The 72,089-nt window shown below is 42.7% G+C and overlaps 1 protein-coding gene across 1 annotated transcript; it reads left to right on the top strand.

The window, feature by feature from the left end:
• The first annotated feature begins 56,089 nt into the window (after positions 1-56,089).
• On the top strand, positions 56,090-59,772 carry LOC306826227 (sterile alpha motif domain-containing protein 3-like). The gene is made up of 4 exons (XM_079347416.1): positions 56,090-56,984; positions 57,124-57,282; positions 57,373-57,462; positions 58,649-59,772. Exons 1-4 carry the CDS (start codon positions 56,457-56,459, stop codon positions 58,976-58,978), a joined length of 1,107 nt encoding a protein of 368 aa, XP_079203542.1. The 5' UTR covers positions 56,090-56,456; the 3' UTR covers positions 58,979-59,772.
• The last annotated feature ends 12,317 nt before the right edge of the window (positions 59,773-72,089 follow it).

The raw sequence follows: 72,089 nt of genomic DNA, 5'->3' as shown, positions 1-72,089 counted from the left end.
GTGTGTGTGTGCCTGTAGTTGTGTCTGCCATCTTTAACCCCCCCCTTTCACCTTTTCTCTGTTGTTTGACCTAAAAAATTACTCTGACGTGTACGCCCAGAGAAGACAAATCAGCAGAGAACAAAAGAGGACAACAAGAAAAAAAGAAAACAGACTGGTGAGTCTGAAATGGTAGAACGTGACCCAGTGCACCTTCACAAACGCTCACTTTACGTGGTCACTTTGGACTCCTTGATGATCAGAGGTATTTATCCAACCTCAAGCTAAAGGATATAAAAGTGATTATCATAGAGAGGCAGATCTGTGTATGAATGAAAACAAATGTAATTTTAGTTCATTTTAAATAAACCAAGCACAGCTTAAAGGTTTTCTAAGATCAGTCCTGGATCAGTGTGAGTACAGGCCAGCGGGGGAATGAGGAGTGGGGACACTGATGCTCCAGCATTGAACAACTCAGTCCAGTGTGTTTTTTACAGAAAACGTTAACAAGAGCTCTGCTTCTCTTTGTTCTGTCTCTCATCAAACACCAGTTGCTGACACACAGAGACTGGGGATTGTTTGCAGAGGCCCACTGAGATTGGTTCTGGTATGTCCGATGTTCAGAACAACAAAGATGAAAGTCGTCTTTAGAGTCAAATTTAAACCATTTTGCAGCTTCATTCCCCCCTTAGACTCTTACTGACTCAGAGAATGTGACCTCTTTGGAGATGGTCAAGGCTAATAATTGTTTCATCTGCGAATCATAACAGAGAGGAACACCTCGTCACCTGCACGCTGACAAACAGGAAGTGATGCGTCCAACATTCACTCCCACAGGAAGAGCTCCAAGCCCACAGTCTGCAGTTTGGGCCAGCATCTGGTGGTGATGATAGAATTAAATGCAAGCCACACCTGTAAACCAAAAAGCTGCTGTTGTTCATATTTCCCCACCTCCTGCCCCGTGTGTGACATCACATGCCGCTTCACATCCTGTTCGGGCCGTCCCGGCGCCAACCTCAAGGACGGTTTGGACACTGAGGCTCCCAGGAAGCCATCTGTTTCCTGACCTGACTCAGACCAAAAAGTCCTGAGGTTTGTCTGATACAGGAAGAGAGACATGAAAAAATAAAAGGAGAACATTTTATAATTAATTGTATTACATGTATTTAATTCAACAATCCTTTTTTTTTTTTTTTTTTACAGATTTTCTTTTAACACATAGTAAAACACATTACACTTAAGTTGGTGGTTATATATTTTGATCTTCATTTTTCTAGTTTACCAAAAAGCTGTGCTGTAAATGAATGAAAAACAAGACGAACACCTCCGTGTTGAAAAGTGAAGTCAATGTGGAACGTGCAGTTCCTTGAGTGTCCACTTGAGGCTGTCAAATGAACGTACATTCAAAGAAGAGCCGTTTTACAGCAGTTTACGACTGTGAGACCGGCCTTCAGCCTCCTGACAAACCACAACCAGTTCATCTTTTTTCTTTAGCGCAGATACATAACAACATGTTATCTCAAGATGCTTTACACAAGAACAGGTAAAAGACCAAACGTTAATCCATCCAGCACGGCACTGCAGCGCTCGCAGCTCAAACCCACCAGTCAGTCAGATCAGACAGGCCTCTTTTTTTTTTTTTTTAAGATTTATTTTTGGCCTTTTCGCCTTTATTATAGAGAGAGGAAGGTGGATAGAGGCTGAAATCAGGGAGAGAGCGGGGAGAGTCATGCGGGAAAGGAGTCACAGGCCGGACGCGAACCCGGGCCACCCGCGCGAATACTTCAGCCTCGCTACATGGGAGCGCGGACACGCCTCTTTTTACATATAACTGTTATTAATCATGCAGTGACGTGAGTTTTTCAAACCAGAATATTATTTGGAACAGCACCTGCTGTATTTTAAATGCAAGACATAACTTTCTATAGCCCCATTTCCACTCAGCAGTCCGGTACAGATCGGTACAGTTCGGTACAGTTTGGTTCGATTAAGCCTGATCCTGTTTGTGTTTCCACAGCCACCCGTGCCCTATTTGGTAGGCCTATTAGGCGGCGTGTAAGCTGGATGACGATAGCCGCTATGTAAATAGCATCACATGATAGCAGATAACCGCTAACAGCTAAACGCTAACTAATAAATTCAACAAAGGAGAAAAACGCTACATAAACAAAACCATCGCTGGAAGACATCCAGCAGTTCATCTCCTCTGTCACTGGCATGTGACTGTTTATTAGAAGAACTCAATCAAGCTTTGTTTCAGAGAAGGCTGTGTGCTGCGACTGTGTTACAGTCAATGGTTTAAACACGTGGAGTTTTGTTTGCTGACGTAACACGGGAAGTGATAATTATTTCACCCATTCAACGGACTGCAGTGTTTAGCTCCACCTTTTCAGGTCGGATCCACATTCTTGGCACCCCAACGGAAGGGTCCCAAAAAGTGGGACGCTACAGATCAGTTATTTGGGAATCTTTCCCGGGATTAGTCTATGGAAACGCAGCAAAATGCACGCTGTACTGAGACGAACCGAGCCGGACCGCTTGGTGGAAACGAGGCCTATGTATTATTTTTACACTGTGGTGTGTTAAAAAAAAAGAAAAATTATATATTCAGAATCAAAACTGAAAAATACACCTTAGGTTCTTAAGGTTAAATTCATACATTAAATTCTACAACCATGTATTATTGTTGGTGTATTATGTGTTGTCTTCTCACTTTTAGAGAACAGAAGACTATGAATGACTTGTGCTGGGCTTACGCCAAAGGACTTAAAAGATTTTGACAAGACTCAGAAAGGTTATCAGCTCACATCTAAAGACTTTGGTTAACAATTGTTAGTCTCAGACTAAAGATTTCACAAACACCGGATTTTATAGGGACACAATTTACAAGACTATTATTTTAGCTTTTTATTCCCTGTGTGTGTGTGTTGGCATGAATAAGCTAATGAGAGGTTCTGGGGGTGTACATGGTGTACTATGGCGTAGAGAGACAGAGAAAAAAGAAAGTGAGTGAAGGGGCTGACATCGAATAGACATGCCTGCTCTGAGCAGAGCTCGACAAGCCGCTCCTCTTTTCCAACTGTCCACTTTCCCGTGTGGCGTTTCGACGTACACCGTGGTTGCTTGCTTTTTATTTTGTTTGGATGACCGAAGTCACCGCTTTTATGAGAACGAATTTAATTGGTTGTTCATTGTTTACGTCACTACGACTACGCTACGATTTGTGACAATATCAAACAGGATAGATATGAAAGACTGGCATAAATCGGGTCGCAGACTGCAGATTGTGACCTTACATTGACGGGAGCGTGCTGAGATTCCTGTAAGATTCCTAAAGACTGCCAGTCTTTAGTCTGAGACTGAAAATCCTTTTGTGTAAGCTCAGCATTAGGCAACATACATACATACACACCACAGACTGAATATGTTTATTCTGTATATGTGTGTGTGTGTGTGTGTGTGTTAGATGTATGTACTGTATGTATATATAGGGAATATTTGTGTATGATATTACACTTTACATTGAAGCAATACATCCTTTAATCCATAAATAATTGACTCATGCTATGATGTAATAAAATTATTAGTTTTTCCTGCTTGTAATAACTGACTACCAAGTTGTTACATTTTAGGCAAAAAGTTACCACGTTATTACATTTTTTTTTTCTAATAACATTTCAGGTTGTTTGTACATTTTGGGCTCTAACAGACTGTAACATTGTTTCTCTCTGTGGTCAAAATGGAGATTTCGTGGGCTGTGGATGGGACTATTTGCCAGCCTGTAGTGGACACGAGAGGAACTGCAGTTGTTTTGCATTTATGGCTCGGCACCAGTTCTGCTACTGGGTTGACCAAAAATTAGTTTGAGACAGAATTGTCAGTATGGCAACCATCCCCAGGGGCTTCAACAATCCACCATCAGGGGACGTCACTGAGACTATGTCCATATTTGTATGAAGTCTTTGGTTAAGACACATTTCGTGGGCTTTCCTGCACCGCTCTCTTCTCAGAACCAACCACCAGAAAAAAACGACTTCCCTGAGTCTTCTACTTTGTTGATTTAACGTCTCACTCTCTGAGTTTGACTTCCCAATAAGGAGGAGTTGGACGTGTGCTACCCTTCAGCCTGAAGTCCTCTGTTGTCTCGCGTCGAGGGAATCTCACTTCTGACTCCAAAGTGTAATTTCTGTAAAACAAACGACAAGCAACAGTAGATGTGACAACAGACAACAGGGGAGTGGTCGGTCATTTGTTACACTTTTCACTTGATAAATGATCACACCAACTAGGCACAGAGGGCTTTGGAAGAATGCCAACAGAAGCTGTCTTGAATTTGTATGGAGGCATTATTGGTGCAAAACTGTAGATCCCAAAATGCTAGAAATGGAAATGTGTACACAGACAAACAAGTGAATTTACAGATGACCAACTTTAAAATGGGTAGATCATGATATACTGTATATAGTTATACATATATCAAATGGCTGTTAGGTCCCAGAGAGATGGGCCTCTCATTTAGCTGACTGACTTTTGCTGCACTTTGTCTATAGTGAGGATCTCCGGTCTCTTTAACTGAGTCTTTCTCACTAACTAACTCCCCACAAAGTTTTTGTTAATGAATAAAAAGTCAACCATAAAACTGGACTCTTCAGTTGATTGGTAATTGTGAATAAAAGCTGTTCAAAAGTGGCGCCACAAGCCTAATGATGTTGTTGGGTTCAGCCAAGATGGCAAAGTACAGGCTGTGTACGTTTGGAGAACTACGACAAAAGACTCTATATCCCAGCATGCCTTGCAGGTACTCCCAGAATGCTTTGCCACACCTAACACATAGGTGTGAAGTTTGGGAGGTATAAAACCGGCCATGCCCCTTCTCTCTTTCTCTTTCATACGTCGTCTGGCGACGTTCGAGGATACCAACTCTGCTTCCTGTTTCAACACGCTTCTCTTTGTTTAAAAGTTTTGGCGCGCAGCTAATCCAAAGGCCTTGAAGCATACCGACGTCCTAATTTCCGAGCCTAGATCATCCACTTGAACGCATCTCAAAGAAGAGCGTCTTATTTCTCCCGTAGTAAAATGGTATTGAGAGAGACTGTAAGGATTACGTCTCGTTCCGTCCTTTAAAGAAAGGACACCCACGGAGATCACCTCGCTCGACAGAGGACACCACGGCCCTTTGCTCAACCCTTGGACGCGCCGCCATCACCATATAACTGCAGAAAGGCCGTTCCAGGACCTCTTTTCTTCCTTCATCAACCGTGGACAAAACGGTTACAAGTGAGGCTTAGCTAGGTCTGGGCAGTTAGATATAGAGAGTGTGTTTAATAACTGAGTTATTATTGTGAAACGGTGATAATATTTGCTTGGTGTTTGACCACTGTGTCTTAGGTTTTACCATAGTAAAATCTCTTTTGTTTTCTTTATTTGTGCCGCTACGTCCCGTGTGTTTCTCTGTGAACTCTCGCGTCATAACCGAGTAATAGACTCACTCACTATCAGGAAGACTAGTGTGAACGCCGTCTGATACAAATCCGGCCACTGGCTTCTGGTAAGTGAAGTGAACTGTGCTCTGAGTTGTGGTGAGCTCCAGTCCGAGATTGAGCTGTCGAGGGGCGTTGTATCTCTCCCGCTCTCTCGCCTTTACACACACCTTTCGGTAGACGCACACACATAGAGACCTGTGGCTTTCCAGACGCTGCAGAAACGTAGATCACGTTCTGTGTCCGCCATCACGTGACCACGTGTGGTCCCTCTCTCTCCCTCTCTCTCTCTCTCTCTCTCTCACAGAAACACACACACACACACACACATGTGCCACGCTTGTTTGTTTTGTTTGTTACCTGTAGTTTGGTTTATAATAGTTGTTTGATTGAGTTTCATTGATTAACTTGATGTTGCTTTGTTAAATAAATTCTATTATATTTTACAAAGTCGTTGTTTGTGATCACTGTGTATTCACATTGTGACTTAGGCTGGGTGAAAGGGCTTTGTGTTCGGATTTCACACCTTCAATTAAATACAGATTATTAATTATTAATGATATTGTTATTTAATTGAATAATTCGAGACTGATATTTGTAATATTTTGGTTGTTCCCTGTTTACAGGGTGGTGCCCCGAGGTTTTATTAAACTCAGTTTAATAATAATTATTGATTTATTTTAATAATTAAGTAAACTTAATTATTAAATTTAATTCGACAACTAAATGTTACATCCTAAAACCCCAACGTAATGTTGCCGCCGTGGAAGGTCCCTACATAATGTTGCCGCCGTGGAAAATCCCCAACAATGTGCTTCCAACCATGCTTAGCGTAGAGAATCAGCAACACGATTAATGCAACAAATTCTTTAGTACGTCCGTTCGCTTTCACTGGGCACACCTTGGTACAGTAAGGACAGTGTTATTACATTGTATTGGGAGACTTCAGACTTCCCTCTGCTAGTCAAGTACAAGCTGCAACCTCAAGTGTGAAATAATGAAGTCAATGCAGAAGTGCAAAAAAACTCAATTGTCCACTTGAGGTTGGTTCCAAAAAGATCTTGAATGGTGTGTGTTTGTAACCTACACACCCATATTAAAATGCTCATGTTAAGGATACATGTTAAGGATAATGGCAGTGGCTGACTAAAAGCAGGACGTTGTAAGCTGAAGACTCTTCTCTGCACCAGCTCACTGTCAGCAAACACAAGTTTGACAGTGAGTATTTCCAATATGGAAACCAATGTGATATTGATGTGACTACAGTATGGTCTGTAGTTGGGAACTAGGAGACAGACAAGGTGTAAAGAGCTTGGAATAAGTGGCTTAATAATACAAAGGTGAAGCATGAATCGAACCAATTGGTGTTGGCACAAGTTCATTTGATATTTACACAACCTCAGGTGGGAAAATTACAACTGTGTTCAATGACATTTGTGCTGCACACTGTGTCACATATATTATAAGTGAGTCTATTTACAAATATCAGAATTACTCTTTAAGTCTTTAAAGACTGACTGAGACAGTAAGGTGACTAAGAATATGTGCAGGTGGTTTTAAATAAATAAAACCTCATATCCACTCCGTTATATTCCACGTTGCCTTTGTGTGTGTGTGAGAGAGAGTGTGTGTGTGTGTGTGTGTGTGTGTGTGGACCCTCAATACGAAGACGTTTTAAGGACAAAAGAATACCGTTAGGTCATTTACAGACCCGAATCCTGTATTTGGAGCACAAAGAGGTTTTGTAAAAGGATAAGAGTGGCCTGTTTGTAGCGCTGATGGGTGATGAAGAGGAGGAGGGTGGAGGCATGAAGATGAAGATCTTTGATAACACACATGAACAAGCTCCTCTCTGATCATCACAGCCTGGACCCAGGGGCCCCAGCAGCCTGTGTGTGTATGTGTGTGTGTGTGTGTGTGTGGGGGGGGGGGGGGGGGGGGGGGAAGGACTGAGAAGGACATGGACTGAGAGAGAATTCAGCTCAACACTGCCCTCACATGGTGGAGCAGTGCATCACAGTCAAAGATTCATATAGTACAGCTGGAGTGAAAGGTTTCATGTTAGACACTGAGAGTCACTTTATATCCATTACAAGCCGACCCTGTTATTTCAGCTTTAGCCATCATGATCCTGAACAGAGGTCCTCTCGAACTTAACAACTGAGATTCAACTCCCACAGCTGCTGCACTTCACCTGGACAGCATCACCATGGTAACCAGTACTGGAAGGATAACCTGCTTTGGTCAATCTGGTAAGTCACAGAGCAATATAAAGTCTGTCTAAATGGAGTCAGTATTCTTAAAATAAAAGAACAAGCAACCATTGTATTTATCATTAAAAAACATCAGAGTAACATGAAACACATCCCTATACATTCAACTCTTATCAATTATTCACATTACTGTCATATTCAAACACTTCTCAAAACCTACACTTGCACTTGTTACATTGTTCATGCACTTATCTGTATTGTTTGTTGTTTGTCAAAATCCCACTACTAAAAGATGACTTGGACATCTTAACGAGTTCAATATCATTTATACACGTCAATTTATGTACCTTATAATGTTCTTACACATCTTATTCATGAAATGTACAAAGTTAGAGCCGGAAAGGAATCCACAAAAGGCATCTTTAGGAAGCTTTTTTTAAACTCTATTTGTCCCCGTGGGGCAAATAGCGCACCAAGCGTTCGACCACAGGAGCAGCAAACTGTATACACCCTGACGCAGCAGGGGGAGCAATTCAGGGTTAAGTGTCTTGCCCAAGGGCACATCGGACATATTGCTCACAGGAGCTGGGGATCGAACACAGTCAAAGATCGAACCCAGTGAATTTTCTCCTTGCTGTCTTGGTCTCATGAAACGCAGATACAGACCCAGAAACCCACTCCTCTTCACATCCTGCTTTCTTGAAGACAGACTGAAGATGGCTGCCATGATGAGAGCTTTGTCATTTATATTTCCACTCTAACCTCGTCTGACTTGTGGTGAACCAAAAAACACAAATGAAAGCAGCCAATGAGTTATTGGATCAAATCCTTCTCTTTACATTGAGTGGAAGGGTTTTCTGGCCTCACAATGGGTAATGAGTCAATTACTCTCTTTTCAATTAGTCTTGGATATGATGCAGCAAATGAAGCTTGACATGCTTTCACACATGGACACTAAGTGGATCAACTTGATGAAATCGATGGTTCACTTTGTATGCTTGGACAGCAGGTCAACAAGCTTGAGAAAAGAGCCAGCTCGAACGAGACCAGACCAGACGTGTAAAAGTGCTCAAAAAACAAAACCCTGACCCGAAAGCGGGTTGAAGATGCAGAGAACCGAAGCAGATGCTCCAACCTACGCTTCATGGGCACCCCCAAGAGGGCCGAGGGTAATAACATCCTGAGTCGTCTGATCCTGCAGCTTCTCGGTGAGGCAAATTTCTCCACTCCTCCTGTGATCGAGCGCTGTCATTCACTCTTATGTCTATTTCCTTTTCAGCAATTATTCTACCACTGGACCGGCAGGTTTTTTTTCTTTTTCTGTTTTTGACTTAAACAGTGGTCGCTGATATATGTGCTGCTGTGATGGCTGCTGCTGTTTAAAATGTGTCGCCAACACGGTAAAACGGTGTAACACTGAAAGAATGAGGCTGTTCTAAGTTGCTGGGAAGAGATAGACCCTTCCAATAATTTACCATAATGTGGTGATACTCTGAATAGATGCACTTAATAATTTATGAAGCATCTAAGGGTTTCTCTTCTTAAACAAACTTATTATTTTCTCATATGTCATAAGATGACCTCATAAAGGTCTACTATATCATTGCTTGAGTATAAAACAACTTACTAATGAGCTATGCAGACTGAGCTACATGAGCCATGTACCTATTCTTATTATTTTGTGTGTTGCTCTTCTGCTTCTCTTCACCTGCCCCTGCTTGTTACATATTGCTCTTTGTGACAATGATATGTGTGCATTTTTGTAGCTGCGTTATTTGCATATTTATTTTTATATCGTCTCGAAATAATGAACTCTGCCAAAGGTATGCATGTTATTCACTTGAACATCAGGAGTTTGTCACCTACAAGTGACTTACGGACAGCCTGGCTCACCTATAATAAAACTTATGTAATTGCTCTTTCTGAAACCTGCAGAATGTATTTTACCAACTGAGAACCCCTCGTATTTTTAATGCCTTTTTGTTCAAATTACATGACAACAAACGACTTATTATAAATATCTATAAACCTCCCAAAGCTACTGCTGAAACGACTGAATATATCCTTTCCACCATTCAATTTTTTAACTACAATACTGTAACAATCTAATCAGGTGACTCCAATTGGGCAGATCGTTCATCTTGCAATGATACTACCAGAGTTGGTCCCACTTCTTTTCTTCTCGACTGGATCCTGATTTCTCTTCCCGACAGAATCATACAGTCTGGGATATCCCCAAACTCTCTCAGTGACCATTCTATTGGTTTTGTCTTTGGAAAATCCAAATGCCTCATCTCCCTCCTAAACTCTGCCTGCCTGCCTGCCTGCCTGCCTGCCTGCCTGCCTGCCTGCCTGCCTGCCTGCCTGCCTGCCTGCCTGCCTGCCTGCCTGCCTGCCTGCCTGCCTGCCTGCCTGCCTGCCTGCCTAGCAGGCAATAATAACGTAGAACTCAGTCCAAGATATTTTAAATCTGTTTGAAAACATTTCACTTAATACCATCTGTTGAAGATGCTTGGAATTACTTTTATACTGAACTTGTTGAGATATATAAATTAACGTGCTCCCTGACCAACAACTAAAGTCAATGCTTGACATTTACCTTAACCCTAACCCTAGGATAAAGGAGATCATTTAAGGCATTTGAAAAATACTGTGCAACAAATGATTCGTCTGACTGGAAAGCTTGTAAAAACTTATGGAATAAATGTTGCTCAGACCAATTATTACAAAGACTGTTAACTGATCTTAAAAGCCCAAAGCATTTTTGGAAGAGAATCAACAGTATAACCAATAAGCTCTTAACAACTTCTACATATCAAAATAATCAATGAAACTGTCAGTGAACCATCATTAATTGCAGACGCCTATCGACAACACTTCTCTACAAGTGGTAGCTCTTTGTCTTCTTCTAGTTTTGACTTTACTGAGACTCAGAACAGATGTGGCAGTTCCTTGTTTTCAGAACTATCACAACAACTGATGTTCAACAGGTTATTGATGGTCTGAGCTCTGGGTGCAGTGATGGTCTGATGGTCCTCTCATGTTTTATCATTTCCCCTGGCTGTTTTATTTCATTTATCTCTTGCAACTTGTGAAACTCCCTCATCCTGGAAATGTGCCAGAGTAAATCCTCTCCATGAATAGGGTGACCTGCAGACATCAATAATTATAGACCTACTTTAAGTTGTAATAGCATAGTTAAAATATTTGAAATGATCTAAACATCTTCATGATCATAACTTATTATCTCCACACCAATCTGGTTTTCGACCAAAACACTTGACCACCAGTGCTTTTTAAAAATGTAACACTGACATACAGTCAGCATATGATAGCAATATGCCTATCAGTGTTTGACATGGTTGATCAGGATCTCCTTTTAGATAAACTACATGCTATAGGTCTATGTGTTAACTCTAATGATTAACTCTTTCCCTTATTATAGAAGTCATTCATTTTAGATTATTGATAAAGATGTGCCACAAGGTTCATCTGTAGGTCCTCTATTATTCTCCATCTTCATCAATGATCTTTCACAAATCGATACTGACTATCCAATAATTTATATACTTTATTTAAATGTATGATGATTGTATTCATCTTTTGCATGGACCCCCTCATAAATGAGATATCCTTGAAACAAATCCTTAAATCCTTCTGTCACCACTAGGGTCTAGACTCCATCGGGGGTATCACCACCACTAGGGTCTAGACTCCATCGGGGGTATCACCACCACTAGGGTCTAGACTCCATCAGAGGGTATCACCACCATTAGAGGGTATCACCACCATTAGGGTCTAGACTCCATCAGAGGGTATCACCACCATTAGAGGGTATCACCACCATTAGGGTCTAGACTCCATCAGAGGGGGTATCACCACCATTAGGGTCTAGACTCAAGATGAAGAGAGTGAATGTTGCATTAAATTACATTGATGAAATCTATATTTGTGGTGTTAGAGTTCAGAGTTGTAGCAAGAAACACTTCTCTAGACTTCAGCTGCTCTTTAGTCTTTCCATGTTTCCTCACAAATCAAGGTGATATCATGAAGGTTTGAGTGTTTGCAAGAACACGTTACTCTTCATTCACCTGCATTCAGGCAGTGACTGTGTGAACTGTTTAATCCTGAGGTGAGCTTTGTAACTCAGATGAAACACCTTCACACCCTCCCCTGACCTCATTCAGCGGTTGATAGTCTAAGCGCAAGCCATCATTCACTTCTTATATACCAAATCGATTCACTTCTGGTACATTCACCATTTTAAAATAGTGAAAAAATTGAATGAGAGGTGCAAATACAGACGGGCTAAATGGCAAAAAGAAGCAAAAAAAACTGTGTTTTTTTACACACTCGGAATTTAGCCTGGCTGCCTGTGTGTGCAGAGATGCTAAGACAAATTTATTTTTGGAAATGTTTAAGTGACAATGACTTGACAGGAGTCTCTCTATATGAGTTTCTTTGTGTTTGAGTTAATGACAAATACTACTAATAATAATAATAATAATAATAATAATACGATCATTTGAAAACAGGGACAGTGCACATTAATAACATTTCTGTAAATGTGCCAGAATTAGCCAAAGGGCTATTTTTCATCTGTAGTCCCCAGACAGATGTTAAAGTCATCCTAAAAACAGGAAAAACAGACAGAACAGAATATTAAAAATAAGATAAAAATGGCAAAGTAACTGGCCAAGGCAATCTGCAAAACATGCACAGCAGTTAACAACATAACAAAATAACATCATCAATCAGAAACATCATTTAACACATCCCCAAAAACATGCAGCACTGAAACCCATGACGCAAGACACATCACACCACAGCATGTAATGCAGAAGCTCAGACACAAATGCATGCATACACAATAAAAGCAAGACCACAATAATACATGCATGCCGACACATGAAGGCAGACAGACAACAGCAAGATGGCTGCAGGTTCAGCACAGACGGACCGAGGACAGGAAGGTGCAATCTAGTGCTGACAGAGCTGAGCACCAATAAACCAACTCTTCAAGTGAGCTCTGAATAAATTGTAGGTACTCAGGTCTCTAATAGTTGCTGGGATGGAATTCCATTGTAGTGCAGCTCTAACAGAGAATGCAGACAGACTAAAATTACTTTTCTTAAGTGGGATAATACAGTCTCGTCTTGCTGCGCCTCTTGTGACCCCAATTGTTCTTATGTTGACGAACTGTCTGAGCGGAGGAGAGGTGGAACCATGTATAATCTTGTACATAAGACAAGCATTTACATATTTAATGAAATTGTCCCAACTAAGCAGGTGATATTTTCTTTATATTGGGCAATGATGAAAATGTACTGGTTTCTTGTTAAGGATTTTAACTGTTCGTTTATACAAGGATTCTATTGGTTTTAGCGAAGTGTTACTAGCCTGTGACCAGATAGTTAAACAGTAAGTGATGTGAGAAAAAACCATGGAATGCATATACATCTTAGCCGCCTCTGTTGACAAGTAATCTCGAATGAACCTGAAGTTTGAGAGATTGAATTTAACCCGGTTACAGACCTGTTTCACCTGAGCCTTGAAAGAAAGTTTGGAATCACCCAAAACACCAAGGTACTTGTATTCAGATACAACCTGTAGCCTCTCCCCTGCTACAAAGATATCTGGCTCAACACTAGGACTGTTCTTCTTGGTAAAGAACATACATACTGTTTTAGACACATTTAGCTGTAGACAACATTGCTTTAACCATGCTGTTACATGAGCCATGGAGTTTGTGAGTTTATCAGCAACCTGTGCCATGCTGCTACCATGTACATAAATTATTGTCAGCATACATTTGGATGTTGACGTCAGGATATACATATGGTAAGTCATTGATGTATAATGTAAATAGCAAAGAGCCCAGTATGGATCCTTGTGGGACTCCTGTGGACAGAAGAAGGGCAGCTGATTGATGATTCTGTACCTGAACAGACTGAGATCGATTTGACAAATATGATTATATCCACTTAAGTGTATTTGAACAAAAATTAAAACGAGCTAACTTTGACATGAGAATTCTATGATTAACAGTATCAAATGCCTTTTTTAGATCAAGAAACACAGCTCCAACAACACCACCTTTATCCAATAGAGATTTGATTTTTTCTATTAAAAAACAGTTGGCTGTTTCAGTTGAATAATTGGCTCTGAAGCCGAATTGCATTGGGTGCAGAGTAAACGAGCTATTGTTTAGATGGCAGGTGATTAGTTCAGCTACTACTTTCTCTGCAACCTTTGACACTGTAGGTAGGATACTGATAGGTCTGTAATTGCAGAAATCGAGAGGTTAATAATTTTGGTGATAGGATTAGTTAGTGTTGTACTGAGCTCTTTGAGCATAACTGCATCCATACCAAATATATCCTTAGCTCTGGATTGTTTCAGAGATTGAATCATTCTGGCAACCTCTGATTCAGTGACATTCCTTATGCTGAAAGCAGGTTCTATTGTATTAACTGGACAAACATTAGTGTACTCAGGTAAAAAACACTCTGCAATAACAGCCACAGAATCGATAAAGTAGTGGTTAAGAGCTTCTGCTACTTCCGCAGGATCGTTTGTAAGCATTCCATTTATTTTAAGTTCAAGCAGTTTCTTCTCTAGTTTCTTTACCACTTTGTTCCTTAGACTAGCAAAGTGCTGTCTGTCATGACTCTTCTTAGTTTTTATTGCAGTTTTTAAAACAAGATCCCGTTCTTTCATTAGTTTTAAAATGTCTGCATTTATCCAAGGGACAGTGTCTGACTTTAATAATGCTCTCCAGTTTATTTGAGAATATTTGACTATCTTCTTCATGGTCTATGCCCAACAGTAAATTATCCCATTCAATCTGTTCAACAGCACTTTTAAAGTTCTCCTGTTTGTTTTTGGGGATTCCAAAAGATTCATATTTCTTGGCACTAGGGCTAAACCGCTTATTGCTTAGTTTTCTGGCTACCAGTGTCAAATTGTGGTCAGAGAGACCAGTTACCATATTAAAGGATTTTAAAATTCTCTCAGGTCTGTTACTAAATATTAAATCAATTTGAGTACTGATGGAATTAGTTATTCTTGTGAGCCCATTAATCAGTTGCATATGGTCAAATTTATCGGTTATCTGTTTTAAGTTCTTTCTAGAGGATTCCCCCCCCCCCCCCCCCCCCCTCCCCTGTTGATGTTAAAATCTCCCATGATAATTACCTCTTTGTTGAAATTTCTCATAGAAACTAATATTGGAAGAGGGGGGCTGGTAAATTACAATAAGAGTAAAGGACATCTGAGGTGACAAAATTATATTTAGATCAATACATTCCAATTCCTCACAGTTTGACCAATGGATTTCATTACACTGGATTCTGTCTTTCACATAAATCATAACTCCTCCTCCCTTTGAGCCCACACTATCTCTCCTGTAAAAAAATAAAACCAGGGACATTTAATGCTGCTGTTGGAGTGTTTTTGTGCAGCCAAGTCTCAGATAAAGAAAGGAAGTCCAAAGATAAAAGGTATCGTATGGCGTTGATCTGTGGCAAGAAATCTGGAGATTTTTTTCAAGCACACACCAAAAGTCCTGGCGGTACAGATTCTTCTTAAATGCCAATTGTGTTACAGCATAGACATTTAGGAGAAAAGGAACTATGCTGTAAAGACACGCAAACATAAAAAGTACATTTGTTTTGTCCTGAACTCGTCAGTCACCTTGTGGCTTTTAAAGTAACTTAAACTGTTAGGCCTTAAAAAATGCAATTCAATAAAACGCTTAATGCACAAACAACTCAAGCACACTATTTCACAGATGGACTGGGATGTATCTTACTTTGTTAGCTTAATGCTAAGATAAACTATAAATTTGCTAACAGAATTAGCATTGCAATAATTTTAGCTCAGGTAACGAATAATCTGAGTTAGCTTAATTTTAAATACTTACAAACTACAAAACATGTACTTCTACTTTGAGGTTCATATGTTTCCTAAACTCTGTAGAGACAAACTTTAAAAACTGCTGACTCATGCTGGTCAAGTCTGCTGCTCAATCTTTGCAAAGAAAATTATGAAAAACACAACAAACACAGTTCAGTTAAGTTCAGCAACTGAACTAGTTGAGGTGACACCCTGCACACAGCTGGCAGACCCCAGCCGTCCCTCTAAAAGAACAAGCACACACACATTCATATTCATAACCTTCAGACTTGATAAAACTCAAACATGACACAGAAATAAAAATGAGCCTGTCATGAACAAGAACATGACCTGTGAAGAACAAAAAGGCTTTTCTGTACCAAACATGTCTCTGCAGTACAGTTTGACATTTAATACTGGGCTTTATGCGGCTCCACTCACTCTAAGAGACAGCCTCTAGTGGCCACACCAAGTACTGCAGAGTTTCACTCTTCCTGTTTGCACTCAGAGATTTCTGTTATGTAAAGAGAGGAAGTTGTTATAATGGATCCTAACCCCAACGCGTTGAGCTCCCTTTAAGCAAAAACTAATTTGACAGATTCTTAACATTACAGAGACTTCCCGTCCTGCTTGTTCTTTGTAAACGTAATCTCTAATGAATGTAGTGTAGCCAGAGACACAATGTTTGATGGATCATCCCAGTACCTGCTTGAGTTCATCACTTTCTGCTCTGTGTTCACATGCGCCATCTTTCGGAGCATTTCTCACCTGTGTTGACTGTTTCTAGGTAAAAGAAGAACATTGTCTCACAGCACGTCTGCTCCCCTCAGTAGTTCATATGACAGGAAATATCACCAAGAAAACATCAGAACAATGTAAAGTAATCCTGGACGATGTTCAAAAAGACAAGTCTGATAAATTTCTCCTCTGCCATCGTTGAAATCCGGACCCCCGTCCCTTCCTTATTATGATTGGTTGGTGAGCACTGTAAAGAAACCCAGAATCACGATTTCATCACAGCTGCATCATAAACTGTCGTTAGATCACGACTCTCCTCTCAGCCATTCTCTTTTATTTTGAGAAGGTTTTTACATTTTAGTGACAAGTTCAGCCTGATCTCGCCTCCGAGCAAACAGGCAAGGGGAACCGATCTCATGCAGAGAAAAACTGTTCAACATCCATTCATTCTCAGTCCTCTGTTCTCTCAACAGCCTCCAGCACCGAACGTGAACGATCAGCTGTCACCATCTGGCAGGCTGGCTCTCTGTTAAGTACAGCAGCTCACTTAGTCGCACTGAGCCTCCAAAGAGTGGTGGAAATAGAAACAGCCTTTTGTGTCTGTCCATTGTGGCATTATTTAAAAAAAAAAAAGTCTTTCTTTTGCTGATTTTCTCCTCAGGTTGGACTCATAACAGAGTGGGTCGTGTGGAGCTCACATAGTGATGTCTCTCTGTCTCTCTCTCTCAGTATTACATCACTTTGATTCGCTCAAGCCACAGCCATCGCATCACAAAATCACCCGAACAACCAGCCAGAAAAGTGCAGCTCCTTGGAAGCAGTTACAGGGTTCATTGTCTCCTCTCACAAGCAGGAAACAGTGAGGCATGATGGGAGTTAATGAGCTGTCGCACTCTGTTCTGTGCAACGCTTCAGGACAGGACTTAATGGAGAGCTGCACTTCTTCCTGTCAGTATTTCTCTCTCTCTCTCTTCCCCTGTGCGTTTCAATTTGACTCTTCATTCTTACGACTGCTCCTCTCCCTCCCCCACTTCAAGCACTCAAACTCGGCTGCTCTTTCCTCTTTGACCTTCTCCCTTCGCCTTCAGCATCAATTTATCTTGTATGATGAGACGCTGTAAAGTGGATCTGGAAAGGTAACAGCCGGAGATCCGTTTCAGGGCTCACCTCTCTGAGTCACACATCACAATCACAGAGCAGAGCCAAAGCACCACTTTTTATAAAGGCCACAGTGGTGTCTGCACATGGAGTTACAAAATGAGCTTACAAAAGCAATGAGCCAGCCTGCCCCACATGACTCCACCATCACAATGTTCTCGAATATGCAAATCACAGGAACCTGAGCATGGCTATGTCTTTACGTTGGACATACATTACTAAATGTTGGGCTCTATATGTCCGGTAGAAAATGTTTTGTGACTGTCCAGCAGTGAAACAGGCTGAGACATTTCGGCGGATGCACTGATATAAAATGTCTCCACCAAAAGTATTTGTTTTTGCCACTGACAGAGACCAATTTTTAGTCTGTGTGACAGAATGAAAATTACTGGAAGGGTCCCTTTGGAGATTGACGTCTTTGCTAAAAGTCAGACGTTAATGTGTTTCATTATACACATTCATGCCCACCCGCAGAAATGAAATGGCCCCTGAAAGGCCCAGTGAATGGGCACATTTGATCACTACTGTAAGCACTAGTGTCTGGGCTAACATTAGCTCCCTGTCCATCAGCCTTTTGAGCTGACTGAAGTAAGTTTGTTGTCAAGTTCTTCTTGGGGTCAAACGCCCCAAGCCAGCTCCCATCCTAACTATGTACAGGTCCTGAAATGTCATTATTTTAACATAGCAGGCATAAAAGTTAACTTCCCTGAACTTACTTAAATCAGTACATGTTGCTGGTTGACTGTGAGTAAAGAATATTTGAGTGTAAAAAGGCTGCATCAGTTCCAGGAATCAGTCCAACTGAACAGTGTGCTGATTAGGACAAAAGAGCAACACTGTTCAGTTCCATTTCAACCTTTTATTCACAAGTTTCAACTCTAGTTTTCTGCCAGAGGAAGAAGAGTAACAAAGGTAACCAATCTTGACATCATAATCAAAGTCAGAAATCCGATGTTGCTTCACATTGTTGGTTAAAGTTATGACAGACTCACCTCCTCGAGCCGTCCCCAGGCCCCACAAAGCTCACCCCTTGCTCATGACTCTAGCTCGAAGGCGATCGGGCCTTTACAATCAAGTCGACCTCAGAAACATCGCCCGCCTCCGCCTTTTCATCTGCTGAGACCCTCACCCACACATTCCCCTCCAGACTCCACTACTGCAACAGTCTCATCTACGGTTCATCATTCAAAACAGTCAAGGGACTACAGTATATCCACAACTCTGCTGCTCATCTCCTCACACACTCCTGCACCCGTGACCACATCATCTCCAGCTTTTAGAACCTCCACTGACTCCCCATCCCCCAGCGTATCAAACTCCTCATCCTCATAGTCCCCCATAACCGGGCTCCCCCCTATCCCCTATACCCGTCTGGACTCCTCCACAGCACACTACCAACCCTGAGGTCTGCTGATGCGAAAGCACCAGCATGAAACCAAAAAACCACTGATTGGCCAAACCCTCTCATTTTCACAAAGAAGTTATCAAAGTGTAAAACAGAACGATGAAGCACTGCATGCTGAGAAAGTATGTTCGCTAACATGTTGAAAACAGTCTGTTTTCATGTGCTGCCCCTCCATGCAGCCTCTCTCATCTACCTGTATGTCTAACACTCAGAATCCCTCACAAAGAGAGAAAAAGATCGATCTGCTCTCTCATCATTGGTCAGTTGTTTGTCTTTGTTCCTGAATATTTCTTTGTTTTTGCTAATAAATGTGCCAAAACATGCACAAGACACCTGGCAAACACACAGAACAGAATCTGAAACAAGAGAAAGAAGAATATGGGACCTTTGGACATTGTATTTCTCTCATGTGTGAGTGCTTCTGCAGGACGCATCAGTGGACTTCAGCTGCGGCCTGGGTCCAGGGAGGAGTTTCCTGCCGGTCTAGAGTGTCCTCTATTCAATTCAATTAAAAAAAACTGTATTTGTCCCCGGGGGACAATTCAAGAGCATCTCTGTTAATGAATTATATTAAACCCAACCATGACTTTCTGCTTCGAGAAAGATCACAAGATGAAATCAAACTGTGGTCTTTCAGGGGTTAAAAAAAATAGATGAATAGCACAAAAGAATTATGATGAATTTTTTGGAGCAGATTATAAAAACCATCCAATGAGGATATGTTTTTTTTTAAATCTTTTAATATTTGAAGGGCATTCATGGTTAGGTCTGAAGTAATAGGCATGGCGTGAAAGACTGTAGAACAGGAAACAAATGAATCCAAGGTTAAATTAATCAGAGATCACAAAGGGTTTGTATAACTCCTCTTCATCTTTTCATTCCTCGTCCTTTCTCCCTCGTTTCGCTCACACACCCACATGTACACACACACGCACACACACACACACACACACACACACACACACACAATGACACGCTCTCTCTCCTTTCAGGTGACAGGCGCGTACAGTCAGAGACAGAAAATGGCCGGTAATAAAACGGGAGTGGGACTGTCTGTGTGTTTTTTTTTTTTTAATGAGCTGTGGTGTCACATAGATCTGGAGGCTCACGCCGTCCCCGCTGGGAGAAAAAGAGACGAAGACCTTGTCCTTTAGTTTCACCGTAACTTTTTAATGAACAAAGAGCTGGAACTTTATTTTCAAGTTGTCTGCGGCTCACTCAGAGTCATGAAAACAGTTTAACCTTTGTAAGACCCTGGGCCATCTGACAATCGATTTTGTTCACAGCACATGAACTGGTTCCAAGACTTTTATCTTCATTCATCTTACAGAGAAAGTGTTCGATGGTCAGAGCAGAATCACATGAAAAAAAATAAAAAAAGTTTAATGAGTAAATAAGTCTCTGCAATCAGAAGTGTTGCAAAAACACGGACAGTACAGAAGAATGTGGCATTAGATAGAGAAACTGAAAAATGTGTTTTTCTGTATTGTCTCTGTGTTATGAGTCACAGTGCTTGAATTCTTCGGCACAACATTGGCACCTCAGTCGCTCTCCGTGGACATCCAATATTTGGATGAGATGTGGGCACAGCTGATCCTGAGCCGCCTCTACCATCAGTGTGTGAATGTGTATGAATGGATGAGTTCATACTGATGGACTCTTTACTCTGCAGCAGCCTCTACCATCAGTGTGTGAATGTGTATGAATGGATGAGTTCATACTGATGGACTCTTTACTCTGCAGCAGCCTCTACCATCAGTGTGTGAATGTGTCTGAATGGATGAGTTCATACTGATGGACTCTTTACTCTGCAGCAGCCTCTACCATGAGTGTGTGAATGTGTAGGTGTGACCTGTGGTGTAAAAGTGCTCTGAGTAGTCAGAAGAAGAAGCTGTATGTATGTAATTTAGAGACTTATGTCACTAACATATGTTAGTGAATGCATTTATTAAAAACACCGGTGTGTAAACAGGCTAACAACGTAAAAAAAAAAAAAAACCCAACCCTGTTGGGGGGAGCAAGACAGGTTCCCTGGCAGGCAAAGAGAGGGTCCCATGCCTCGACTCCATGAACGCCACAGGCCTGAGCTATTCTGGGTCCTGCGCTGCAGCGTGTTGTGAGTGTAGACACACTTCAATCAGTGCGAAGACACTCTGTAATCCTAATCCTCGCCCCTGTGTGATGCACACACGTTTTCCCAAAATACTCCTGATCATCAGTCGTGCACGGCTCAGGGCAGAAGAATCCAAACTGAATTCGGCTCAGCAGCAACCCTGGAGCCCTTCTGTAATAAAAAAAACTATAATATTAGAATCATTGAACGTTTGTTTTTAATTAGTCCTGATGCACTCCCACGTAAAGAGCACTAAACTGCATGCTTGGTTGGAGTGCGCTTTGCGGGTTATCAATTTAGAAAGTTGCACGAATGATAACAGTTGCAAACGTTGTGGTGGTGATACTTAAATCAGACTTTTGTATGTTTTAGTGTTTTGTGTCATGGAGACACGTATGGTGTCATCTTGCACATTTGAACCACACAATCTTCAGAGCACTGTCCAGGACAGGAAATGCTTGCTTATAAAGAAACAGACTCACACCTCACAGTCTCTTTGTTATTGACACAAACAAACTCATACAGAGAAAAATCATTTTCAAAAATGGAAGCTCACTTGATAATGTGTGTGTTTGTCTGTGGGCCTGAATCCTCAGGAAGACGTGCAGCAACATTACAGTGGTAACAGTTCACGCCTTCTTATGTAGCAGTCTTTGTCGTAACAGCCGGTGTTTCCATGGCAACAATAAACATGTTGTATCCTTGATTGCGCCACCACGACAAGACACATTCATTCAGCAGGGCACTGGCCCAATGGTGGGTTTGGGGGTCGGGGGTATTGAGAGTCATGGGCTGCTTAAAGTCTGAAGTTCTTTTTTTTTTTAATAATTAGCAAACACATAACTTCAGTGTGCATATTTTGTAAAACATGCACAATTAAATGCGCAAACATAACTTAAGCAATGATTACTACCAGGTATTTAATTTACCACTTAAACTCCAAATGAAGTGATTAACTTAGCAGGAATTCATTAACTGATTATTATACACTTGCTTTTGACTCTGCTGTAACATAGGACAGATCGTTCATTACATAAACAGGAAGTATTTCATAGTATTTTTTTATGTGTTCTGTCCTTCTGTCCATGTTCTTATTGTATTAGTGAATAGTGTCTATTGTCAACATACTGATGTTGTTGATGTGTTGATGATACATGCCCAGGACAGTGTGAATACAGATTGTGTACAATAATTGTCATCTGCTTGTGTTATGTAGTGAAAAATACTAAACATTATCCATGCCAGGCATTTGAATCTTCCCACTCACGTCAGTGTTTCTGAATCTGTTCACGTTTCAATGATGTATGGTGCCAGGTATCAGAGGCAGCTGCAGACATGTTTCCGACTGACTCCTATGACTTTCTCTCGCCCAATCACTGACGAGCTCTCATTGTTCATGCCTAAAACAAACAGGTACGGGTGTCTTGTCCTCTGTCAGCTGCGGACTCAGACTGAGCGGCAGAAGAGAAGGGACAGGAGGTTGGAGCACTGATTGTGTCAGCAGAGTTTATCAGACCTCACTGACACTGCCACCTGAGCAGAGTCTTAAAGCTGACAACGAGTCGTGTTCCCCCACTTCCTGTTGTCCAGACTCACACTGCCCTCCAGCTAAACGAAGGACACCATGGGCTGTATTCTGATGGGGCAAATGTGAAAAAGTATTTAGAGCATGTCTGACTGTTACACAACACACAATGTGTGTTCAAAATGAGCTGCAGAGTCCAAACAGTTTGGATGAAGTTGCTTTATCATAAATAGTTTCTGTGGGGAAGTATGAAACACTCGGTGAGTCTTTTAATTTCATATATTAAGCCCCAGGCAGAAGAAGTCTTAAATTCTTAATTTTTCATTCAAACACTAATAGTGTTTTTTTTCTGTGTATTTCTCCTGCATGACAACCTAACCTCTTTCACTTTCATGTTTGAATACAGTACATTTTTCTTAAAGTGACTTCATATGAGCTCAGCTCTATACTGTGGATATGGAGGTGAAGTTTTGAAGCCCACATGTTGTTTTTGCATCAAAAACAATCAGCCTATTCAGAAAACATTTCTTCCCCTGGTGCTGAGATTAACAAGGTCCTGGCCTACTGCAGGGATTAAAAGGATTATGTGCTTTTCATAATACATTGATGGGTGACAGGCATCATCATAACCTCCTTGTTATGCATGAGTCTGGAAGGTGATATTTTGGATTCAAGGACTTTTGGTTAGTTGTTGAATTTGCCGTGTTTTTAATAATTAGCTTCTGTGGCGGGTAGAAATGTCTCCTCTGTTTCCTCCGTCTCTCTGAACTGTGAGAGCAGGAGGTCCTTTCAGACGATCAGATATGAGGTAGATGTCTCGATTAAGTCACAACAGACGTGTTGGCAGAAGAACAACGGCGTGGAAAGATACATTTAGACATTAAATAATGAATTCAAGACAGGGTAGCTCATTTGAAGCAGATCCACTTTTTCAGATGTTGGTTGAAATTGCCTTTAAGCCCTGACAGAAATTAATCACTCATGTTCTCTGAAAAAGGAAAATCTTTAGCAGTTGTAAACATTCGACCAATGTCTGTCATGAGGTACCAAACGGATGATCCAATCACAGCCTTCCTCTCTCCCTGCTCGGTCTCTACCCCATGCATGCATGAGCCCACACTCAAAGCATGAGCTGAAATTCACTTCTGGACCAACGGGTAAAGACAGGGTAAAGAGAGAGCACGGGGAGCCACAGTTTGGACTTGAACCTTGGCTGCCACCTTTGACCATGACAGCCTCCTAGATGGGGCTCGACCTGACCGCTAGACCGCCAGCGTAGTAGTTTTTACATTTTCTATTTGAATGCATGTCTTTCCCTTTGTCACATGACTTTTGATGTCATGTGTTAGCCTTGTGGCTGAAATGCGTGACAGACATGAACCTGCCGAGGTAAATGTCAGTGTTCAACGTCTTGGACTGTATAAAACTGTACACATCAAGAGTTATGATGTTTGTTTCTTGGGATTTTCTTCCACATTCTGCCCAGCAGCTGAAAATTTGGCCATTTAGTTGGATCCTTTGGCCTCTGACCTGACAGGAAGTACAAGCCCCCTCGTTGTTAAGGGTCATCTTGTCACTTTGAGACGGCGTGTCTTCTGCAGCCAAACAATTAATATAATTGGAGAAGGCACTCCACTGGTCCAACACTTTCTGATGTGAACTGACTATCAGATGCCGATGGCTTACTTCCTCATAATCCTTAAGTACAAGCACCAACATGGTTGAAGATTAAAATCACATTTTCTCACATAGTTGTTCATTTCTGTTGTCTTTTGTTGTTTTTTTTGTAACTCCTCTGTTGTCTACAGCAGGATATTTTAGTTTTAAAATGTTAACTGGTGTTTAATAATGACTGTATACCCTGCAAAGAGCTTATTTTGTTAAAAGAACAGCGAGGTCTGTATCTGTATTGTTGATCCAAGCCATTTTTTAAACTTCCACCCACATGCCTCACTCTACATGCAGCAGCTCTCCGGGCATCAGCGCTGGCCTTTGATATGAGGCAATATCCATCAGAAACAAATAATATCTTTTTCTCTTAACCGTTTCCACTTAATTCAGTTTCTCAGGGACAAGTGGGAGAGTGATGCAAACAGGAGCAACATGTCTGCAGAGAGTGTCTGTCGTGAAGGGCCCTCAGCTCCCGTCTCCAAGGACTCTGGAGGAGGGGCAGGGCGTCTTCGGTCTGATGTGCTCAGATGTTGTTAGGCTGGTTTATTTCAAATGCAGTTCAGACCAGCGTGTGTGCTCAGGGTTTGTCATCCGCTATGATGCAAATGAGTGTCCTGTAACCAAGGAAACAGTGTAAACTGTTTGCTTTTACCTGTTGTATGCACATTAGTTTGTTGGTAATGTGCCTGACCATATAAACATATAAACCTAATTCTTATCACTGACTCAGATTGTTATTCCATACAGTCCTGGTGTTATGATGGAGACACTTTTTCTTACCTAACCTCTGCTGCTGACTTCGACATCAGCTAATAGAAAGAAGATGACACACTTCAGTCTGCTATCGGTCATAGGCCTGCTTATCAGACGGTGATGATGGACTCTATGATGGAGGAGGTGATGATGGACTCTATGATGGAGGAGGTGATGATGGACTCTATGATGGAGGAGGTGATGATGGACTCTATGTTGGAGGAGGTGATGATGGACTCTATGTTGGAGGAGGTGATGATGGACTCTATGATGGAGGAGGTGATGATGGACTCTATGATGAAGGAGGTGATGATGGACTCTATGATGGAGGAGGTGATGATGGACTCTATGATGGAGGAGGTGATGATGGACTCTATGTTGGAGGAGGTGATGATGGACTCTATGATGGAGGAGGTGATGATGGACTCTATGATGAAGGAGGTGATGATGGACTCTATGATGAAGGAGGTGATGATGGACTCTATGATGAAGGAGGTGATGATGGACTCTATGATGGAGGAGGTGATGATGGACTCTATGATGAAGAAAGTGATGATGGACTCTATGATGGAGGAGGTGATGATGAACTCTATGATGGAGGAGGTGATGATGGACTCTATGATGGAGGAGGTGCTGATGGACTCTATGATGAAGGAGGTGATGATGGACTCTATGATGGAGGAGGTGATGATGGACTCTATGATGGAGGAGGTGATGATGGACTCTATGATGAAGGAGGTGATGATGGACTCTATGTTGGAGGAGGTGATGATGGACTCTATGATGGAGGAGGTGATGATGGAGGAGGTGATGATGGACTCTATGATGGAGGAGGTGATGATGGACTCTATGATGGAGGAGGTGATGATGGACTCTATGATGAAGGAGGTGATGATGGACTCTATGATGGAGGAGGTGATGATGGACTCTATGATGGAGGAGGTGATGATGGACTCTATGATGGAGGAGGTGATGATGGACTCTATGATGGAGGAGGTGATGATGGACTCTATGATGAAGGAGGTGATGATGGACTCTATGATGAAGGAGGTGATGATGGACTCTATGTTGGAGGAGGTGATGATGGACTCTATGATGAAGGAGGTGATGATGGACTCTATGTTGGAGGAGGTGCTGATGGACTCTATGATGAAGGAGGTGATGATGGACTCTATGATGGAGGAGGTGATGATGGACTCTATGATGGAGGAGGTGATGATGGACTCTATGATGAAGGAGGTGATGATGGACTCTATGTTGGAGGAGGTGATGATGGACTCTATGATGGAGGAGGTGATGATGGACTCTATGATGGAGGAGGTGATGATGGACTCTATGATGGAGGAGGTGATGATGGACTCTATGATGGAGGAGGTGATGATGGAGGAGGTGATGATGGACTCTATGATGGAGGAGGTGATGATGGACTCTATGATGGAGGAGGTGATGATGGACTCTATGATGAAGGAGGTGATGATGGACTCTATGATGAAGGAGGTGATGATGGACTCTATGATGGAGGAGGTGATGATGGACTCTATGATGAAGGAGGTGATGATGGACTCTATGATGGAGGAGGTGATGATGGACTCTATGATGAAGGAGGTGATGATGGACTCTATGATGAAGGAGGTGATGATGGACTCTATGATGGAGGAGGTGATGATGGACTCTATGATGGAGGAGGTGATGATGGACTCTATGATGGAGGAGGTGATGATGGACTCTATGATGGAGGAGGTGATGATGGACTCTATGATGGAGGAGGTGATGATGGACTCTATGATGGAGGAGGTGATGATGGACTCTATGATGGAGGAGGTGATGATGGACTCTATGATGGAGGAGGTGATGATGGACTCTATGATGGAGGAGGTGATGATGGAGGAGGTGATGATGGACTCTATGATGGAGGAGGTGATGATGGACTCTATGATGGAGGAGGTGATGATGGACTCTATGATGAAGGAGGTGATGATGGACTCTATGATGAAGGAGGTGATGATGGACTCTATGATGGAGGAGGTGATGATGGACTCTATGATGAAGGAGGTGATGATGGACTCTATGATGGAGGAGGTGATGATGGACTCTATGATGAAGGAGGTGATGATGGACTCTATGATGAAGGAGGTGATGATGGACTCTATGATGGAGGAGGTGATGATGGACTCTATGATGGAGGAGGTGATGATGGACTCTATGATGGAGGAGGTGATGATGGACTCTATGATGAAGGAGGTGATGATGGACTCTATGTTGGAGGAGGTGATGATGGACTCTATGATGGAGGAGGTGATGATGGACTCTATGATGGAGGAGGTGATGATGGACTCTATGATGGAGGAGGTGATGATGGACTCTATGATGAAGGAGGTGATGATGGACTCTATGTTGGAGGAGGTGATGATGAACTCTATGATGGAGGAGGTGATGATGGACTCTATGATGGAGGAGGTGATGATGGACTCTATGTTGGAGGAGGTGATGATGGACTCTATGATGGAGGAGGTGATGATGGACTCTATGATGAAGGAGGTGATGATGGACTCTATGTTGGAGGAGGTGATGATGGACTCTATGATGGAGGAGGTGATGATGGACTCTATGTTGGAGGAGGTGATGATGGACTCTATGATGGAGGAGGTGATGATGGACTCTATGATGAAGGAGGTGATGATGGACTCTATGTTGGAGGAGGTGATGATGGACTCTATGATGAAGGAGGTGATGATGGACTCTATGATGGAGGAGGTGATGATGGACTCTATGATGGAGGAGGTGATGATGGACTCTATGATGGAGGAGGTGATGATGGACTCTATGATGGAGGAGGTGATGATGGACTCTATGATGGATAGAGCTTGACACACTGAAGACAGCAGAGATAGTTGTGGACTTTAGGAAAAAGGCAGCCTCTACCAGCCACATGATCATAGACTCCACGGTGTCTACTGTGGAGTCTTTCCACTTCCTGGGGACCACCATTGCCCAGGACCTCCAGTGGGAGCTGAACATCATCTCCCTCACCAAGAAAGGAGAGCAGAGGATGTACTTCCTGCCGCAGCTGAAGAAGTTCAATCTGCCAAAGAGCATGATGGAGCACACTGCCATCATCAAGTCCGTCCTCTCCTCCATCACAGTCTGGTACGCTGCAGCCACAGCAAAGGACGAGTGCAGGCTGCAGCGAGTCATCCGCTCTGCAGAGAAGCAGATCAGCTGTAATCTATCATTTCTCTATGACCTGTACACCTCCAGGACCCCGAGGCCATGACCTGTACACCTCCAGGACCCTGAGACCTGTACACCTCCAGGACCCTTTGACCTGTACACCTCCAGGACCCTTAGACATGTACACCTCCAGGACCCTGAGACCTGTACACCTCCAGGACCCTGAGACCTGTACACCTCCAGGACCCTGAGGCCACGACCTGTACACCTCCAGGACCCTTAGACCTGTACACCTCCAGGACCCTGAGCACTGTATACCTCCAGGACCCTGAGGCCACGACCTGTACACCTCCAGGACCCTGAGACCTGTACACCTCCAGGACACCGAGGCCATGACCTGTACACCTCCAGGACCCTGAGACCTGTACACCTCCAGGATCCTTTGACCTGTACACCTCCAGGACCCTTAGACCTGTACACCTCCAGGACCCTGAGGCCATGACCTGTACACCTCCAGGACCCTTAGACCTGTACACCTCCAGGACCCTGAGGCCACCACCTGTATACCTCCAGGACCCTGAGGCCATGACCTGTACACCTCCAGGACCCTGAGACCTGTACACCTCCAGGACCCTGAGACCTTTACACCTCCAGGACCCTGAGACCTGTACACCTCCAGGACCCTGAGACCTGTACACCTCCAGGACCCTGAGGCGTGCAGGTAAGATGGTGGCCAACCCCTCTCACCCTGCACATGGACTGTTTGAGACTCTCCCCTCTGATAACACGCTCCATCGCTCCAGCATTCACCTTGAAGGCTAGGACTCTTTCTTTGTCATAATTTTAATCTTGTGTTCATAACTGCCAAACCATCAACAAAGTCTGTTCATTATAAAAATGAAATACAATAAACCTCCTTGTCAATGCTTACTGTTAGTAAATTGGGATGTTCCAAGTCCTGCATTTTGATACGGACATGTTTTGTTTATTATGGTACCTTTAAAGACTGTGCACCACAATACAAAGTAAAGAATGATTTATTTCTGAATGCATTATGATCGTCTACAGGTCATTGGGAATGTGATTTTATGTGCAGCGTTATCAGATAAAATGTAATCCATGTGTCGATATAAAACTATTTCACATGTCTAACACATGTCACAGTGTTCATCACATGGGGAATGTGTGTTGTTTGGGGAAGTTACCATTAATCCTGTTTAAAAGAGTACATCTGTATTTCAGCTGAGCAGACTGCATTGCCTGTAAAAATGAATTTCAGGTTTATTTCCTGCTCATGTGTGTACACGCTGTTTTTCAAATGTATTTGGGTTTAATCTAACCTGCTCAATAAACAAACAAATAAAAGTAGGCCTTTTCTGTTTTGGCTTTTTTTATATCAATTAAAAAAAACTGGAAAAAGGAAGATGGTCCATTGTCTGATTTTCTTTGATGTATATTCAAATCCCATTTAGAAAGTCAAACAAAACAATTCTTTATTTCTCTATCTGTCTTTGTATGAGCATTTTTATTCATCTTGATTTGAACGTTTGTTTGGTGCTGCTTGACAGTCTTGATGCAGATGTGCTGAGACGTGTGATTAAAGGAAACTGGACGTTAAATAGAACAGACTCTTGCATTGTCAAACCAACGCGCCTGTGTGATGGGTGCTACTTCTAAACCATGAGTGCTGTGTAAAAATGTCGACTGCATTGGTCATACTTTAGCAATAATGCTTCTTTTATGTATTCTTTCAACTGAAAATGTGCAGCTCACTCCAATTCTCCTTTGTTTTTAGTCCCCTCTGTTGCATTATGACATAACTTATGTGCAGGTCTAAGCTGTGGACTGTGTAAACCCCGGAGCACTGCTGCACCTCTCACACATCCTCATGTTTCCTGACACTCTGCTGAGGGAAATGACAGAGTTCTCATTGTAATTCCTTGTTGGCTGCTGCCCCTTGACAGCCTCACACTGCATGCACTAACCAAAGAGACATCCATGTGTCTGTCCAGCTTGTGCTCGCATGAGGAAGTCTTCACAAATCAGAGCGGCTCAAGGTTGAAGTTTAGACATCTCTGATGCGAAACACAGCCAGAACCAATCAAGACATTTCCATTCTGCTCCTGACTGCACGACAGCCAGCGCCACCTGTCACTCCTGATTGTAGAGCGCCTGAGAGGCCTCAGCTGTTCCACTCTCTGCTCATCTGATTGGTTTTATGAAATCCTCCTGTCCTCACCTGGTGCTCCTCGAAAAGATGCTGAAACACTGATCACAATTACCCCACAGGCAGCCCGAACCTGTTGGAGACTAAAGACACAAGTCTTCACCCAGTCATCATCACTCACATGACGCACACACAAACGTTACCTCTGCCCAGAGTATATGCAGAGATACTCACACACACACACACACACCTATACACACACACACACAAGACCACATGGTGTGCCAGGTGACCGACTAGTTTGTTTTTGCTGTCAGAAGTTTTGCTTTTTGAGTTATTAAAGATTATTATACCCTGAGGTCACCCTGAGGTCACCCAGCCCCCCATCTGCTCCAAACTGACCCAGAATTTTCTTGTCCAGCCCTCTTCAACCACAAGTGGGCCTTTCAACGAAACCTCGCTGAAGGAGGGTTCCCACCTGATGATCCTGACAATGTTATCCCCCCTCTCCCTCACTTAGATCCAGGATCCTGGTTCTCCCCTCACCCAGTTCCCAACCGTCCAGGAGGAGCGGGAACAAGGTATCCGGTCAGCTCTAAGCTTGACTCAGGGAAGAGGATGCCTTGCATATAGTCCCAGAGCTGCACCAGTTAAACAACTGGGCAGTTCTCATGACTGGACATGGGACACCATCTGAGGTTTGATCAGCCTGTAGCTGGCCACCTTTGATGAGGGTGTCTAGTGTTAAAAGGCTGAAACACCCCGTGACTCAAAGGTACACTACTGATGACGTGTCCTGTGTATCATGATTCTTAGGAGTCACTGACTCTTTTCTATGGGTCCAAGTCCATGACCTACTTTATAAGAACGGTTGTTTCTTATCCTTTTGATAACTTGAGTACCTGACTGTTTATAGTCCAGGTAAGTATCTGTGTGTGTGCCTGTGAAGCACTTTGGTCAGCTGAAGCCGTTTTAAACGTGCTGTATAAACTTGACTTGACTCAATGTTTGCCTGGATGATCCGTCTCACCTCTTTTTGTGTTAAAGGCCGAATCCCCCCTGATTCAAAGGTACACCACTGGTGATGTGTCCCAAGACTTACATCTTTCCCTCGTCTGAGATCCAGCTCTCACGCCACTCTCAACATCAAGACAAACCTCATGTGTTTACCACCCACTGGCACAGTGGACCGTTTTCCATCACGTCCCGGGTTTCATGATTCTCTGCTAAATGATGAATCGTTTAGTCAGCTAAACAATCTCATCCCTAAAACAGATAACTTTGTACAATAAGCAGGTTTTTAGTTTAGTGTTGAGTTTGCCAAACCTAAAAAAAACTGCATGTGTTCAAAGAGCATTAAAAGTCTTTGTCTTTTGAAAGCAAACACCAGAAAAGTTCTTCCCATGCAGCAGAAACGAAGCCTTTGAAAGAATATGTGTGGGCAAATAGCCTCCTTATTCTGCACACACACACACACACACACACACACACACACACACACACACACACACACACACACACACACACTGAACCTGCTGCAGCTGTGAAAATAATCTGCACCTTGTGCCCTACAGTCCCTTTATAATTGGAGCGATGGGAGATACTAGAATAGAAAACGCTCTGTGTTTATTTTCTGCCTCACCACGGTGCGGTCTATTTTGGATGATTTTAAAGTTAACGTGCATCGTCTCCTGTATGGAAACACGTCCTCAGTACAGCAGGAGGATGTTAAGCTTGTTCTTTGTTATTCAATAGGACAGAATATAATGGAGCGAAAAGGAAACCATACTTCTGGGTTTCTAATACATCAAACATCCCCCCATGATACCAGCTGATGTCGAGCTGCACACGTCCACGTCCTACTGGCTAGATGAGTAAAGATACACATCCGGAAATCTGGTTGAGCTCTTATTGGGATTACTTTGAAACGTCTCATCCCAGTTTCCACGAGCCTTGAGATTGATTCTGGACCTTGTGTTGGTATTAACACCTGAAGACTGCTTTCCCTCGCCAACGCAGGGAACAAGACTTCAGATAACTCCGAGACAACATGCATAAATACACTGCACTCAGACTATCCTACCACAGGTTTGTGTGCATTTAAATCCATCTGTCTATACTGTAGATATGTGTGTGAATGTATTGAAGTTCTGTCAGCTGGTGTTTTATAGTTTCTTCATATTTTTGCTTTTATTCCTTTAATTAAGAAATATTCTTCATGTACTCGGCAATAAAAAGAAATCCTGATTCTGATGTAATAGAGCTCCTTCATTTCAGATAAAGAACTCAATTCAATGTATCCTGGCTAATCTAAAGTAATACCATTCTTAAGACATTTGCACTGTCGAGGCACATTACAAAAATAAACATGATCTCGTGTTTGCACACTTCCAAACTTCCTTTCGTGATTTGTTTTTTGAAATAGCTTCCACCCCTGTGAGTGTGTGTGTGTGTGTGTGAGTGTGTGTGTGTGTGTGTGTGTTTGTCTCCTGTGAATATTACCAATCATTGGAAAAAGAAAAACATTACACTCACTGTGCAAGTTGTATGTGTGTCTGCTGTCTTTTTTTTCATATTACGGATCCTAAAACTCGGTGTGCAAAGGCCTTCAGCGTTATCTCACTATGATTCATAAGTTTTAGTCAGCCTATTAATGACCATTATTTCAATATTCACCCCTTGCTGATTTTATTATATGACCATTATTAATATTCATGTATTCACTAATTAATATTCTGTTAGTAATTCATACTGACCTGTAGTTCTTCTTAAAAGATGAGTGGACCCCTGAAAGGAGAACTACAACAACTTTGTTATAAGATTAATAAAACATGATTTCATTGGATGTATGTCTCCTCAAACTCCTGCTACATATTTTAACATTATTGTCAAGGACGAAATATTGACTGCTGCCTCAATTATTAATAAGAAGGAGAAACATGATAAATGGACTTGAACTTGTATCGCTCTTTTATAGCCTTTTGTCTACCAGAAGAACTTTTACCCTGCAGGTCACGCCTCCACATTCACACACTGATGGTAGAGGCTGCTGCAGAGTAAAGAGTCCATCAGTATGAACTCATCCATTCATACACATTCACACACTGATGGTAGAGGCTGCTGCAGAGTAAAGAGTCCATCAGTATGAACTCATCCATTCATACACATTCACACACTGATGGTAGAGGCTGCTGCAGAGTAAAGAGTCCATCAGTATGAACTCATCCATTCAGACACATTCACACACTGATGGTAGAGGCTGCTGCAGAGTAAAGAGAAGAGGTCGGCAGTAGCTCAGTCCATAGGGACTTGGGTTATGAATGGGTTCAAGTCCTGATACACAACATAATATGTTGCCCAGGCCCCTGAGCAAGGCACTGGAACACACTACCTCCCTGGAGTGTGCAGTGTGTAGCAGCTCCACGAGTGCATGTCCACAGGTCTTTCTGTGTGAAAAGCATGTCTCTCAACAAAGTGTACATTCCCCCTCGATGATCAATGAAGTCTTTACAATTTCAAAAATAAATCAAATAAATGTCCAACATTTCTTACAATAATGTCTGGAAATTATCTTTTCAACTCACCTGCAGCTGAACAGAGAGAGCACAATATTATTTTATGCTATTTCACTGTCCGTGTCAGGTTCATAAGTTCAGCAGGTTATTTTCAGCTGTGAGTTTTCACTGATAAAAACAACCTGCATTATATCAACAGATCGTTCAGTAAAAAAGAAAAAAAGAAACTCTTCTGCAGCCGTGTCTCTAAAGAAGAGCACGTCCATGTGATTTCCATTCCGCCTCTTATTGAGTTTCTTTGTCCTGATAAAACACAGGAATATTATTTGGCAACATAGCACGTATTTTATTGAATCTGTGAGTTTCCATACGTCACAGTGATATAGATAATCAATAATCGTACAGCCTCTTCCAAAGCAGCTTTCCGTTATAGACATCCATCATCAGACTGTGAGGCGCCACGTTTGGAGCTCATATCAGCTGCACCATGAATCGCTCAGTGCAGCTTCTTCAGGAGAGATTCATACTGAGCCTTCCACAGAGCGATCATTCACACAGCACACTGTTTTCACTATCACACACGGGGGGGGGGGAGGTGCTAAATTGACCTGTCAAAGACAAAATATGGGACAGGAGTTTTCATAAACAGTCTGCTTAGTGAGTGCAGACACTCTTTATATATCTAAAAGTATTTCTCAGAAAACAAGCCCTGGTCTTCACACTGCTGCTTCTGGTCTTTAAAGCATCTTTTTGGAGGAATATGTGATGCCGTCCCCCAAAGGACTGAGTTCACCTGGACTGTAATAAACAAACATGAGTTGACGGTCACGGGGTGAAAAGCAGGTGTTCCAATGAGGCTGATGTGAGTCTGCGTGTGTTGAAGTGTGTTTCTTATAGATCTGCCTTTGTGATCGTTTCTTGTCTTTGTGCTGCGCTGTAGATAAGTAGACTTACTGTGCTTTTCTTCTGACTACTCAAAGAGCTTTTACATGTCACACCTACACATTCACACACTGATGGCAGCAGTTGCCATGTAGTGATCATCAGAAGTTACTAATCCCATTCATATTCATTCACAGATACATTCATTCACTTTCTTTAATAAGGAGAGGGAATTTGGTAAAGGGGAATAATGATGCTCATCAGGACAGAAAAAAACACATGTGTAGCTGGGTCCTGGTCTTTGTATGTAGCTGGGTCCTGGTCTTTGTATGTACCTGGTTCCTGGTCTTTGTTTGTAGCTTGGTCCTGGTCTTTGTTTGTAGCTGGGTCCTGGTCTTTCTATGTAGCTGGGTCCTGGTCTTTGTATGTAGCTGCGTCCTGGTCTTTGTATGTAGCTGCGTCCTGGGCTTTGTGTGTAGCTGGGTCCTGGTCTTTGTGTGTAGTGGCTTACTTGTCTTTGTATGTAACTGGGTCCTGGTCTTTGTATGTAGCTGGGTCCTGGTCTTTGTATGTAGCTGGGTCCTGGTCTTTGTATGTGGCTCGGTCCTGGTCTCGGTCCTGATCTGTATGTAGCCAATCAATATTTTAAGATTATTGATTGGCTGATTGCAATTTCACAAAAGTCAGCTGATGATTACTGCAGCCTCTTAACACTACGTTCCACATTTACTTTGATTCATTTAATTGCCGTTCTAAAAATAGACCTGCAGTCACATCAGGACCGTCTTTACTTTCAGTTTTAATGAAATGAAAAAATGACGACCAGTAAGCAAACCCTTTTATTTAATCTAAGCACCAGCTCACAGTTTAAGATATACTCACCTGTTGTGAAGCCTACAGATTTAAAGATGGGTGTTTTGGCGGCCATCTTTGTTTTGGGAGATCATTTTGAGGCTTGGGAGACGAATTGGCCCAAAAAAAGGCCAACTGGTGCTGACGTGTAGCTACGAAGCTGGACACACCGCAAAAACAAGGGCGACGAGCGCTCACTAACGGCCGACTGTGTGTCAGGGCCTTTATAACCAACCTCATGGTACAGGCCTTCAGGAAGTGGATGATGCTGAATTGGGCTAAATCTATCTTCTTTTAATTGTGGTTTGGGTTGGTCTGTGTCAGGAGCCTCTGATGCCTCACCATCACCTCCAACCACCACACATCCTCTCAGGCAGTGAGTGCATCTCATCATCAGCCTGTCTCACCTGCTCTTTCCTTAGATTAGACGGAACAGAGCGGCGAAGTGAAGCTGACAGCCAGAGTGAGGAGGACAAGATGAAAAGGAAGAAGAAGAGCAGAGGGGTTCAGACTACAACCCCCCCCCCCCCGATCCGTCTTCCTGCCTGAGATCTCTCACCTCTCCTCCCCCCTGCTGATGTCTTTGGTCTCCTGCCTGCATGGCGCTCCTGATGTGAAGCCTTTTTGGGGGTTTTGACATTGAGGATGTCAGAGAGGAGGGAAGCAACACCAGACCTCTTCCTGTCTGATGTTTGTCGGTTCTTCTTCTCTAACACTGGGTGTTCCTTTTGAGCAGGAACAGGTAAAGGTGCACTAAAGCACTTGTTTTGGATTAAAGAGTGAAATACTGTGATTAACAAATGCTTATGAATATATTAACTACATAAACGTTGACTTTATTTAGAACAGTCATATTCATCAAAAAGCATCCAGTTTAACGCCTTACCCTTTGAAACACTTCTTCTTATGAAAAAACATTTCTTCTCCGGGGGGGGGGGGGGGGGGGGGGGGGGGGGGGGGGGGGACAACTGTGGGGTAGAAGAATAGAGATGCAGAAACATTTCATTTTACAACCCTCCATCTGTTTCTGTGTCTCTAACAGCCCTCTGGTTCCATCATGCTGCTAGCGGCTGTAAACCTGTGAAAGCAGAATCAGGCTGGTTTGGGGGGGGGGGGGGGGACTCATCTGAATGACTCCAACATTTTCTTTTATGGCTTTATGTTGCTGTATTTACGTTTTAAGGTTGTTAAAACATAAATAAAGCAGCAAATCTTGAAATTTGAAGTCAAATGTGGAAGTGTACGCTTGAGGCTGGCTGCAGGAACACAGGAAGTAAGCATATGAGGCTGGCTCACATTACGGCTACATTAGTATATAATTCTTGAGTAATATCACCAAGTATTGCGATTTGACAGCATCGATTATTGAGATTATTTACCTTTTTTTTTAACGAAAACAAGAGCAAGATTAGAATATCAAGATATAATGAGCCCGTCACATCAGTCAGTCTGTCTTTGCATTTCAATCTGTTCCCAAAGTTTCTCCGTCTGACCACCAACTGTGTCCTTTGTTACCTGGACGAAGAGTCCCGCCCCCTCTAGTATATGATTAAAACAAGCACTGAGGAAGTCGCTGACTGCAGCCCTACTGATTTCACTCTCTTCATTTGGGACAGATCAGCAAAATATGGAAATAGTTATGTGGTATGTGAGCTAACTTATGCTAACGCTAGCCGGTTAACATGGATATTAATGAATAATTGCCTCACAAGCTCTGCTACAGGCACCCCTCAGACTCCCGCCGTTCACTGGATATTAACATCGTGAACACTTTGTTGTCGATGTCGGCTGATGTTGTGAAATATTTCTTTAAAAAAAAAAAACCCCGGTTCAATTCAAAACCTGACCTTCGGATTGAGAGACGCCCGACACTACCAACTGCCTCCAGGCCGACCTTTCTTATTTGTTAGCCGGTTCAGACAGAGACACTGGTGGATGATGACACACAGTTCAAGCTTTTGAATAAAACATGGCATGCTTTGACAGCCATGTTCTTTCATACTGGGTGTTTTTTTGATGTGATATTATTTTGTTTTTCATGTGTGGATCAGGATTGAGTGTGACTTTACTGCTTGTGTCCACATGACTTGCTAAAATGATGCTAAATTGCTTAATGATTCTCCCTGTCGTTCTGTTGTCCTATTATGGCTCACCTTCCACTAATCCATCTGACAGTAAGTGCATCATAAGCCCCGTTTCCACCGAGCGGTTCAGTTCGGTTCATCTCGGGTTCGGCACGCATTTTGCGGCGTTTCCACAGACTAAAGCCGGGAAAGATTCCCAACTTAGCAACCCGTACCGTCCTACTTTTTGGGACGCTTCTGTTGGGGTGCCAAGAACATCGATCCAACACTAAAAGGTGGAGCTAAACACTGCAGTCCGCTGATTGGTCGACAGAATCGTCACTTGCCGTGTGACAGCGGCGAACAAAACCCGGCCGTGTTTAAACAACTGATTGTTTACGTCTGTTTATTATAATTATTATTTCTCCTCGCAGCACACAGCCTTCTCTGAAACAAAGAGTGACATGTCAGTGACAGAGGAGATGAACTGCTGGATGTCTTCTTCGTTGGTTTTGTCATGTTTGGTCATGTTTTTCACCTTTGTTTCATTTGTTAGCGGGTTAGCTGCTATCATGTGACGCTATTACATAGCTGACGCGGCTATCAGCAGCCGGCTTACATGCTGCCCACCAAATATGGCACCTGTGGCTGTGGAAACACAAACAGGATCAGACTTTACCGAACTTAACCGTACCAAACTGTACCGATCCGTACCGGACCGCTGTGTGGAAACGGGGCTTTTATACACGTGAATGCAATCTAAACAACATGGCGATCTATTTGGGTGGAAATTCTAATCAGAAAATGAAAGACCCCTGTAAAGGATTGCATGACATTTTAGACGTGGCTCGAAGCACTCAAACAGATGTATGTTCGGAAACACACGCGTGCATCATAACCTTCAGACGGACAGAAGGGTAAAAAGAAAGGTCGAGAGAGAAAGAGAGATGGGTGAGCGAGCTTCAGGCGATCAGACAGATGTCCTGCTGGTCAGGCTGCAGAAATATTGGTATTGATTTCCTCTCTTTGATCCACCCTGTAAACCACATCAAAGCTTCAGTCCAGGCCAGAGAGGACAGAAACACAAACGCAATATTTACTCGGCTTTTTTCTCCTCTCCCCCTCCCTTAAATTCCTCCATGACAACCCTCAGCATTTCATTGCATCAGCCTGTTTCTCGATTTAGTCTGCAGGGAAACATGATGCAGATAAAGAGCAGGGGAACAATGCTGTGATGTTATTGTTGTGTGTGCAGCAGGGATGTTATGGGTGAGCACAGATTGTCTCTTTCATTCAATGATTTGCTGATGAAGTTCAACTTCTAGTTTGACTTCTCTTCTATACACGTCTCCTCTGCTTAATACAGCGGTGTTCTCGTTGAAACTGAACATGTGATTGAGCTGCCTTTCAGAAGTCCATTTTGAGTTTGCTCCACTTGAGCCACAGACGGTGAATATTAATGGGCAAAGCTGACGTGACATCACCCTTCTGTTCCTGCAGGGGGGTCCGGAGGCTCACCTGCGGCCGCCGACAGGCTGGAGGTGCTATCAACACAGAGCTGGAGCTGAGGCAGGTTTTAAGCCTCTCACTAGACCTCTACACTGTGCCTGCCTGTCAATCAGACCAGCTACACGCCTTATTACGACTCTGGTTGGACTCTGAACACAGCAGGAAGTCTTGGCTGGAGGTCATTCATGGCTAACCGCTGGCAACGCTGAAATAACTGAAGAGTTGGCCATCATTCCTGGAGGCATGTATCATTCTGAGATTGTTGTCACAGCAATCAGACAGAACCAATAAAGACATTAGTTTTCACCCGTGTGCTCATGTGCCTTAAACTGAGTGTAAAACCCAATAAACTGTTCAAAGATTGGTCAGGTTTGGCAAATTTGCCTCATAAATATTGATATGTTCTCCTCTGCTTCCTTTTAGTAAGGCATGTAATTTATCAAACGCCACAGGCCAACATCGTGAGAGCACAAGCGTCAGTGTGTGACGGCTGACAGCCGGGACTGCTGGCCATATATTCAGATGAACGCCGCCAGAAAGTAGGTGAGCCGCACAGCCTCGCGTTCCACTTCATTAGTTGTTCCCTGCATTCACTACAATAGAGTAAACATGATTTTCCTGCAGGATGCAACTAATTAGTTCATGATGCTGCCAGCTTGTCTTTACACATTTGAGCATTACAAGGTTGTCAATCTGAGGCAGAGCAGCAGACTGAAAAACACAAATATCACAGGATCCAAAGTCCAGCTGCATTCTGCCCCAAATGAGTGAAGAAACAGAGTTTGAACGCAGACATTTAATAATATGAATGGATTCATATTTGATCAAACCTGAGACATGACTCAGGTTATGACCGTGATGATGATACAGCCTAACGTTATATCTCAGTCTGTTCTGAATGATGTACACTCTGCTTCTCTCTCTCTCTTTTTCTTTTCTTAGATTTATCCGTCAGCGTCCTCTTCGCCTCAGCCGTGGAATAAAACAACACCAAGATGGTCTGCTCCCTAAAACTGAAGGCTGCTGTGTGAACTTGTGCCATAAAGCATATAGTGCAGTTTCTGTTCTTTAGTTTCTCCTGCAGTGGAGGAAGGACTTCAACCACTGATTCAACATTATCCAACCTTAAAACCTTGTGTCTCCTTCAGCTAAATGACCACAACGAACATCACCAGACTAAATGTAGGAAAAGACTCTTCAACTACCTCAGTCATCTAAATCCTATCTTACACTTTATTTATACTCTTCCTCATGGCATCTTCCTCTGCGTATTTCTCTCTTTTCTTGCTCTGTTTAGCAAGGCCAGCTAGAATAAACTGTGTTGGTGTTTATTTAAGCTAATCCATCCTCAGGTAGATGTGGAATACCTCCAGCGGCATTAAAACACATCGAGTGCAGGCTGGTGGTGTTCAGGAGTAAAGTACACACAGGGAGGCGTATCATTGGATGTTTGTGCCTCACAGTAATGATGGGTCCAAGTTTTTACCTTCCCTTTAAGTATGCTTTACCACAAACAATGACAACGACAGGGCCCAGGTTTAATAATTACATTTGAATGGAGAGGAAATAGCCGCTGATAGGACACTAAGGCAGAATCGTATGCAAACAGGTGACTAACAAGCAAACATGTCTTTAAAATTGGATGAAGATGATGTTTAAATAGTCAAATAAATAAATAATACAGATGCAGTTAATTATGTTTGTGGACATCTAATGACCCACCATCATTTAAATTGGAAATAATGTCCGGTTTCATTATATTTTCGGCATCACTTCTTTACTTAATTGAGGTCCAAACCCGACGACTCAGGTGGTAATTACTTCACTGCAGCACGTTTGATACGAGCTCTGCAATCTGCACCTGTGAATGTAAACAAGTGTCACGAATGAGCCGCAGCGAGCGACTAATGTGCAGACAAATCGATCACATAGTAAAAAAACAGTTTGTGATGTTGAAGGCTGAAAGGTGACATTTCGTATGAAGATCTTTTTTTTACTTTGAGCAAAAAAGAAAGACACACTGACAGCGAGAAGACGCCCACGATGCCCTTCATCATGTAAATGTGACAAACGTGCTCAGCAACAACCTGGAGCTTCATCATTTATCTGTAAGGATTGTGCGTGTGTGTCAGGGGTTTCTTAACACAAAGGTACAAAAAGGAAAACTGTACGACAACCTTTTCAGGAGTGTCCAAGTAGAAAGGATTATCTTACCCAGAATGGAGACGAATGGAATGCAGGAATCATCTTCCTGTGGAGGAAACAAGATCGGATAGTATGAAACATCCCACCTCGTGCTGAGTGTGCATGCTCCATGTACACAGGCTAAAGTCCTGGACATCAAATCTGACAATCTCCACTCTAACTCAGCTCCAGACTTAACCCCTCTTCCTGTCTCTTAAATAAAGGCTCAAAAATACATCTTAAAATAAAAGATAACTCCTGCATGGCGTCTGCATCAATACTTGACAAACTGTAATATTACAGCTCTGTCCTCATGTTTCCTGCTCCCTCTGTCACTGAATCTTTATCTATGGAATATGTTTGGCCTTGAAGGATGCTCTGGCCACGCTAAATGGACTTGTATAGTGCTTTTCTAGTCTTCTAACTGCTCAAAGCGCTTTTACACCACAGGTCACACCCATTCACACTGATGGCTGCTTATCTGGTTATCTGGCCATGGGGTCATTTCTTCCATTCACGCACATGGGTTAGGGTTAGGGTTAGGCCCCTGACTCAGCAGGGGTAGCAGTTTGGGGTTAAGTGTCTTGCCCAAGGACACATTGGACATGTTGGGGATCGAACCCTTGACCTTCCGATTGAGGACTCTACCACCCAAAACAGAACTGAATCCCTCACCTGCTGCTCACTAAGCCATCGGCCTCAGTGTAAGAAACCCGTCTCCGCCCCCACATGTAGATGTCTTCTCCCGTTGAAGCTATCGTCAGCGTCTCTGTTTCTCAGCTTCTTTACCAGAGATCTGTGCCGTGTTTCTGTCTCTGTGCTCAGATTACTCAACCATCAATCCATCAAACATCAAAGATCTTCTCCCGAGCTACAGAACTTCTTTAATAGAGATCATTCAGGTTTTAGTCTGTCGTCTTGTACGTCAGTATAGTTAGTGAAGCCTTGGTCCCAGAAACACTCAGTGATGTTAACAGGTCGAACATCAACTGCACCTTCGAGTACAGCTGAAGTATTTCAATGGAGCTTTAACATGATAACATGAGTCACTTCAAATCACTGCTCTGACTCCACTCAGTGTCTGTCAGCAGACTAAAGACTGCTGGAAAGACTCAGAGACCCGCTGCTAGTAAAGAGCTTGGATGCACTCTGGTGGTGACAGTTAGATACTGCAGCTTTAAATTACTTCATGGGAGTCCACTCTCTATCTATCTATCTATCTGTCTGTCTGTCTGTCTGTCTGTCTGTCTGTCTGTCTGTCTGTCTGTCTGTCTGTCTGTCTGTCTGTCTGTCTGTCTGTCTGTCTGTCTGTCTGTCTGTCTGTCCGTCCGTCCGTCCATCCATCCTCTTTTATATCAACCGATCACATCTTTCGAAATAATGTGTCACATGAAGCCCCAGGGTCGACCACACCGCCTCAATGACAGAATTTATTTATTTGGAACATATTTTAAAAGTGCACATATACATTACAAACAAAGCAAACAACAATCAGAGCGTACTCTCTGTAGTGGCTGGATTTTTTTTTCGGAGCTTGTCCATGTCGAAACAGGATGTAAAATAAAAAAACAAACATTCAGTCCTTTTTCTTTTTTTTATGAATGTGTTATTCAATTCCAAGGCTTATAAAATAAAGTCAAAGAATTCAGATACTGAGTGAAGAAACAAAAGCAACAAATGACACATGAATTGGTAGAAGGTTCAGACCTTACAGCTGATATTAATTCTGTCTTTCTCATTGTTCAATGAACGTAAATATTCCTCTGAGATTACGTTTACTTTCCCTCTGCTGAAGAAACCTTTGGATACTGACATATTGAATGCTTTTAGAGTAAAGCAGGGCCTTGAGTTTCAGTGTTGGAGAAGAGAGGCTTTGTTGGTTCTCTGTAGGTGAATTCTTATGGCTCTCTTCTGGAGAATGAAGAATTGTTCTGTTTGTTTTGTACGTGCTCCCACACTTCACTCGTGAGTGTTTGGTAGTATTAGTGAGCAGTACAACAGATTCAACAGCACTTCCACTTTATATAAAATTGCACTCGACATATCTGTGATGTATCTGGTACAATATAACTGATACATTGTACATGTGACTTCCTGGGTATTTTCTGACTTAAATAACGTGAAGAGCCCTTGAGCAGACCAATAACTATCCTTCCCGTTCACTTTGACCATGTCACCAGGGCAGGAAAGGTTGACCATTGGATTGTTTCACGGTTTTCCACATATTTACAGTTATACACTTCTAGTATTTATTTCTGTCACTGTTTTTGTATGAAGTTATTTTCCTGCACTGAACATGTAAGCATTCATTATTTCTTTTAAATTAAAACATGTGTATTTGTTGTTTTTTGGGTGGCATTACATTGGTTAATCCCCGAAAGGGAATCTCGCCACCTGAGGCTCATTTCAGGAAGCTGGTATACGGTGCACAACAAGTCTGAGTCCGTTCACCCTAAAATGAGGGAGACTGTTTGTGACGGGGCGGCTCCGTTACTGAGTGCAGGTGCACACACACCAACACACACGCTGACACACACACTCGTCCTTATCACTCAATAAACCACACCATCCTCCTCCTCCCGCTTCCTGTTTCATAGCGCGACCAACAGTGCACCCTCCAGAGCTCTAGTTTGTCCTGCGTACATTTACCATAGCGCTCTTACCGTTTGTGGCGTTGCGCTCCGCAGTGTCCCGTTTGTGTGCCGAATAAAAGCGGGACATTTCCGCCAGGTAAATAGGCGGAGGTGGCGCGCCATAGTGCTCACGTAATATGTTGAAGATTGTTTTTTGGAATTACTCCCATTTTGTTTTTGTTTGCTTGCTTACTTAGTCACTTGCTCACTTGCACTTTGGGAGACCAGTTAAAATATAAACACCTATGCCTGTATTTGTCAGGGTTCAACAAAAAACCAAGGAGGACGACCCAATTACAGAAAAGACAAAAAGTGAGTGATTTAAACTAGAAGGTCAACAAAACTTACTTTGAAAAACAAAATCCAAATCAAGAAAACACCGAAGACTGTGGAGAGCCTGAAAACACTAACACTGAAAAACAGAAACATCCGACATTAGAGAGGTTACCAACGACCCAATGATCTGACAGAGAGGAGCAATGAACACTGAGGACAACTGTAAAAAATAGAACCTGACATTGAAAACACAACCTAAACAAGATATTACAAAATAAAACAGGAAACCCTAAAGACTAATCTCAGAAACACTATCACACAGGGAAACTCGGGAAATGAGAACTTAAACATGACAACAAATGAAAACTCAGAAATTCAAAACTAAACCAAACAACAACCATGACTGTAGTTTTTTTTATGTTGGGCTGTTTGGACAGCGAACCCTGTCAGACTGTTCCAGTAATGGAGGTCACTCTAACCCAAGAAAGAGCAGGAACTCGTGTGTAACAGAAAGAGAGGGCGCTTTAACTCTTAGTCAGCTTGTCACTTTGTAGAGGAGCTTATTGATGAAGTGCCTGCATTACTCTTCATGAAGTTACACTGACAGGTATTTGAGTGGAGGTTTTATGATTTCCAGATAATTACTAGATTGAATGTTGCAGGTTTCATCTGTTTTGTCTTTTAGGATATCTGAATGTGGCTGACTGCGTTGATGGGCCTCTGGCTCCACCAGAAAGTGAAGCAATTTACATAATCATAAAGTAAACCAGCAGCATTAGTGTGCTGGTAGATTAACATTACTTCCACCATCATCAACACCACCCTCATCATCATCATCCTCACTATAACCACTATTGCAGGCAGCCTGAGACCTGACTTCTCATTTCTTGCTCTCTCTATGCAGGTCAATGATGGACCTCCTCTGCACCTGATTACTAATCAGCCAAAGAGAGGCATCTCATAAGGACCGCTGTGCTGTGATCACTCTGTAATAATGTTGTCAAAAGGGTTGTGGTGAGGTTGAACTAAACTTGGACTGGACCCCTACATTCCTGCACTGACATCGTGAACTGTGTTAGAAACACTAGTTAAGTGTGGTTTGTGCCACATCTGTATTTTTTCTTTCCAGAGTTTTTAGAGAAGGAAGTTAGGAGTTTGTTCAGATTTCTGGTTCAGTGCCGTTTTGTTTGGATGAGTTTATTAATTTGGCAAAACCACATCATCCAACTCTCACTCACTCCTTGTTTTTCTTTCTTTTTTTGTTAAAATAATCTTTTTTTTTTTATTAAAGCTGATCTTTGACCTTGTTTTTTTCTTTATAAGTCTGCAGGTTGCAGGGACGTAAAACCAACCAATCATCATCAACACCACCACAACCATCATCACTCACACCATCCCCAACACCATCACCACTGTCACCACCAACTCCATTATCACCGCCACGATCACTTGAATAAAGAGAGATATTTCCTTCAGATAACAGAGCAGTTTGTATTTCCCATAAAGAAGCAGAAAAGGCCCACTAGAGAGCAGAGCTGTACATCATATGAATCTATTAAGTCTAAGCACAGGAAGCCTCTGAGGTTGAAGTGTTTCTATATGTAAAGTAAAACAGCAATATGAGAAACAATATCTACATTACTGAACAAACTGCACATCAGCAGCTCAAAGACAGCTAGCTACCAGCAGCTCTGATCAATTCTTAGTGAATCAGACCCTCAATTATCTTCTGTTGTGATACATAACTTTCATTTACCAACACCAACTGACTATTATGTGGCTTCTCTTTCACCCTTTGAAGGAGTTCATACCACTGGTTAGTGAAGCCACATTACCTAAACATATCCTGGGTTTGTCAAATGTTCTTGTTTATATTGGGTGGGAAGACATGACATTGTTGTGATGTAATTGTTCTCCTTTCTTTTTATCTGTTGAACTTTCCTGCATGTGCGTTTATGCTTCCCTGAGGCAGACTGTCAGCAGTGGCCCCTTTGGCCTGCTGGCAGCCTGGCCAGCTGATATCTCTCACGTCTGTCGACTGACATTCTCACCCAGCAGCACATTGCAAAGTCCAGAATGTATTTGTTCAGAGCTGAGAGCACCCGAGGCTCACAGGTGTCAGACTGAAACCAGCTCTGAAGGTTGTTGAATGTTGAATCTTCAGCAGTCAAAAGCAGACCGTGTGGGAGTATCATGTGAGAACAGCTCCACGGCGTACAAAAATAATTGTCTTAATTGGACTCAGAAGACCCCCCTTCATCAGAATAAAATATCCAAACAATAATGAAATACTTATACTTATAAATTACTATATCACAAAAAAAACGCCGTTTATGGCAAATTATTCTGCCTGCAGGAAACTTACACTGTGAGAATGCTGTTACAACAAGATCCTCCTCTGTCATCAACTAGTACTCTGCTGAATGACGACAAAAACACCATCCTCAGCACCATCCAGTATTCCCTGTACACCCACGACTGAATGGCGACACAGGCTTCAAACACAATAAAGCCCGGTTCACACGGCAGGATTTTAAGGCATGGCAGGCGTTTTTTCAAACCTTAGAGACTACACACATGGTGAACAATAATCAGAGGTTTCACTGTGTTGGTCGTACAATGCGTGGTGTGCAGCCACACGGCAACATCAACACACCACACATGAACAGAGTTCACTCGTGAACAGGCCAAAACAATCCAACTGCAAGTCCCTGGGTGTTAACATCCACAAGCTCTAAACATTGGCTAACCATACCTCCGTGCTTGTTAAAAGGCCCAACAAAGACTCATGAAATGTGGCTCCCAGACGTCCACCTGGGAGACATTTAGATTCTCCTGAGAGGAACAATAACTTTTGAGATGAAGAGAGCAGAAGGTCCGATGCCTTGATGTGAGCCTTGGTTATCCAGGCAGAAGGTGACCGACGGATGCCAATTTTTGCAGCATCCCTAAAGTTAAATTTGAGGTACGACATAGTCTACTGAAGTTTGACAGTACATTAACAGCAAAAATACTCCATCATGCAAAGGATACAGCAGGAGTTCTGGGCTAAATATGGGTGCCCTGAAGTATATGCAAAGGTGCATATACAGTCTGGAAATATGTTGACACAGACACAAGTTTTATTATTTTGGCTCTGTACACCACCACAATGGATTTGACATAAAACAACACAGATGCAATTGCAGTGCAGACTTTCAGCTTTAATTCCAGGGCTTTAACAAAAATATTGTATGAAACGTTTCGGATTCTCAACCATTTTTATACACAGCACCCTTTTTTCAAGGGCTCAACTGTGATTGGACAGAACAAATTAACATACTGTAATCCTCATAAAAATGTTGTTCTTAATCATTTGTTCAGCAGACAATATATTCCTATACTCTTCAGAATTCATCCGGCTGCTTCTGTCACATCATCAATAAACACCAGTGACCCAGTGCCATCACACTGCCTCCACCGTGTTTTACAGATGATGTGGTATGTTTCGGATCATGAGCCCTTCCCAACCTTCTCCGTACTTTTCTCTTCCAATCTTTCCGGTACAGGTTGATTTTAGTTTCAGCTGTCCAAAGAATGCTGTTCCAGAACTGGGCCGGCTTTTTTAGATGGTTTGTGTCAAAGTCTAATCTGGCCTTTCTCTTCTTAAGGCTTCTGAATAGTTTGCACCTTGTGGTGAACCCTCTGTATTTGCTCTGGTGAAGTCTTCTCTTTATGGTAGACTTGGATAACGATATGCCTCCCTCCTGGAGAGTGTTCTTCCTCTGGCTGGATGTTGTGAAAGGGTTTTTCATTACCATAGAAAGGACCCTATGTTCATCCACTACTGTTGTCTTCTAAGGATGTCCAGGCCTTTTGTGTTGCAGAGATCACCGGTGTGTTCTTTTTTTCCTCAAAATGTACCAAACTGTTTATTTGGCCAGTCCTATTGTTCCTGCTATCTCTATTGGAATCAACTCCAGACCTTTTACTTGCTTAATTGATAAAGAAATAATAAAGTAATAGGCCAAACCTGTCCATGAAACAGCATTTGAGGCAATTGTACAATTACTTTTGGTCCCCTGAGAAAGAGGGGGGTACATATAAGAGCTGGTATTCCCAAACGCTTTCTCCAATTTGGATATGAGTGCCCTCAAATTAAAGCTGATAGACTTTCAGCTCATTCTCATTATTTATATGTAACTTCTATATATTTTGGTGAACAGCCAAAATAACAAAACTTGTGTTAGTGTCCAAATGTTTTATATTACGGACTTAACTGTACATGTGCAACCTCTGACACATGTTTATGCAAATGATCCCTGATCAAGCTTTGACTCATTTATCCTTGCTAACCCTGTAATTCCTATAGTCTCTCAGAGGGATCTATCATGCCCTCTGCAAACCATCTTCCATCAACTCTGCTACAAATACTGGGCTCCAGCTCCACAACTCTGCTCGATCCTAGGGTGCACTCACACTGGCCGGAGCAGGAGCCGAAGGAGCCAGGACCTGCCGAGTTGTTCCAGAGGTCGCAGCAAAACCTGCATATGGCTCAGGTGGGCGTTCATGTGGGACACCCTCCTCCCCAGCATTCAGAACACTGCCTGCTGGACTCGCAGAAAAGGGTGGTCGAATGTTTGTCTGCCTGGCTCTGGTGTGACTTGTTGTTCCTCTGAAACTCTCTCCTGACATCTTCTGTAAGAGCAAGCTTCTGTTTCCCCAACACCAGACAGTATTGTACCTTTCTTTCAGCAGTGTGTGGCTGTTTAGGTAATACCAGCAGACGAGAACTTACTCAGTGGTATCTCCACGCCTGCTTGACCTCTGGGTTCAAATGTTTTCAAGAGGCCTGTTGATTTTGATACGTGACTTTGAATCATTTTTGGACATAGATACAGTACACGCATGTGTTGGGTGAAGTCAGAAATGCAGGATCCTCCGACAGGACTGAAGTGCTTTTGGAAACATCAACCTTGCCTGTCATTTCTTGCTGTTCCACTCCTGCTGCGTAAAGTGAACCCATTAGCAGCATGGATCAGAAATCACTGAGATGTGGATGTCACACAGAAACACCAGACACTTTCAGAACATTTCACACTTTGATGATTTGGATTCTCTGTTCTTTTCTTGGTTTTTCCAAATGCTGTACTCTGTATAACCATGAAGATGCCACCGAGTATTATATCAAAGAGGTTGTGTAAATATTCAGTCTGTGATCAATACTTCACATTGTGTTGTGTTGTGTTGTGTTGTGTGATGATTGCCTGTGTGGTGAAGTTGACAGGAGTTCAGTGAAAGTAACCTTTTTAATCACTCATGTAAAACAAACTGCAGCAAAAATGACAAAATCATGCAAAACATGACTGAATGTTAGCGCCTGCAGAAACATGATTTCAACTCTAAAGAACATCGTCTGCCCTTGGCAGCACACCATCTGCATCCAAGGACATCAGGCCTCTCATGGGAGAAGCATTTTCTCTGCAGCCCGCCTGGTCCATTCATCCATTACACAACTGTCAGAACAGCCTGGGGGGGGGGGGGGGGGGGGGGGGGGGTCTTTAAAGAGGAGGAGGAGAGGTTCACTCATTGGTTAAAACTTATGGCTGGATAGTTCTTAATAGTAAACATACATCACTACTAAACAGATTCCCATAATGTGACTATTGAAGAGGCTTGTTTGAAGAGCTGGAGATCAGTTTTATTGTATGCTGCCAGAAAAAAAAGAAATCTCTGCACACACTTGGCCCAGCTGCAGAGGAACCAGGACTAAGGTCTAAACCTGCTGTTGATCTGACATCATGTTGGGGTGTTCAGAACCAAATGTGAGAATACGCAAAGATTTTTCTCACATTTAGTTCTCAAGGTAAAGAGTTGGTGTACCCTTACAGAAAATGAGATTCCATGGAGTTCAGGGATGTTCGACCACACATGAGCCTGTCCCTTCCCCTCTTGTTTACTCTTTGCCTTTCTCTGGCCCTCCTTCACTCTCGTGGCTTCTCCACGCTCCTCTCTATTTCTCTCACACACAGACTTAAAATCTAAAAATCAACAAAAGCCTCGACACTCACACATACCCTCATACAGACAGAAACACACACAAACAGACACACACACACACACACACACACATCTCTGCCTGCCACATTGTATGTTACACACACACCAACATGATATTGATCAACACTAACTAAGACCACGAGTCATTGTCAACAGTGAATATTGTGTTCACTGTCTGATTTCAATTTCTCTTTTTACTGTTATGCAGATGATGTACATTTATCCATCCCACCATCAGATTCCCACAGAGCTGCTTCGTTCAGGTGAAACACAACATCACAACACTTTTTACAGCTAAATTCAAACAAAACAGAGGTGCTCATCATAGGTGGGGTCGAGGCCTCGGCCACGGGTCCCTGCTGCTCACTGCCGACTACACCTACATCTGCAAGCCCCGTTTCCACACAGCAGTCCGGTACGGATCGGTACACTGTAAAACATGAGAGCCCCATTAAGTTATGTGAACTTGTTTTGTTTTTTTTACTCAAATTGTCATGGTAAGTTTTGAATATTGAACTCATGTTTATAAGTTTTAGAAAAATAAACTTAAAGTAATTAATTGTCTTGACTATTTGTAAGTTTTGTCATGACTGTCAGTGTTGATTCAACTTATTTCTGTAAGTTGTACCTTGAAAAAAAGAAACGGGGGAGGAGGGGTGCTGCTGAAGAAATACCACCTGTTTTGGGGTTAGTCAAAAATAAAACTGTAAAGCTATGATACTTAAGAAGTATAGTGCTCACCAGTTCGCTAAACTGGATAAACCATAGTATTTCAACCACAACTTAATTATTGACGCAACAATAGAGAAAACAGCAGTGGACTACTTTCAGCTGCGGAGGGACGCACTTTTCAAGCTAGCTGCAATTAAACGTAGGTTTAGTGCAACTGCACAGTGGACCAGGGCGGAGGTCCACGACGACATTCTGCTGGGAGAAAAGACGCGGCAAGGAGGTAAGTTATCTTTTAAAAGTGCTTTTGAGTTTGTGTCGATAAAATTAAATAACACTGTCAGTTTCTTCTGTGATAAAAGGGAAAAAATTCAGCACATTGGCAGAGTTTTGCGAATATGACTACATTACCGTGTTTTTCTCTTTGCTAGTCCATCGTGTTAATCGAATTTTCAAATGGCGAATAAGTTTTATTACACCACTATTGTCCATAGGGGACATTTTAGTAGGCGTTCGTTTAGGTTATAAATGCTTCAGACGTGACGGGAGCAAAAAAAAAACTTTTCAACTAAACATTTGCCTGCAAGCACGTGCTGGCTAGCTAGCTAGTTGGCGACACGGTCAAGTCTAAGTAATTGCCGACGTGTTTTGGCATGCCGAGCCCCGGAGGATCGCTAAGTTCAGAAAACGGTCACTTTCACTGTTGCCGTGATCCAATGACATTTTTATTATATAAACATGATTGACTGGTACTGACATTTAAAATACGATCCGCTCATAGAAGACTTTGCTAATAGAAAACAGCGCAGGTCGATAAAAAATCACTCGGTTTCAACCTGATAATTCTGTGTAAAACTGCTGCTACACTGCAGCCGCCTGCTGCAGCCAGCATGTGAGGCGTTTTGGGAGCATTGGTAAGATATAGTACAGTCATGGCCAAAAGTTTAGAGAATTTGTGGTCAATCCTCAAGCAGCGGGTAGACAAACAAAAACCCACACATTATTAATTAAACTGATTATTCATATTGCTCGGTCAGGATGTGGCCCAGAAGTTGATTGACAGCATGCCAGGGTGGATTGTATCCCTGAAAGTCATTGCACCACAACTAGGTTATGCAAAAACAGCTATTCATCAGCAGGCATAGAGTATTAATAGCTGTGGCCATACTGCAGTGCAACCAATATAAGGAGGTGAAGGTGGGGCAACCAAATCATTTGCTGGTGCACTTAGAAATTTGGTGCTACTGGTGGAAAAGTTAGTCTGGAGCCCTGTTATAATATATATTATAAGATAAGACAATATTTATGCTATAACATAACATTTGCACACAGCAATGTGCCTACATATATTTTACTTTTATGTATTCCATGTATACATTGAGTGCAGAGGCGATTATTTAACAATATGTTAAGGAGTAGTTACATTTATACAGTCTCACAATTACAACCGGCCCTTTGAGGGCAACCATAATGCTTATGTGGCCCGGGATGGACATGAGTTTGACGCCCCTTGCTTAGCTCATAGTTAGTTCCTCTTTAACCCAGCTATGGTATGTATGCTAGCGACAGTGGGAATTTAATAATGTGGCCGCTCGATACCTGATATATTTTTCAGAGTAATCATCACCACATTAGTGCAAATAAAGGTGATTTGTTCAAAAGATTGCTTGATTGATCTTTTTTTATATTTTTAAAAATGTTATATAAAACTAAAAAAGAAGTACAGATAGAATACCATTAAAGTATGATTGACAAGAAGTATCGGTAAAAGTAGTAGTACCGATAAAATCAATCCCCATCCTTAGTCACCACCCAGAGTCAGGGCTTACTTTTTAACTGTCTGCACGGTAAGTTTTTAACTTATGAAATAACATGTTAATGGAGTCTAAAATAATTAGTTGTTGTTTTTCTCTACAGATTTCTTCAAGCATGTCCCTTTCATGAAGTGGAAATGTAAGTTTTGTGCATTTTCAACGAATTGCCAAGGGAAAATACTACAGCACTACAAAGAGCGACATGGGCATCATCGAAGGAGTTCAGGCCTCATCTGTATTCACAAAGACTGTTTAAAAACTTTTCAAACACAGGCTGAACTCAAAATTCATTTGAAAGATCATACAAAAGCTTCTACTATTGGAACCAAATTATCTTGTGATTTGTGTACATTCTCAGATCCTAGTGACATTAACAAATACTTTGCACACTTGAAGACTCATTTGAGAAAGAGAGAAACTGTTAAATGTCCCTTTGTGGGGTGCTTTTTCAAGTCTTGTGTGTTGTCAACTTTTACAGCTCATAGGAGTCACAATCATAAGTCTTCCACCTTAGAAGATTTCAGGCCAGAGCTTTTTGCACTGACTACACTTTCATTGCCTGTAATAGAGGAGGATTTTGTTTCAGACACTGAAGATATACTTGTATCTGAAGCTGAATCTGGACTTGATAATGAAACGTCCATTCAACATCAATTGGGATCTCTGTTTCTCCGCATGCAAACACTTTTGCATGTGTCAATTTCAGCAGTACAGGAAATAATTGATGAGTTATTTGACATTGGAGAATTAGCTCATCAAAATATAAAGACAGTCATTGATAAAGTTTTGAAAGACAATAATTGCATCGCTGATGCCTCTGTGGTTGCTTCATTGACTGAACAATTGCAAGCATTGAACCCACTCAAATTTCTCTCAAGGGACGGGCCTCTTGGCACTGATCGCAAAAGACAGTCATTTTATAGAAAGAACTTTACAGTTATTGAACCAGTTGAATATTTGTTTAATACACAAGAAAAAAAGTGCTCATTTGTTTATGTTCCTATTTTACAAGTGCTCAGTAAGCTGTTGGAAAGAAATGAAATCCTTCAGACACTAAAGACCTCCTGTCAACAAGATGGTCATTACAGTTCTTTTCAAGACGGAGAATACTTTAAAGAGAACAACATTTTATCTGAAGGTTTAGGAATAGCTCTTGGACTATATATTGATGATTTCGAAATTTGTAATCCATTAGGCACTTCAAAAAAGAAGCACAAAGTTTGTGGGATCTATTGGGTGATTGCCAACTTACCTATAAGACTACGATCATCATTATCATCAATCTATTTGGCTGTGTTATGCAAAACCGTCCATGTAAAAGAACATGGTTACAGCAAGGTTCTAGGGCCTCTAATTAGAGATCTTGAGTTCCTTGAGAGAGAAGGTGTGTTTGTTCAACGTCTTGGCTCAAATATTAAAGGAACAGTTTTATATGTATCTGCAGACAACTTGGGTGCACATTCACTTGCTGGATTCCAAGAGTCTTTTAATGTTCAAAAGTTTTGCAGATTTTGCTTGGCAAATCGTCAAGATATCCAGAAATTTGATGTTAGAAGTGGGGTTTTTACTTTAAGAACACCAGCATTGTTTGATGAGGCTGTTAATGTGCTTAAACAAAGTGATGAGTCTTGTGTTGATGGTGTGAAGAAAGACTGTTCTTTAAACAGACTGACCCATTTTCATGCTGCAAAAGGATTTCCACCAGATTTTCTACACGACGCCTTAGAAGGAATTGTACCTGTGGAACTCTGCATATGCATTTCAGATCTCATTGTAAAGAAGTATTTCACATTGACTGAACTTAATTGTAAAATATTGACATTCCCCTTTCAATTCTATGACAAAACTAACAGGCCTCAGACAATACAGACAAACTTTCGAAAAAATGGAACCATTAATGGCAATGGACATGAGAACTGGACGCTTCTGAGATTTCTTCCGCTGTTTATTGGCCATCAGATCCCAGAGGATGAAAAAACTTGGCATATAATTCTTGAATTAAAAGACATTGTTGAGTTGTTAGCCAGCCCCTCATTCACAACAGAAACCCTGTGCTACCTACAAGCTAAAATCTCTGACCACCGACAGTTGCTTTTAGAAGTTTTTCCTTGTACAAAATTGCGCCCTAAACATCACTATCTGGAACATTATCCGACATTAATCAAAAAATTTGGTCCTGTAATTGACTTTTGGACAATAAGATTTGAGGCTAAACATTCCTTTTTCAAAAAGGTGGTTCGTGATGCTGGCAACTTCAAAAATATTTTGCACACTTTGGCTACAAGACATCAACTAATGCTGGCATATTACCTAGAGATGCCAAGTGTTTTTAAGCCAAGCATCGAAACAGGACGGGTATCTGTTGTGTCTGTGGGTATTTTAGATGCTTCTGTCAATGTGGCTATTCGGAACAAGTTTAGAGGTCTGGACTCTGTTTCACTCACCTCCACTGCCTTTTTGAATGGGACGAAATATTCAAAAGGAATGGTACTCTCAGTTGGGCACACAAGTGGACTGCCTGATTTTGGGAGAATATTGGACATTTGTTTAGTGGAAGGCCGCATATTTTTTGTTACTGAACTCTTTACAGCTGGATTTTTGGACCATCTAAGGTGTTACCAGCTGACCAAAAAAGAGCCTGCAGTAGCTGTGGTTGATGATCCGGACCAGCTAAATGACTACACTCCTCTGGCTGCGTACAGTGTTGATGGAAAGCTGCTCATCAGTCCAAGGACATTCATGTTACAATAAGGTATCTATAAAAACACCCATGGTCATTTAAATCCTTTTTATTTAACACTTGTTAAAGTTAAGCCTTGCTAATTTACTGCTTGCCTAACATAATCCCACACATTATTTCAGACTATGCATTTCTTCACTCTTATACTACAGCTGTGGTCAAAAGTTTTGAGAATGACACAAAAATGAGTTTTCACAAAGTTCACTGCTTCAGTGTTTTTAGATCTTTTAGTAAAATGTTACTCTGGTATACTGAAGTATAATTACAAGCATTTTATAATTATCAAAAGCTTTTATTGACAATAAATAGAGTTTATGCAAAGAGTCAATATTTGCTGTGTTTACCTTCTTTTTAAGACCTCTGCAATTCACCCTGGCATGCTGTCAATCAACTTCTGGGCCACAACCTGACTGAGGAATATGAATAATCAGTTTAATAATTTGTCAGCATTTGTGGGTTTTTGTTTGTCCACCCGCCGCTTGAGGATTGACCACAAATTCTCAAAACTTTTGGCCACGGCTGTACAATTTGTAGTCCAGGCTGCTTCTACTGTTTGTCAGTTTTCAGCTTTGTTTTTTTTCTGTGTGTGTCTGTGTTAAAGCTGTAGGTGCCTCCAAGATGCTTCTCCGAGTCATTGCGTCCCCTCAAGAGATAAGGCGTGTCACCTTAGAGACCATTCCGGAGTCTGTCGACAAGTTATGTGAAGAACTGCGCAGCAGTATTGGCTTACGAGGAAACTTCCTTCTGCAGTTTGAAGATCCAGACTTTGGAAATGAGCTTTGCAATTTGACAGATATCAAAGATCTGCCAACGGACCGAGCAACGCTGAAAGTTTTGTTCACATATTCTGATGCTGTTTCTGATTCAACATTGGATACTGCAAGTTTGAGTTCCCCGAGTAACAGTTCATCAGTGGAATGGCCAGATCCATTTATTATCCCTGATTTCTCCCATGATGTTGAACTTCAGCTGACCGCAGCTAATGATGCCTATGCCAAGGAAGGAACAGTGATGGTCATCTCCAAGGGCATCAAAAGTGAAATACTGGACAAACTAGCCGATATGATATCCAAAATCACCGCCTATCCGAGTAAGGAACATTATGAAAGTGTAGCTACAGCTCTTGTAGCAAAGCACCCTTGTCTCAAAGAGCCGGGGTCTGAGAAGGGATGGTATTGCTGGGTATTCAGCTTGAAATTCAAGATGGGCAATTACCGTCAGCGACTGATGGCAGCTGGATGCCCTGAAGTTCTTGTAAATAAGAGAAAAAGGGGACAAACAAGCAGCAAGGTGTTAAAAAAGTCAAAGAAGGGAGAGGTCCATTACTTGCCAGATCCACCTGCAGGACAAAGCGCCTTTACATCTGAGGAGAATCGGAAGACCATGCTTCTAGAGGCGCAGAAGTGTGATCCAGACTTGCAGTTCCTGGATGAACTGATGACTGCAACATTCTCTCAGCGAAGAAAAGAAGTAATTGGTGACGAGCCACCCGTCTCTGAACTCATGAACAGATGGCCTGCATTGTTCAATGAGAGACAGGTAACTATTGCTAACTCAGACATCCACAAACACAAATGTTCTGTATTTGTCTACTTTAGCAGCAGTGCTATCAGATAGGATGTAATCTTCATATGTCATAATTTGATCTTTACTGGCTTCCCCACTACTTGTGTTTCAGATAAGAGCTGAGTTCGGTAGAATAGTGACCACTGATCTGCTGTCATTCCTGGAGGGACTTGATGCTTGGGTGCCGAGACTCTTGCAGTTGTATAAAGCAGCCATTTCATCAGGCAGGAGGTTGGCCCTTCAAAGTGTTATGCAGTGCCTTGATAAAGAGGTATGTATAGTGTGAATTTGTCAATGTGAACTTCCATTAGGATTCTAGTTTAAATATTGCATGAACTCACTTTTGTGTAACTTTATGTAGGACACAAACCAGAATCGGAGGACAGCTGCCCTTCTTGGTCTTCCACGTTTCTTCTCAGAGGATACTTCAGAGATCATCAGGATGTGTGATGTAAGAAAATATATTAACATGTAAACATCCCTTTTTTTCCACAACATTGCGGAACCTTTTTCATTTAACGTTTAGTACATCATTCAAAACTTACTGGCAGTTCAAATGTTTAAAAATTAACTGATAGGCAGTTTTGAAAACAGAATGTGATGATGATATAGACTGCTGAACTTCATAAGTTAATCACAATAAATGCATAGCTGAGTATGAGGTATATTTTAATACAACCATCATTTTTAACCATTTCCAGGCAGTTTTTATTTTTGTTTTGTTAAAACGTTGCTCTCCATGCTTGTAGCCTGCTCCTCAGTACCTTTTGTAGGTAGTCCAGTGGTGCAACTGAATTATAAGAACCAAAACTAAGTTTGAACGGGTGTTGTGTGGGGATATTTCTTGCATCAAAAGTATGCCAATAAAAGTGTTAGTTTTGTTACTAACTAGCTCAGATTGCTATAATAAGTGTCTGACAACATTATGGAGACAAATTCTACCTTTTTATTTACCTGATGTCGCTTCTCGTCTTTGTTTACATCCTGTTATGTCTGTTATTTGAAGCAGGGGAGTATGGGTGGAGCTGCAGGTACAGAAAGTTGTAGTTTATTTCTGAAGTGATGGCTGAATATTTAGAATATTTTGAACAGTTGGGTGAGGTATTTAAATTTGATGGCCTACATTATTTTTTTGAATTGATGAGAAGCTGCAACAGAAGTACAGAGGGAGAGAGAGGCTGCAGAGTTTCAGCCAGCTATGCTGTTGTGATACTCAGGTGTTTGTTTTGTTACTCCTCTTAATACATATATTATTGTAAGGATTTGACAACATTATGGAGAGAATCCACAAATCAAATTAAAGTATCACATCAAAGTATTCTGAATCGTCTAAATATTCAGCCATGACTTCAGAAATAAACTATACGTTAACTAATAGAGGACGATGGCTCCCCCTGAGCTTTTTAAAGGCAGCAAAGTCTCTGGTCTATCTAAAGGAGACTAAACAATTTTTTTTAAACAATACACCGGTTGAATTGCAATAATATAATGTACACTTTTTTTTAGTTGATGTTTTTCTTCTTCTTGCATTCTCAATCATGAACAAGTTTTGCCAATTTAGTGGCAACTTATTACTAACATTATTTTTCTGAATTACATGCAACAAAATAACAATTGAATTTGTCCAATTGTTTCAGGTTCATGGTGAAACCCTGGACATCTTAATGAAGGGAATGCGTGTCGGACTTCTCATTGGACATGAAGGCGTTCTGCATGATGCATTCCCAATGCAAGTCTTTAATGTGGCTGTGGTGGTAGAGGAGACAATCATTCTTTCTAATGTAAGAGATGTGGCCACTGGTTTCACGATGCTAATGGGAACAATCTACTGCCTGAATCTGGAATATCCTTCTGAGATGAAGTACTCATTTGAATTCATGCAAAGGGTCATCATGAAAATAAAACCTGACCACTGTTCAGCCAGGATACATGGACTCAGAAACAAGCTACTGAGGTATCGTTTGTAAACTGAAAAGGATACCTGTAAGTCCTAACTGGAAGAAAGCTTTTTCTGCTTTGCTCATTGTTACTTCTCGAGAGAGCAGTTTATGTACCGAAGATGGAAAAATCAAAAACAATACAGAATTGTTGTGTCCTCTGGAGAATAATAAAGAGCCTTCTGATCCATTCAGAACTACAGGCCAAGTCGAACCAAATTGAAGCACTACTATAAGAACTGTCGGAATAAATGTCCAGACTGTTTATGTACTTTTTTGACATTGTGAAGAATGTTAGTGAAGTTAATGTTCTGCATTGTTCATAACTGAGTTTGCACAGAACAACTTGATACAATATTGTTAAAGCAGTGACCTTAGTGATGTGTAAACCAATGCCATAGCATTATATAAACCTGTTCATATAGAGAATAACTTCAGCATCACTATTTTTCGCAAAACATGTTGCAAAACATATCGCAAGATCTTAACTGAGAGGAATGTTATTGTTATTCTGCACTGTTCATAATTGCTTTTGCACAGAACAGCTTGATATATATTGTTGAAACAGCCATTTTGTGGTGTGCAAGCTAAGGTCAAAAAGTCAACTTTAACTTTAAAATAATTGTTAAGCAATATTGTTATGCTCTTGTCTATTAATTTTACTTAGCTTATTATATTAAAGCTATGTAAATGTTTTGGTACACCTAGCCAGCTGCGCAACTGCTGTGTCTAATCTCCACTTTCTAGTGTTGTATGGGGACAATACATTGCAAATGTTAAGGCATGAGCATTGTTAAAATAAAGTTTTGTTTTTGAACAAAGAAGCTCTAAATTGATTCACTGTAAAGTCTAGATTAGTATAGTCAAGAGTAGGAATAAAGTTTAAACAATTTAAATACTTTAGCCCTTTTAACTTAAAATAGCACTTAATATGAAATATTACAAAGTCATTTTAACTTAAAAGTGTAAGTTGAAATGACAGGGAATTGTAAGTTTACAGGACAAGATAATGTGAGTTTTCATGAATGGACAATTCAACATAGTAAGTGGACTTAACTTTGAGACTCAAGTTGAAAATACAAACTATCATTAGTTAAACAACTTGTATAACTTAACAGTTTGAGTTCAAACAATGGTTACTTTCAAGTTGAGTTTACTCACATTTGTAAGGCAGCAGGTGAACTTTCATTTCTAAGTTTTACTGACTTAAAATGTCTTACAGTGTACAGTTCGGTACAGTTTGGTTCGATGATCTTTGCGTTTGCGTTTCCACAGCCACCCACGCCCTATTTGATAGGCGGCTTGTAAGCCGGATGACGATACCCGCAATGTAACTAGCGTCATATGATAGCAGCTAACAGCTAACCGCTAACCGCTAACTAATAAACTCAACAAAGGAGAAAAATGCTACACAAACAAAACCAACAAAGAAGACATCCAGCAGTTCATCTCCTCTGTCACTTTTTATTCGAAGAACTCAATCCAGCTTTGTTTCAGAGAAGGCTGTGTGCTGCGAGGAGAAATACAGACGTAAACAATCAGCTGTGTTACAGTCAATGCTTTAAACACGGCGGGGTTTTGTTTACTGATGTAACACGGGAAGTGACGATTCTTTCAACCAATCAGAGGACTGCAGTGTTTAGCGCCACCTTTCCGGGTCGGCTCGACATTCTTGGCACCCCAACAGAAGGGTCCCAAAAAGTGGGACGGTAAGGATCGGTTATTTGGGAATGTTTCCCGGGATTAGTCTATGGAAATGCCGCAAAATGCGTGTCGCACTGAGACGATCCGAGCCGGACCGCTCGGTGGAAACGGGGCTGAACTCTGTTGCAGATTTGCTGCTGCTTGTTTATTGTTGGGGTGAAAAATAACACACTTTTGTTATCACTTCAAATCATTCAACTATATCACATCCCCGGGTTAAGTGTCTGTTTATTTCTGTTTCCCCTCATTGTGTTTCTGTTTTACTTGTTACTTACCCTGTGTCTCGTTTCAGGTGTGTTGGCTGCATGCCCTTCCCCCTGTGTTTCCCAGCCTGCTGATTACCTGATGTGTCTCACCTGAGTCTTGTTAACTCCACCAGTATTTAGGGACCGAAGCACTGACCAGTGCGAAGGACCCTATTGTTTTTCAAATGATTATTTTTGTCGTTTTCTTTTTTCTTCCTCATCTTTGGAGCCACTTTTGACGGCTTGAACGTGAATGAAAACTCATCAAAATCTCCAACATCATCGGGTCTGGCGAAAAATTTGATATCCTCGTCATTTCGTAAATTTTTTTCGCAAGATGACTCAGTGGCGCCCCCTTCAAATTTTCAAAAGGGCCTCCCCATTGAGGTTTTTTCATTGTACGTGCACGAAAATTTTTAGGCACATTCAGCATGCGAGATCTCACATAAAATCCTCTTACACCCATAGTCAATACTAAACAGGAAGTCCACCATATTTTTTTTCAATGGCGAAAATTCACGTTACACAGGTTAGCTATTTGAACGAACTCCTCCAAAAGCAATTATCCGATTGACACAATGAGAATGTCAGTGTGTTCTCGACATGTTGAAGATCTCTCGTTGGGCTCCGCACGTTATTTCGTTAAAGGGCGTGGTCATATGGACGCGTTGTTCTTCACAAACAGGAAGTAGTTTGTTATGGGTCTTAATATAGTCATACATTCATCAAACATCAGACACATGATCCCTGGGGAAAAGTTAAACTTGTCATGTTGTTAGAATAAGTGGGCGTGGCTAAATGACTCAGTGGCGCCACCTTGAAATTTTCAAAAAGGCCTCCCTATAGAGGTTTTTTTGTCCTACGTGCATGATTTTTTTTATGCTTCTTAAGCATGTCAGGAGCTACATAAATTCCTCTCACACCCATCGTCATAACCAAACAGGAAGTCCGCCATATTTTGTTGAATGCAACAAAAATGGCCGAAACTCCTCTTTCACAGGTTAGCTATTTGAACAAACTCCTCCAACAGCGTTTATCCGATCATCGTAAACTCAGTGTCTGTGTATTCTAGACATGTTGAAGATCTCTCGTTGTGCTCTGCACGTTATTTCGTTTAAGGGCGTGGCCATGGCGTACCATCAAACATTGATGTCTCGGCTCACCCCTATTTTTCCTTTCCGAAAGGCCTCCCCATAGAGGTTTTTTTCTCTGACATGCATGACAATTTTTTTGTATGTTAATAATGTCAGGAACTACAATAAATCCTCTTGCACACATAGTCAAAACTAAACAGGAAGTCCGCCATATTTTTTTTTAATGGCGAAAATTCTCATTTTAAAGGTTACCTATTTGAACGAACTCCTATAAAAGCGTTTATCCGATTGACAAAAAGTCAGTGTCTGTGTGATCTTGACATGTTGAAGATCTCTCGTTGTGCTCTGCACGTTATTTCGTTAAAGGGCGTGGTCGTACGGACGCGTTGTTCCTCATAAACAGGAAGTAGTTTGTTATAGTACTTAATATAGGCGTAGAGTCATCAAACATAACACGCATGATCCCAGCAGAAAAAATAAACTTGTCATGCTGTTTTAATAAGTGGGCGTGGCTACATGACTCAGTGGCGCCCCCATGAATTCTTAAAAATGGCCTCCCCATAAAGCTTTCTTTGTCCTACATACATGAAATGTTTTATGCTCATTGGGCATGTCAGGTGCTACATAAAATCCTCTTACACCAATGGTCAAAACCCAACAGGAAGTCCGCCATATTTTTTTTGAATGGCTGAAATTCACGTTTCACAGGTTAGCTATCTGAATGAACTCCTCCAAAAGCGTTTATCCGATCATCGCGAACTCAATCTTAGTGTGTTCTAGACATGTTGAAGATCTCTCGTTGTGCTCCGCATGTTATTTCGTCAAAGGGCGTGGCCACGGCGTACCATCAAACTTTGATGTCTTTGCGCACTCCAATTTTTTAACTTTCGATGACTGTAAGGCCTGCTGCTTGGCCACGTGTCGCGGCTGCACTCCCGCCGCCGCACTCTCGCGGTCGCGACACGCGCCGACATGCGCGGGGTGCTTCGGTCCCTTCATCACCGCTTGCGGTTTTAATTAATGTCTGCTTCACTCTGTGTCAGTTCGTCTTGTCTCTCTGTAGCAGCGTTACCAGCACTCTTCTGTTTAGCCTTCCTGTTCTGACCCAGTGTGTTTTTGACTCTGATTCCTGCCTTCTGTTTTTGATACCTCTGCCTGGATTGATTGACTCCCATGTACCGAACCCTGCCTGTAATAAACAGATTGTGAAACTGCCTTTGCCCTCGAGTTGTGCGTTTGGGTCTCCTCATCTGGTCGTGATAAACTAGTCATCTATTTTACTTAATTATTCATTTTTTTGTCTGTTGTGAACTGTGTTTCTTGATCTCTTTCTTCCCACTCAATTAAAACAATCTCTTTAAAAAAAAATCTATTAAACACACACATATGCGCACACACACACACCCGCACAAACTAATAGATACCTACACACACACTTCATCTGGCTTGTTGTATATCAACTTGTTTCGTAAGTGTAAAAAACACAGATTACCCGTCTGTTACGGTTCAGAGAAGACCCAATAGCAGAATGAACAAGCAGAGGCAGGAGTAAGGCAAAAAAACTGAAACTTTACTTGATCTTTAAGGCAGAGTACCATATGTCCATAAACAAAAACAAGAACAAGAAAAAAGTCAAGAAATCCAGTCCCAAGTAATACAGGGAGATATCCAACAGGTGATAACAAACTGGCTTGAGGCTCTGCAGGCGGTAACAACTATGACGATCAGACAAATAAGAGGGGCGGTTGACCAAGTTTATATAGAGAGGGTAATGAGCAGATGAGCAACAGGTGAGTGGCAGGATCCAGGAGGCTGACAGATGATAGGCTGAGACGGCACAGGAAATGGGCGGAGACCAAGAACAGGGGGGAAGGCTGGCAGGTGCAGAATGGACAGTGAGCAGAGGAGTGAGTGCAGGAAGGCGGGGTATCAGGAGCAGGAAGCTCCAGCAGAAACCATGACACCGTCCTATCAAAAAATAAATAAATAAATCCACTAAATCTTGAAATGTGTCTTTTCAGGGTTTAGTTTATTGATTTAATTGTCACTTTGCTGCTTTTATCTTTGCTTGTAAGGCGATCTTGAGAGTTTTGAATGGCAAGAAATTATTCATGCATTCATTTCATCACGCCTCGATTACTGCAACACCCTGTTGTAGCCAAAAGTCAGTCTGCACAAAACTCTGCAGCCAGACGTGACAGAGACAAAACGCTGTGCTCAAATCAGCCCAGCTTCAGCTTCTTTACACTGCTTACACATTTCTTTAAGAATCCATTTTACAGTTTTACTTTTAACAATACTTTACTTTGCCACTGGACATGAACTCCTTCCAAACCACAATGATCTGCAGGGCGAGGCCACAGTCCAGATTCAGCAGCTTTCTCTGTACTTCCTGTTTATATTGGAGCTGCTGCTTGTGTTTTTAAATCCCATCTTAAGAAACATTTTTACACACTGAAAACTAATTTGATCTGTTTTACTTATTACTGATCTCTTGTTCAGTCATGTAATTTTAAGCTTAATTTTCTTTTGGAGGCCACTGCTTCATTGATTGTGTTTGTATGTACACTTGTGCCTCTGGCTTGAAAATTACACTATAAATAAAGTTATTATTATTTTGTTAATGAACTGAGAGTGTGTGCTGATAAAGACATGAACACTGGCACACACACACTCCTATTTCTGCTGTCTTAATGGACATTTCGGTACAGGGTGTGTAACCAGTCAACATAAAGGAGCCTTCCTTTCTGCTCAGGCTCATCATCAGCTCACTTTTTTCTTCTGGAGTCATTTGACCACAAGAAGTCTTCTCTTTACAGACCAAACAAACACATACAGAGATGTGAGTGTGTCCGATCAGGGACTTTACACAAAGTCGTCTTGCTGAGAAGAATTTAGCCATTGAATATTAAACAAATCTAAAAGGAACGACTGAAATATGCAGAAAGAGATGCAGATGAAACATGAGTAAGAGTATCACTGTGTTAAAGCTGGGCCCAGATATGCAGAAAAAAAACGTTCATATTAATTATTCATGTTCAATGAGAAAATGACGAGGACATTGAGTGCTTTGCATGTGTCATGCATGCAGTATATAAATATGTACATGGTCCTTGAATCCTAATGATTGTCCCTTTATTAGGAGTAAACAAAATGTCCTACTCTTTGAATCAGCGTCTTCAACACACAGTGAATATTCACTCCTCTGAGGGTGACATCGAGGCTGCACAAAGATTCAACATCGTCCTCAGTGAGCCGGACAAATGAAGATCTGATCACACGACGCTCCAGTTCCAAAGGAGCTCCAGGGTGTGAGGCTGAGACAACATGTCGGTGGATTACTCACAGGGTGGAGATCATTTGTGTCTGCAGAAGGTGAGGGGGGGAGTTGGGGGTGCTCATATAGAGAGATAGATAATCTAGTTTGCATGATAACATTTGATGCATAAGTAATGCTGTGAAAAGCTTCAACAAAGAAATAAGCGTCATCATTTGCATCCCTCAGAGCACACTTCACTAAAGATAAGACCAAGAGATTAAAAAGAAGTTCCATCATCTGTGGAATCTGCATTTATAATCTGCAGACTTTGTGTTTGTCTTATCGAGTTGTGCCTCAGAAAGTTTGCATGAGAGGACAACAGGCTGTGTGGAGTGAAGAGAAACCCACCCACCCCTCACACAGCCTCTTCAGCTTCCTGCCATCGGGGAGACGGTACGGCAGCCTGCGGGCCGGCTCGAGCAGACTGAGAAACAGCTTCTTCCACCAAGCTGTCAGGAAGCTGAACTCTCTCCCCTCCCTTCCCTCCCTTCCCTCCCTTCCCTCCCTTCCCTCCCTTCCCTCCTCTCTGCCCCCATGAACACTGAACGTTGGAACCTCCTCCTGTTTGAACGTTGAAACAGAACTCTGGACATTTATTGCACATTGCACACATGCACAAGTTTCACTTTTTCTCCAAGCTTGTTTTAGATTCTATTTTATTTAACTTTGTACTTAATGCACATTTAGATATTATTAGTGTAAATATTATTTATTTCATATTTTTACTGTACCTTATTTTATCTTGCACCGTGGGGAGGGGGGAAACGTTATTTCGATTTCACTGTATGTCTGACATATTTTGGAATTGACAACCTTGAACCTTGAAGAGAGAAAGCAGACAGCTTCCAAGAGAATATGAACTTTTAATATTTATGATTAAGTTATTTGTATACGCAGAAGTCTGCACTAAAGTGCAGATAACAATGCAGCTGGGGATGTCTGCTAACTATTACAACATTTAGCACTCATGTCTCTGTGTTGAGTCTTTGGGAGTGGGACATCTCGGGCTACAAAGTCAACTTCACCTATCAGGAGCTACACCTGGCAGACACGACAATCAGGAGAGAAAATACAAATGAGGCAGAGTCATGTAAAACCTGTTTTTGTGGCTGTTTTCTCATATAATTTAAGATTTTGTTGTCCTTGCTAGAACCAGCACAATCCTCTGACCTATCACCTTGAGGACCGTCTCAGAGCTGGAACTGCAGGAGCGGACTTTCTCCTGCCGAGCATCGCTGGAGATTCAGGGCCAGGAGTCCAGTTGGTCCTCTTGTCAGCTTGACAGTTGAGGTTCCTCTGGTCCAGTTCTGCCCAGCATGTTGAAGCTGCTCTTGGATCTCCTTTGGTGGTCTGGCGTAAAATGACGGCCTCAAACGGCCTCCCTACAGGACCCTTTACTGCCTCTGACCTGCCACCAAACGGCCTCCCTACAGGTCCCTTTACTGCCTCTGACCTGCCACCAAACGGCCTCCCTACAGGACCCTTTACTGCCTCTGACCTGCCACCAAACGGCCTCCCTACAGGTCCCTTTACTGCCTCTGACCTGCCACCAAACGGCCTCCCTACAGGACCCTTTACTGCCTCTGACCTGCCACCAAACGGCCTCCCTACAGGTCCCTTTACTGCCTCTGACCTGCCACCAAACGGCCTCCCTACAGGTCCCTTTACTGCCTCTGACCTGCCACCAAACGGCCTCCCTACAGGACCCTTTACTGCCTCTGACCTGCCACCAAACGGCCTCCCTACAGGACCCTTTACTGCCTCTGACCTGCCACCAAACGGCCTCCCTACAGGTCCCTTTACTGCCTCTGACCTGCCACCAAACGGCCTCCCTACAGGTCCCTTTACTGCCTCTGACCTGCCACCAAACGGCCTCCCTACAGGTCCCTTTACTGCCTCTGACCTGCCACCAAACGGCCTCCCTACAGGTCCCTTTACTGCCTCTGACCTGCCACCAAACGGCCTCCCTACAGGACCCTTTACTGCCTCTGACCTGCCACCAAACGGCCTCCCTACAGGTCCCTTTACTGCCTCTGACCTGCCACCAAACGGCCTCCCTACAGGTCCCTTTACTGCCTCTGACCTGCCACCAAACGGCCTCCCTACAGGTCCCTTTACTGCCTCTGACCTGCCACCAAACGGCCTCCCTACAGGTCCCTTTACTGCCTCTGACCTGCCACCAAACGGCCTCCCTACAGGACCCTTTACTGCCTCTGACCTGCCACCAAACGGCCTCCCTACAGGTCCCTTTACTGCCTCTGACCTGCCACCAAACGGATTCCCTACAGGTCCCTTTACTGCCTCTGACCTGCCACCAAACGGCCTCCCTACAGGTCCCTTTACTGCCTCTGACCTGCCACCAAACGGCCTCCCTACAGGACCCTTTACTGCCTCTGACCTGCCACCAGAACATCTGCATGATGGTCTCTGCTCTTCCCTTGCTCCTCCTCAAGGTTCGTCCGCCTTGTGGATCCCATTCAGCCCCCGTCAGCTCACCCTTTAAGGTCGATTTATTTGCTTGTTTTGGTTGTTATGTTGATGCTGACACTTCTATCCTTGGATATTTGTTGTGGCCTCATAGTAAGACTTTGCTTAAACAAGCATATATCTTTATTTTAAAATAAATACATGATGTTAAATATAAAGCTGAATGCCACTGTTCTTGAAGTGTATGAATATTATCTTTGGTGGTCAAACTGGCTGCAATGAAATCTCAGCCTGTGTTTTCCTGTGTGTGTGTGTGTGTGTGTCCCCTCCCCCCGTGTCTGTCTGTCCCTGTTTGTGTGGCAGGTGTGGCTTAGCACTCTCCGCTCCAGCCTCCTTATGACCTGGTCAAGACTCTCCACCTCCTCCTTGCTGCTCACCTGTTTCCTGTTCCACTAACAAGCCTGCAGTGTTTATAAGCCCGGTGTGCCTCCCCTCTCTGTCAGATCCTCTGCTCACCACCAGTGGTAGAAAGAGCCGGCTTCTTTGAGAACCAATAGTTTCTTTGCTAGTTTCTTAATAATAATAACATGAGAGAGGTCTGGGAGGGCATGAAGACCATCACAGGCTGCAGGAAGAAAAACAACAACGCAGAAGACGGGGACCCTGAGAGAGCAAACCAGCTCAACTTGTTTTTTAACAGGTTCGACAGCCCCGTCGCTGCAGCCAGTGCCTGTCCCCCCAGCACCCCTCTACACACCCCCTCCCCCCCTCCACACACCCCCTCCCCCCCTCTCACTCCTCCCCCCCCCAGCACCCCTCCTCCCCCCCCCAGCACCCCTCCACACACCCCCTCCCCCCCTCTCACTCCCCCCAACACCTCCACCAGAACAGATACAACCTCCAGTGACAATCCATCCCCCCTCCCCCCCACCATCACCAGAGACCAGGTGAGCAAGGAGCTGAAGAGACTCCGCCCCAGGAAGGCAGCAGGCCCAGACAAGGTGTGTCCCAGGATGCTAAAGGCCTGCTCTGCTGAGCTGGAGGAGCCACTTCAGCATATCTTCAACATGAGCCTGCGGCTCGGGAAGGTTCCTGTGCTCTGGAAGACCTCGTGCCTCACCCCTGTCCCCAAGAAGAAGAACCCCAGTGAGCCAGGCGACTTCAGACCAATCGCTCTGACATCCCACGTTATGAAGACCTTCGAACGGCTGCTGCTCCAACACCTCAGACCCCAGGTACAACACGCACAGGATCCCCTGCAGTTTGCATACCAGGCAAAGGTGGGCGTGGACGATGCCATCCTCTATCTTCTACACAGGGCTTACCCTCATCTGGACAAAGGGAGCAGCGTGATGAGAATCATGTTCTTTGATTTCTCAAGCGCTTTCGACACCATCCATCCCCTCCTACTGAGAGACAAGCTGACCGAGATGAGGGTGGACTCGCACCTGGTGAGGTGGATCACGGACTACCTCACAGAGAGACCACAGTACGTCAGACTGAAGGACTGCACATCTGACACTGTGGTCAGCAGCACCGGAGCACCACAGGGGACCGTGCTCTCCCCCGCCCTGTTCACCCTGTACACCTCGGACTTCCAGTATAACTCTGAGCTCTGCCACATGCAGAAATACTCGGACGACACTGCGATAGTTGCTTGTGTCAGGGATGGACAGGAGGAGGAGTACAGGAGCCTGATCGAGGACTTTGTGACGTGGTGCAGTGCCAACCATCTGCAGCTTAACACCTCCAAGACCAAGGAGATGGTGGTGGACTTCCGAAGGAAGAAACCACATCTTGAACCTGTTTCCATCGGCGGGGTCGACATGGAGGTGGTCAGGACCTACGGGTATCTGGGGCTGCAACTGGATGACAAGCTGGACTGGTCGCCTAACATGGACACTACCTGCAGGAAGGGACAGAGCCGTCTGTACTTCCTGAGAAGGCTGGGGTCCTTCAACATCTGCAAAAAGCTGCTGCAGATGTTCTACCAGTCTGTGGTGTCCAGCGTCCTCTTCTACGCAGTGGTGTGCTGGGGAGGAAGCTGCAAGAAGAGGGACGCAGCACGCCTGGACAGACTGGTGAGGAGGGCCGGCTCTGTGGTGGGTACAAAGCTGGACTCTCTGGTGTCAGTGGTAGAGAGGAGGTCTCTGGACAAAATGCTCTCCATCATGGACAACACACACCACCCTCTGCACAGCACCTTCACTGGGCAGAGGAGCATGTTCAGCGAAAGACTGCTGTCACAGTCGTGCTCCACGGACAGACTCAAGAACTCTTTTGTCCCCCTGGCCATCAGATTGTACAACACTTCACTGTCACGGCAGGGAAGAAGCGCACGGTGATCCCTGGAATCTTTTTTCACTTTTTTCTCACTCCTCACCTGCACTGCTGACCTCAGAGTCAGCCCCCAGTTGGACACTGTAATGCATATTGATAGTCACTTTACTGAGCACTGGTCACTTCAAAGATAATCACCCTAGTCATGTCTGGTTTCATCCTACTGTTGTGTTATGCTACATCTGTAAGGGTTGACATGATCACCCTAATTAGGTCAAGTTTCACTCTATTGTCTCCAACACTGAATGCTAATCTGCCCCTCAATAGTTGGGTACTTAACGATTATCACCCTAACCACTCCTGGTTTCACCATATTGTCTAGGACACTTAATGCAAATCACTGCTCCTTTAAGTTGGTGAGCCAATTTACATTCCTGCATTGACTGTTTAATGACTGTACTCACACCTCTGGCATAAGCTCAAACACCTCTGTACATGCACATGGAACTAGTTTCTAAAGGTCAGCACCTTGTTTCTAAGGCTCTTTAACTGTTTACAGGTCTCTTTTAACCAACACATGTTTTTCTCTCCTCACAGGTTATGTACATTATGCTATATTAGTTTTAAGTCTAACTGCTAATGCTAACTGCACAGGTTTAACATATAATTATGTTTATTCTTAGTCACATAGGGGCTGCTAAATCTGTTTGGGGGATTTGTATACAGAGGGGGGGGGGACAGCGGGTGTGTATTGTAACTAATGTCTTGTGTCCTGCCTGTCTGTATACTGCTACTGGATGCCTTGAATTTCCCTCGGGATCAATAAAGTATCTATCTATCTATCTATCTATCTTAAGGATTTTTGCTGTCATCTGATACTTGCCTGCCTCAACCTCTCTTTTGGATACCTGCATCACTTTTGCACAATAAACAGCCCTTACACCAACCACTGTTTGTCTGCTGCACTCAGGTTCCTGAGTTGAAATCGTAACAGATGAATTAGTTTAGGGCTCGCTGTGAGCTTGAAGCTCCTGAAATGCTTCCAAGGGATCATGACTCGTGATAGTCCTGTGGTTGGATCCAACACTTGTAACCAGGCTTGTGAAGAGGAGGAGGGTTACACACATGTTGACCCACCACAGGATGAATGATGGATGTGTGCAGGGGCCAGCGCTGCCTCGGTGCAGACAGAGGAGGAGGGATCAGATATGGATTCATTTGAAAGGCCTGTGTGTAGTTAAGGTTTAGTAATTAAGGGAGGATATTGACGTGTGCTTTAGCTGAAAGAGGGGAACGGAAGAGGTAAATGTCCAATACTCTAATGTAAGAAGCTGTAAGTGTTGCTGACAAAGTCGCAGTCGGTTGATTTCAGGTTCGAGTCCCGAGCCTGGTACTTGTTGTATATCTGTGTATTATAACAGTATAAAACATGTGTAGCTGTCAGGATCTCAGATCACTTCATCCTTATCACAGAGGCCTGCAGAAAGAGGACTGCAGTGTGCTGGACTTGGCTTGTTGTAGCCTTTCCAACTCTCGGATGTTGTGGCGGCCTGTAAACATCATTTAAACACCTTCATGGGGGATATTCAACACCTGAAGAACAGTTGGATTGTCCTTCCTGTTTCCTTTTACCCCGTGGAAGCAGCGGAGTGCTGTCTGCTTTCTGTTCCTGCCACTGGTTCCGACATAGTCCAGTCCCTGTTCTGTCTGAGGGCTGTCTGTCCCCTGTATCTGGGCCTGCTGAGAAGCTTCAACCCCCTGTTTTGGATTGGGGGGTTCATCCTGCTTCTCCTTCTGCAGTCCGGCCGACTCCTGTGTGTCTGTGGGAGCCCCAGCAACGACTCATGAACTCTTAGTAGAGGTTCTGGCGACTGTGTGCGTCCTTGTTCGAGGTTCAAGCAACTCCTGCGCCCTCGTTAAGCGTCCTGCTGACTCCTGCGCCCTCGTCCGGCTCAGGCCCCCTGTTGATGCCAAGCAGTTTCAAATTGATCTCTGTAATGGTCAAGAACTCAGTGCTAATCCAAATGAAAATAACAGATAGTACAGCGTCTGGGTCCAGACCCCAGTTTAGG

Source organism: Symphodus melops (assembly GCF_947650265.1).
Source record: "Symphodus melops genome assembly, chromosome: 7".
In the NCBI taxonomy this organism is placed as follows: Eukaryota; Metazoa; Chordata; class Actinopteri; order Labriformes; family Labridae; genus Symphodus; species Symphodus melops.
Note: the sequence above shows the minus strand (reverse complement) of the source record. Positions and strands in the feature narration are given on the sequence as shown.

Coding starts and splice junctions, on each gene's coding strand:
- LOC306826227 (XM_079347416.1), top strand. CDS start 56,457: ATGGTCATCTCCAAGGGCATCAAAAGTGAAATACTGGACAAACTAGCC. Junction 57,283..57,372: donor TGCAGTGCCTTGATAAAGAG/GTATGTATAGTG, acceptor AACTTTATGTAG/GACACAAACCAGAATCGGAG. Junction 57,463..58,648: donor AGATCATCAGGATGTGTGAT/GTAAGAAAATAT, acceptor CAATTGTTTCAG/GTTCATGGTGAAACCCTGGA.